The sequence below is a fragment of the Erpetoichthys calabaricus genome, chromosome 12 (genome assembly GCF_900747795.2).
Source record: "Erpetoichthys calabaricus chromosome 12, fErpCal1.3, whole genome shotgun sequence".
NCBI lineage: Eukaryota > Metazoa > Chordata > Cladistia > Polypteriformes > Polypteridae > Erpetoichthys > Erpetoichthys calabaricus.
The window spans coordinates 6,364,956-6,437,044 of NC_041405.2; the positions used below are offsets into that span (position 1 = coordinate 6,364,956).

Here is a 72,089-nt window from a genome sequence, read left to right on the forward strand (position 1 = left end):
AGTCCTCTTACAAAGTTTATCTGAAAAAGTAGAAGAGTGGAATCAAAACAGAATCCCTTACCTTGATGACATGCATTGAATACGTCACTGAATTTACAAAAGTGAATTTCAAGCTTCTTGTGAGGCAAAGCGAATCAGGAATTGTTTGGGAAAATCATCTCCGATGTCACGGAACGATTCAAACATTCCTGGTGAAGCTGGTGAGCTTTTTAAATTCACAAGACACCTCACAGCCAGTGGTCACAGTTCTGCTGCAGCAACTATCAGGTTTTCTTAGTGAAAATGGAATTCAGGAAATGGACAACCTTCAAGCTATTCCTCCCAACATTAAACAACATGAAGAAATATTAAGTATTGAAAGTGTAAAAGCTCAATTTTCCCAGATGAAAACTCTCATGACAGTAAAGGACCCCTTAATAAAAGCAGCACAAGAGATTTTCAGTTAAAAAGTGAGCTGTGCACTCCTGAAGCTTAAGGATATTTTAGCAAAAACTGGAGAGCAATACCATCAGAGCCTGGTGACTCTCCTCTTCTACAATTACATTAGAAAAAGTGAAATTCTGCCAAAAATAACTGACTGGAAGGCAATTTTAGATAAACTTAATGAATTAGAGCGTCATGTTAATGATCTGAAGAGCGTGGACAAAGAAGAAGGGCAAGCCAAAGTGTTTTTAATGGCACTTAAAAGAAGACGACAGTTTGTTAAATGCTAGTGATGAAGAGGCCATGACGCTTATAGACCTGGTTAAGGATGACATGGGATCAGATTTGTGTGCTGCACTTCGAGAAATTCTGAAAGGGTGTGGAGAACCAAAGTTAAACCTATGCCAGATGAGAGAGGAACTCAACTCATTCATAAATAAACATACTAAAGGTAAAGAAATGCAGCAAAAAACAATTAATAAAGATAAACAATTCACACCCAAAAGTCCCAGCTCCACAGTGACAGAGCCATTCGAGATGCACACATCGAACAAAAATGACGTACTTGAATCGCTTGTGCTTGGGAAATACTACAAGGAGAAACTCACTGCAAGACAAATTAAGAAAGTCAACTCTCTAAAATTACTTTCCAGCAATGCTCCAGAACTTGATAAAGTCCCCTGGTACTTCATTGGAAGGCTGATTATGATGCATTCAAACACCATGAAGCTGAAGTGCCTGACAGTGACACAAATGACGAGGAGATCATCGTGAATCCCCTTGATGTTTTCATGGCCGTGTTCATGTGCTCTGACCACTTTCTTCAACAAGAACTTGTGATAAAAATGTCGCTGTGCCAGTTTGCAATCCCGTTATGGATGCCAACCTCTGAAGGAACTTATACCTTCCTCCTCTGGGCAGTGAGTGCCATTCAGAGAAAATGGAAAATAAAATCTGAAAAACAAGAAAGCTGCGCTATTGACAAGAGACTTGCTACGTATCCAATGGCTTACGTCTCATTTATCAGACTGGGAGATCTTCAGCGTTCAAAGTCGGCCTTTCTCAATTCTCTACTTAGCAGCTCTCAATTTCAGCACAATGTGTTCATCCACAAAGACATGGAGGGTGGAGACATTCCTCGTAAGATTTCTACTGGCCTTATAGAGTTTACTTGGAATTTGCCCCATGGAAAGGAAAATCTTGATATTTTTTGTGAACCGTGTTGTATATTAAATCTGAGGGGAGACACAAAGTTACACCCCAAACAAGTTGGGTTTCTTACTGAAGTTTCCTCAGTGATTTGTGCTTTTGTAGACAACATTGGGGATGAAAAGGAGGAATTGATTTGCTCTCTTTATAAATCAAACATAAAAGTGTTACTACTGGTAAATCCAACAAATAACAATCTGAATGAAAATAACAGAAAACTGAAGAACCTGATATCAACTTTGAATTTCACAAAGGATCAGGTTTTGAGTCGTACCAAAAAAAATGAAATTCAATTTATATCAATTGTACGCTCAGCAATCTCTAATGTGCTGAACTCAAAACAAACAACATCTTTGGAGAAAATGGCTGAAAATGCCAGAGGCTGTGGGTTTAATATTGATGAAGATTATGTGCCATGTCAGACTGGAAAAGCAAAGGCAAAGAGTGTTGTTGAATTTCTGGAAAAGAAACACTTTGATAAATTCAAAGGGAAACATGGCAGCTCCAGTCCAACGGGAAATGACCAAGCTGAAGATCTCGCTGATGAGTTTAACCAGAAAAGCAAAGCTGACTTCAAAGAGGAGATGTTTCCATTCCAAGACAAAACCTGGTATGAATATTCTGAGACAGACAAAGAGAGTCTGCGATTAGAGAACACAGGTTCAAAAATGACCTACGAGTACAAATCAGAAAAAGAAGAAAATACGGCAGAAGCAACTAGAAAAGGATGTTTCAGTTCCTGTTGAGAAATTTATCGAGTCACTTTTTACGAGCACCAGTGAAGACAGGCTCTTCTTTTTGCAGTGGATGAAGTTGTGTTTGGATTCTCTTTCTGCAGATGTGTTACTTGTGATACAAGAACAGCTCAAAAAATGTGAAAAAGAAAATGAAAAGAAAGCATTGATGGAGAAGTTCACCAACAGCTCACTGGGACTGGAGCACATTTTGCGTGAAATTGGCCAGATGTATGAGGCTCTTATCATGTGTGAAGCTGAAATCAGACTTGTCCAGTTTACCCAAAGTTGCTGCCGAGATTCTGCTCGATGGTGTTCCAATTGAGCTCATTGATGACAATGTCTCCAATATTCCACTGAGGTGGGTGTCAGACATTTTAGAGGAAGTTCGGAACAAAACCCACCCAGACACTTTCATATATGTGCTGTCAGTACTGGGGGTGCAAAGCTCAGGGAAATCCACCCTCCTCAACACCCTGTTTGGGCTGCAGTTTGCAGTCGACGCCAGAAGGTGCACACGGGGGGCCTTCATGCAGCTCATTCACTTGGATGACAACATTAAAGAAGAACTGGGATGTGATTACATTTTGGTGTTTGACACGGAGGGGCTGAGAGCCCCAGAGTTACTAAACTCAAAAAACAGCTATGACCATGACAATGAGATGGTGACACTCATCACTGGGTTAAGTGACATCATATTAGTGACACTGAGCTCTGAGCACGTTACAGAGATGCAGGACATTCTGCAGATAGTCGTCCATGCGATGATAAGGATGAAAGAAATTGGAAAGAAACCAAACATTTATTTTATTCACAACAATGTCTCAGACGTCTCTGCAAGTGTACTGAACATGTCTGGCAACAGAAAACTTCTGCAGCACCTTGAAATTGTCACAAGGGCTGCAGCAAAACAGGAAAAAAAAAAAAAGAAAAGACCTACTCCAGATTTAGTGACGTGATTCAGTACGATCAGAGTAAAATAAATATATACATACCTGGACTATGACACGGCGTCCCACCGATGGCGGCTGTCAGTGAACAGTACAGTGAGAAAGTCTATGAGTTGAAAACTGAAATCCTTGACTGTATGAAGAAGAAAAGAGAATTAAGTGGTCCAATGAGCATAACAAACTTCATCAGGTTCATGGTAGACCTGTCCAATGCTGTGAAGTCAGAAGATTTTATATTCAGTTTTCAGAACAGTCTGACAGCAGAAGCATTTACAAAACTCTCCAAACAGTGCAACGACTGGAAATATGAAATCCAGCAGAGCTTCATGGATTGGAGGGAAGGAGCAGAGAAACGAATTCAAGACTATGATGAGCTGGACTCTCTAGAGCCACAATTATCACAAGAGGCTGAAGACCTAGCTGTTAAGATTATGGAATTGTACCTTAAAAAACTGACAGATTATTATAAAAGAGATGTGGAAAACAAACAATACATAGAAAGACATAAAACATACTTTGAGGGAAACATCAAGGGTGCTTGTCAGCAGTACAAGGACACTGTAGTTATGAGGTACAAAAAGATAATTGAAGCCAACAACCGTATTAAAGAGACAATGATGAGATATAAAGAAGAGATCCCAGAGAGGGTTAACAATCTTGTGAAGAAATGCAAAGAAGGAAAAAGCAAACTTTCTGATGCACAACTTAATGAAGAATTTGAAACCATGTGGAAAGAAACTTTGGGGTCAGTGGTGACGTCTGCAGATGACGTGGACGTCGCACGTGACATGGAAGAGAATCTCATACAATCAGGCACCTGCAAAAGTAAAGATGTCAAAGAAAAGCTGAGTGGTTTAGGACCTCTACAGTGGGAAAACAAAGAATTAACAGTTGATAATAAAAATCTGAAAGGTGAAAATTACACAGAATGTTTTTGGATTGTAACTGCACCAATAAAAGGAATAAGTACAGCGGCTGGAGTCCACTCAGGATCCATAGAGTCAGAACCTAAAGTAGGGCCTCATGAAAATGAAGCTCAGCGTATAGTAGAACAGGTAATAAAGGAATGTGAAAAATATATTAATGTGTTAGTGAACAAAGACCTTGATTATGATCCAAGTTATTGCGTAAGATTGATTAAAGAAATAGAAAGACAGATAAGGAGACTGGGGTATAAAGACAGACAGAGCATTGATCATCTACACGTGGACATCAAACTTCATATCTGTGGCAGAGCAATACAAAGATTCCAGAAAATGCATCATCGATATATCAGGAAAACCGGTGTACTGGGTAAACTGGAGGAGAGGAAGCGTGCTTACTGGGAGATGTTCAGTGACCTGTACCATGAAAAAGATGAGAGCCAAAGGGCAGCAAAGAGGTTTTGTGACTTGTGTTTAAAAATGTCACTCAAGAGAGAAATCGGCAGACAAACATCAAAGAGAGTCGTCTACGGCATGAGAGAGACGTGGGCCCCTCTGAAGCTTAAAAAGGTCCCCAACTTCCAGTTAGCTCTGCTCATCAGTTTCCACGAGTCGGGGAGCTTTGAAGACTACAAGGAGTACATCACAGATTATGATGGCTATGCACAGAGATGGCTCTTCAAAGAGATGGTGGAATATTGTAAAACTGTGGTGGACGGCAAAATGAGATTACATTCGATGGAGGAGGAAATTACATCCATCATGTTAAAGAAAGTGAGTAACACTTTAAATAATGTAAAAAAAAAAAAGTAAAATGGAAACCGCTCAAGATTTTCTAACTCATTTCATAAAATCACTTGAACAGCAGCAGGTGGGGATTCTAAAAGAAAACCTCAATATGATTAAGATAAGAGATGTGGAGCAGTTTAAAAAAGAGCTGTCAGAGGCAATGGAGGAAACAGAAAAGGAGCTAAAAGATCAAATACCTGTTCCTGATGTTGAAGGTATATTGGAGAATCTCAGCAGTCCACCTCATGAGCAGCTGTTTGAATTGCTAAAAGGCTGTGGAAAGAAATGTCCATGTTATGGGCTTGACGGGCAAAATCACCAGCACTACTCAAGATACCACAGGGCATTCGGTGTCAGTAATGCTTCACCAAATCAGCTGCCTTTTCATACAATGCTTAGTAGTGTGTTTTACTTTATTTTTTGGGGCATTGACAAAAGATCAATGAACTGTGAGTCCCGTAATTTTTACATGAGAGAAGAAACCTCAGCGCAAAACACCTGGGGAGAACTCTACAAAAATCTCACCTCACGTCAATGGCAGTTTGTGCTCATGAAGTACAAGGAGGAATTTGCAAAATTCAATAAGACCCCACCTGTTGAGTTCTGATATGATTTAACGTGGGATGATGTAGAGAGTGACCTTGAAAATAAATACAGAATCAGACTTGATGATCTGAGAGAGCAGCATGACATGGAATGATTGAGTTAACTAAAGGAATCATTCATCTGTCAATTCCAGTCAAGTGACAGTTACATGGTTAGGGGAATGTTTTATCAAGTAGATTTACAATGAGTTGAAGCATTTTGAAAATGTAACAAACCTAAACTGAAAGGTACACAAATTTAGGAATTTAGTGTCAAAGACGTAAAAGGACATGCTGTAATTTACTAATTAGTCAATGTTTTTAAATATAAAAGGTAATTTGATATATGGAGGAGCTAACACTTCAGTTGCCCTCATTTTATTTTTTATTTCACTTTAATTTTACGCAGTCTGTGTTTTTATAATGGATGCTCCTACTTCAGATTTTTTAATGCATTTCTGTGCTCATTGCTTTGCCTCTGGTCAGGACATTTCCCTTTCCTATACACTTCATTTCAGAGTTTACAAACTCATGGGCTTAGATTAGATATTTTACAATTATGAGTATATTATTTGTTTACCATTAATTTACAAACATGTTGGAGATTCTGTAATTTAAGGAATTTCATTGGGTTCTGAAGAATAAATCCCTTCCATTAATCTGTGAAGGTGTGATTAATATTAATAAAGTGTGTCACTGCATTGACTAACTCAGTAGGAAATATGATTGTTTAAAATTGTAAATCTCATCCTTCTGTGGGATAAATGAAATGATTTGTAGAAAAACTGAATTTGCAACAAAACTCCATATTTTGCTTCACATCGGCACCTGTGAAATAAAGTACGCTTTGCTTCCAGCAAAATCTGTGCAATTCCCACAAGAAAAGGGTAGGCAGAGTTTTCATACGTTAATTCCTCATGCATCTGCTCATCATTTAGTATGTAAAGAAAAACAAAACCACCAGAAATGTGAATATCCTTAACTAGCATAACTAATTCTGAGTTGTTGATTTGGAGTAAAAACTGCAAATTGTATGAACTCATCGTGCGTTTTCCTCATCGGTCTCTCCTGATCCACTTTGTCATTTATGTCCCCTGCCAACTTCCTCCATATGTTCTGGCACTGCCCTCCTTTCTTCTCTTTCTGGTTGTTCTCCTTGTTTCTATCTGTAAACCTCATCCCCTACTCCTCAAACTCTGCTTCTGTTAGACCTTTCAAAGCTTCTCTCGCCACGGTAGATTTCTGTCTTGGCACTGTAGCTGCTAAATCGTTGGAAATCTCCCAAGCTTTTTTCTTTGGATAACTGGCGATTTTCCGTTTTTACTCTAATTTTTTGGAGAAAAATTAAAACTTAGTAGTAACAAGGAAGCACCGATAAATTACAAAACTGATAAAAAAATGAAAATAACAGAAAGACACTTATTGATCATCCAAGGCAGGGGCGCTGTAAGTGTGGGGTGGAAGGAGTTTGGATGATTCCAAGAACCTCTGACTGACAGATCACCTCAGAAACACTGGGAAAATACTTTTATCAGTTTTTATTATTCACAAAAAAAAAACCACACAACTTGTTAATTAAACCTGTTATTTAATTACATGGCTTGTTGCTGCTCTCATTCTGCCACAGCAGTGTTCATTTTCTTTTTCTAAGAGCACTGTAAAGATGTTTTGGTGACCCGTGCAGACCGACATGACCGAACCTTCAGCTTTCTTTATTTTCAGATATTGTGTGATGGGCACAGGTTATCTGGTGATGTATTTTGTGTCTCATTATTGATTGGCTGCTAATTAAGGAAAAAGGAAACAATTCAGGGGTCTGAGTTAAGTCAATTAAAATTAAGGCAAAAAGTTAATTAGCAGCAAATTGTCACTATTTAAGAAGATGATTAGAATGAAAACCTGCAGCTGCTGGACACCTCTGACTTATGCAGAAGCCATGCACTGTAAAATGAAATGAAACTATCTGTAATGTTAAAAATTTTGGCCACAGGGAAATGCAGCATTGCAATAGTTAGAATCTATTAGTAGATTCGGGTGTGACACGACCAACCATTCGGAACTTTGCACCAGACTTTGAACACCCTTACAACTCATGAAGCAACACACAGATTTATACATTTGTACTCCATGTTAAGTAATGTTAAACCAACCGGCATTCACGCAAATCCATCTTTTCCGTTCATTAAATAAATCATAACTGTACATTAGCATTTCCATAAAAATGCTACCGTTTTAGTTTCTTTCCTTACGGAAGATGTTTTCACATACGTACGAGATAAGGGTTATCCCATAATTTTTTTCACTGTGCGGTTCAGAGCTTCCATACCAAAAGAGTTTAACATAATCAAGTAAACGTAAGTTCCAAATTTCTGTCTGCATATCTCAGAGAACCTAAACTGGTCACAAAATAACACTGCTAGCATCACAAAAGGCACAGTAGTGCTTTAACTTTATAAATATAATATATATATATATAATTAACTTTAAATGAAGACAGGCCTTGTTAGAATAGGCTGGTGCAGGAAATGTGTTGAGATAGAGCCCTACAGGCAGGAGACACAATTAGAAGTATATATTGTGAAAGACCAGCCCTGACACGGAGACCGCCAGAAGTCCAAAGACATAAGTTTATTTTCACAGCACAACACACCAACAATAAACTCACATGGCTCAGTCCCTTCCCTTCCCTTTTGCCACCTCCACTCCTCTCTCGCAAGCTCTGTCCCCTACCACCCAACTTCCGGCACACTGAATGGAGTGAGGCGGCCCCTTTTATAATGCCCAGGAAGTGCTCCAAGATGATCTTCCGGCAGCACTTCTTGGTGTGGCAAAAGTGCTGCCCTTGTACCTGGAAGCACTCCGGGTGTACCTAGTTCTTGTTCCGGCAGCACTTCCTGGTGTGGCGGAAGTGCTGCAATCCATGGCTCTGGAACCATCCAGGTACCCCCTGGCAGTGGCCACAGACCCCCACAGGGTTGAGCTTCCCAGCTCCGTATCCGTGGTCCTGATGCAATCCAGGGTGGCTGCCCTCTTGCGCCCTGGGGGAAGATATTGCCCCTCTCCTGATCCTTCCTTTCTCCAGGCATCCCAGTGGGGCAAGGTCCCTGGTCATCTGCCACAATATACAGTATCTATAAACATACAGTATATACTTGTGACCAACAGGGGGCATCCAAAAGCCCACGACTCCAGGTACACGTGCACATACCCAGTCAAGAGTTCAAATTAAGTGAATTTTATTGTACAAAATATCTCTTCCAGGTTCTTAATCCATAACAAGTAATCACAAGCATGATTCCAATAATGACTCTACTATTATCCAGGAAAGCCTTGTCCTCCATCTCCCAACTCCAACATCTGGATGAGATCAAGTGGCTTCTTTTATGCCAGAACCAGGAGCACTTCCATGTGTCACATGATTACACCCTGGAAGAACTTCCGAGTCAGGCGGAACCTCCTTGAAGTGCAGGAGTTCTCTCCCCACAGCTCCCTCAGGTGGCTCCCATTTACACCAACAGAGCTGTCCATCAAGACTACAGTTCCCAAGGTGCCATGTGGGTGTACAAATGGGAACTCTGCCAATAGATATGCTGAGGAACTATGTGGCCCCAAGAGACAGTCCTTCCATTACATCTTCTCAGCCAGGAAAGGTACCTGCAATTGACCTGGCTGGGACACCAGTCCATCCAGATTCTTACTTTATGCCCTCCCTTCCAGGTATGGAACCATACTTCTTCCTGGGTTCTTTGTTTGTGCTTTGAAAAACTTCATTCATATGTACTGTATATAAAAAAAGAAATCTTTAATGTATGGTGGGCTACCTAACAGGTCAGATTAAGAGAACCTGAACTTAGTTTATGTTACTGTATGCAATAAAAGTCCTTTTAAAATCAAGACCCACTGGTGTTTGACAAACCTGTTACAATCTCTTCATGATTACTTACTGTTTGCAGCCTGTTACAGACCTAAATAAATAAATGTTCTTTCTGGAACCTTCATTTGAATGGGTCTTTTGGGAAACCAAAAATGGTTCCCCTATGGCACTGCTCTGCAGAAACACTGACACCTCCATTTTTAATGGAAATCAAAATAAATTATTTGGGTGTTGCTTGTGGCTTTTCGCACTTGGTGAAATGACCCCATAGAGTCACAAATATGGAGAGAACGGGAAGTGAGGCCTCCACAAACACACACAAAATAGGCCATGCCCTTCACTGGCCTCCTCAGAAGTGGCTCACCCCATGTCGGCCAGTCCCCACCAACCATCTGCGGGCCTCACCCTGTACATGCCTTAAAATTAGGGAGCTGGCTTTAAAGTTCAAAAATCTGCAATAAAGTCTCACATTTTGTACAACTGTAAAAACTCTGGCTTGTAACCAAAGGGCATTGAGCATCTTTATAAAAAAAAAAAAAAAAAAAAGAGGACAATGTGCAAACAGCAGCTTTCTACAGAACCTCTGTATTTATTTAAAGAGCTTCTGTGAAAAGCCAAATATCCCCCAGGGATAAATAAAGTTTTATCTATCTACTGTATGAATTGAATAGACAAATAATAACAATGATCAAAAGAGCACAAAAGAACTGTTCAAATGGGAGTCCAAGCCCAACAAGTACCAGTATGCTCAACTGAAGGCAAAATTCCAGAGGTGGAAGCAGAATAATCCAGAAAAATATATTTAAAAGCAGAATCCACATAAATGAGGCAAAGAAAAAAATCAGACTATCAAATACCACAAAGTCCAAATAATACAAGAACTCCTCCACAAACGCAATGATTGCCTGCCTGAGCTTCCTCTTCTTTGGCCTTAAATAGACAGAGAGGGGCCTAAGGAGTGGTGACGACACGGTTGCTCTGCATCCTGGGTATCCACTTACAAAGTACATGGGATGGAGGCACACCTAAAGTTTCAGGACATAAATACAAGCATAACAGAAATAACACAAATATATAAAAATAATAATGCAAAAATTATAACAGCACATAAAAACCCAAATAAATCAATTATATCACATCATCAAGGTGTTCACGTGAGTGGCAAAATGCTCATCCTCAAAGAGAGGCGCACATGACACCCAGTTATTCACATCTGTGGCCATGAGTGCATCGACCTCCCAAGTATATTCGACATGCACTTTTTTTGTTTCCATTTCAATCTACTCTCAATATTTATTAGTAACTATGGTATCCGTCAAAGACAGGTGAAAGAATTTACTTATCTTCAGCACCTTTCCTTTGTATTTGCTTGTGTCTGAACGTCTCTTCACTAGTGCTGCCTCTCTCGAGCATGTTCCTGTCCACTTTTAGTTTCCATCTTTGAAGGCTACCTCTCAGTATGCCTCCTGTGTACGCCTTTACGAACTGCTTTTCACTGAAATGAGCACTTGTTATTTTCAAGGCGTCTTTCTCACCTCCTTTCCGGTTTTGAAAGTTGTCTTTGAAGGCAACTCTCAGTGTGCCTTCGATGCTATTACTTCTCCTTGCGTGTCTCACACCCAAAACTGATCAATTAGATTGCTCTGAGGGACTGGCCACACAGGCCTTCATGTTTTATTATATAGTAGACAGAAAAGGTTGAAGGAGTAAATCATAGAACAATATAATATAGAATGAAAGACGCTGTGACCCTAATATGTGGGGTGGCTTTTCCACTTGCCCTCTTTTCTGTACTATGCCCCATGCTGCACTATTCCTTGTGTGTCTCTTGTCCTCACCCTTTATTAAACATACTGGTGAACACAGTGGATTTAGTGTGTATCCACACCCCTTCAGTTTCAGATGTAAATTTAATTTGAAATGGATGCATTTTCCATTTTTGCCCATCAATCTATACTCAATAACTCATAAGTGAAAACATGTTTTCAGAAAAGTTTTGCAAATTTGTTCAAAATCAAAAACTGAAATCTTTAATGTGTTCAAACCCTTAAATTAATTCAGTACTTTTTAGAACTCAAATTGGCAGCCATTCTGCTTCAAGTCTTTCTGGTAAGATATGCGCAGTACATAAAGTTTCTAAATTAAAACCGTTCAAGAGTGGGCAAGAATTCCTCACACAGAAATAATGGAATCCTTTGGCGAAAGTGTTTTGTGAATGTCCCACCTGTCCATATAACATTCTCCCAAAAGAACTGGAGATTATCCAGGCCCTTCCTGGGAAATGAGAAATTAGCATTTAAGCTCTTCATTTTTAGTGTGGTTTCTACCTCGCTTCTCTACAACAGAAGCCATTTTTACCCAGTGCCTTTCTGCTCATGTCCCTTTCCTGGACCATTTGACGTCTGTCACTCCCACATGAACACTAAAGATCTCCCAATCCCAGAATGCACCAAAAGGTGTAGCAACAACAACACTAAAAAGAGGAATAAGAGTGGGTGACTGCAGAGAGCGATTATGTGAATAAGTAGAAATGAGTGACAAGCTTTTTGCCAATAAATGTTTTTGCAAAGACAATGTGCAATCTTATCAATTTGTTATTTCTTTTGGGTTTATATTCTTTTAAAATAAGGAATTCTTCTAAAATAAAGAGTTGGAAAAAAAACATTATGCTCCTTGAAGACCTTACATAAAAACCCAAAACAATGTTTTGGCAAACTCAGTTAAAAGAAAAAACACATGCATCTCCATATGGTTCAAACTATTCAGTCATAAAACAGAACAGAGAGGCCAACAATTTAGTCACGTAATGAACAAAACGCACTTACTGGGCAGAGTCGTGGAAGTAACTGCTGAGCAGAGCAGTGCAGTCGCCATTTCCTCTTCTATCGCTGGTCCCTCTGAATTAGAGAATCACTTTTATATACAACAAAAGCAAAACACAAAATTAAAGCCGGTATTACAGGGAAAGATAAAAGGGGAGTTTACATAAAACTCTTAACACTATTCAAAGAAATGAACAGCAGTGAACTCGTATATTCCAAAAAGTCAACTTAGCACTGGAACATTTTCAAAACATTTTATTAAAGGCATAGAGCAAGATAGCAAAGGATGAAACACAAGACACAAAATGCCGAGGAGAAACAAACAGCACTACAAATTAGAGGACTTCTTGTATTAACAGACATATTTAAAAAAAACTGTACAAATATAAAAAAGTCTTTATACATTTAGTGCACCAAACGTACACTGGCATATAAAAATAGATATTAACAACACTGCCAAGGGAAGATTTCAAAATGAATCCCACCCACACTGCTAATAACCTTGGATCACGGATAGAAGGCGTCTAGTAAAACCCAGCAACTGTCTGATTTCCAGCCTCTGAGACGCTGGCATTGGAATCAAACGTTTATCTTTACCTTATTAATCGAATAAAATAAGTGTTTAATGGCAATTGCAGAAAATTTTGCCAAATTCTGATTAAGTGTATTTTTTTTTTTAACAAACTCTTTGAGATTGTGCATTTAATTTTGGCACCATGGTTTTCATTCCTGAAATACGTTCAAAATGGAAACAATTCAATTTCTGATATTTCCATTTGCTTCAATTTGGGGAAAAATATATATATATCAGAAAATGGAAAAAAATAAAATGAGGATGAGGAATTAAATTCACGTCACTAAATGTGTTACAAAACCAAATGCAAAGAGCTGACTGAGTTGGCAGATTTCAAGTTTACATGAGGAGGGGAAGAAAAGGAAGATTTTATTTTTCATCTCTAAAAAAACAAAAGTATTTATTGAGGCAATGGAGACCATAATAAAACGTGAAGACATTTTAAATTAAATAGTTTCATTTATACTATTTGTAAAACTATAGTGACGGAACTAAAGATGGGTGTATGAGCAATGAGGTGATAATTTTGTGTTGGCAGTTACGACACAAATCAGAGTCGCCAGATGGGTTTGTGATCGCTGAACAAAAGCCAACCCTGTGAGGAGAGTCAAAGCAGAAACTGAGGAGGGAATACGGAAATATGTACAGAAAAAAAGGAAAATGGAGTATAACTTAGCGAGAAGAACACATTAAAACAAAAGTTTGTTTTAAAAACGTGAGGAAAAAAAAATTAAAAAGTAAGGCTACCAAACCTTGCCTTCCTAATGTTCAAAGACAAAAAGCTCCATTAAATGCTTTATGTACAGTACAAAAGTTTGCTGTGGATTTCACGTTAGCTATACAGTACAAATATATGAGGCAATAGTGCCACCTGCTGGTGAAGTCAAATAACGTTGGAGCAAAGCCTGATATTCTTAACCGTGCGTGGGACTGGGGGGCCGAGGTTCAGTCTCAGCAGCCCCACTCCGACCCTCACATTCCAATTACTGTAACTGGACACCACTTCTCCTGGCCTGCCAGGATTCATACCAAGTTTCTCAGTAGTGTTGCAAATGAGTGAAGACACTTTTTACATTTTTTCCCTATCTCTGAAGATTTTTTTTTTTTTTTTTAAATTTCCTCTGTAAACCTGCAGGAAAGGCACCAATTGTGCAGTGCTAGGTCAGACAATATCCAAACGATGGTTAGGAGAACCTCCTGATGGACACGGATGACTCCACTTCGACAGCCTCATCCACCCAGAGAATATTCTTAAACCGCCCTCTCCTCCTTGGCCAAAGGCCTTGTTAACTACGACTCTCCTCAGTGCAGATGCGCTTCATAGGTGGGGCCCGGAATGGACTGTCCTCTGATGAGTCCTGGCTCTCCTCCCTCTGGTCGTATTGGTCACTAGACAGCTGGAAGGCAAAGAAAGCAGATAAAATAGCAAACCTCACAAAAGAGTGGCTAAGGCAGCAAATTGTCGGGCTCAATGGAGGCACCGAGCAGTGGTGTATATGTACCCACTGCTCTGTGGGTCAAAATGGTTATCTTTAGTATTTGACAAAAATAAACCAAATAGCATGCAAACAGGGTGACTTGACTCTGTATGGACAACTGGAACCTAAAACACAACTTTTATCTGAGAATTTCACAGACCTGCCAGCCATATAATACACAGCAGCGTTAGCTTTTGATGAAAGAAATGATTCATTTCTTTATGTGAGCAATTCATTTTTTGGCGTGTAATATGAAAAGTTTAAAAAAAAACTCACAAAGGTAAAGCACAACAATTCAAACCCCCCACCTAGACATGAAATTGAATTATCAAATTGCAAACATCAGTGAAGTATGTAAAAAGCATATTTTTAAAAGCATTTTACAGTATCCTGAAGTTAAAAATGAGGCCTAAATAAGGCATGCAGTGGCTGAAGTGGCTTTCATAGAGAACACATCCCAAATGAAATGATGGTGGTCCTACTGTTACAAGGAGACTGTGGAGGGTCGATGGCTAATTGTAGCTCATTTGTACACTGCAGAAAACTTTAGAAGTACTCAATGGAGATTTAGAATCTAATGAAGCCTGTCCAGGCACACTTAAGGGTGGAACAAGACAGCGAGTGCCCGGCTACAGGCATGGCAATGCTGGCATGTCACTTACTTGTATTAGGGGATTTGTTTTGGTATCAGCAACAGTTATTGGATATGTAAAGAAAGGAAAATTTGCAAAATGTCAATTTACGTTAGTAAATTAATCACTAACTGAGGCTGCACAGAAATTATCTCTGCTTTAGGATAGGCACATATGAAAATTCAAAAAGCTTTTCAAAACTTACAAAGCACAATCGTTTTCTGCATCTAGATGGGGGATGGAATTATCAACTTACACACATTATTACAGTACATGATGCTTTTTTTTTTTAATTATATGGTGTACCCTATTTGAGAATAACAAAAATTAATTTTCAAACAGATTTCCATGAAGAAAAAAGTGTACGAACAAAATCAATGCACAGGAAGCTGAGTTACTTAATGTAGACAAAAAGGCGTGAGTATGCATTTTATGTGACTGAACCTAAAAAGGAGAGGGAAGTTAAATCCATCATTAAGGTTAAAACAAGCTCAAAAATCAAAAAATAAAGTGTGAAAATTAAGTATAAAGGATAATAAGTCTGGTGTGCTGCCATTTGTCCAGCACACTATGCTTTGTTAAATGAAGCCCTACAGTAGAGTCAGTCACACTCCAGTAAAGCTAAAAAATAAAAAAATCTGGAGAATTCTCCACTCGACTTTCTTGTATACGTAGAGATTATATAATAAAAGTATGAATATGTCAACTTGTGAAACAAAACGTACCTATTCAGATTTCAAGTTTATTTGATAGTTCTTTACCCAATTAGATACATTTCCAATTACGATGATATTTTGTGTTCGTATCATGTAATTTCTTTGCACTGTTGATTAGTTAAATAACAGTTAAAAATAATAATAGATGCAACATAAAAATAATAATAGATCCAACATAGTTAATAAAACTGTTACTAAATAAGATGAATAATTAGCTATTCCCAAAATTATATATTATTCTAGCCCTGTCTTTAACTCTTTCATTATTATTATGAAAAAATCAGAGCGTAAACGTGTATACAACTGATTAATTTTCTTCTGCCCTTGCGATGCTGTTTGCTTTTTAACTCTCATTTTCAAATAAATTAAATGTAGGTAATGAAAAATGTTCAGGCAATCCAAAAAATGTGGAAAACATGAAGAAATGTCAATTAATTCACAAACAGCACAAAACTGATGAAAGATCAAAACATACTGTTTATGAAATACAAATTGTGGAATTAAACACAAGGTCAAAGAAGTAAATGCATAGCATAAATCAGAAAGGTACGGTATGTACATTTAAAAATGTAAAATTTTAAAAAACATGTACACTTTCATTAAAAATGATTTCTTGCCAGAAAAATTATAAAACAACTAGCCGACACCCGCCGTAACATACGGCGGTGTAAGAATAGGCACGGAAAACAGTGAGAAAGGAATTCAGAAATCAAGAAGAAATAAATATTTCTTGAAAGACGCAGTTGTGAATAGGTGTTTTGGTGGAGACGACAGATAATGAGTCGAAAGATCTAACCCTAGAAAAAGCCACATACAACTGACCGTGGCTGAAGACTGGTTGTTGTAGATTAACACAAATCTTTGCAAACATTTGTCCTTGGGACTTGTTGATAGTCATGGAGAAGGCGAGTCTGAATGGGAATTGTGTGCGTTTAAATTTAAAAGGGAGATTGGTGTCAGAAGGAAGAAGAGAGATTCTGGGAATGAAGATTGTTTCAGAATTTTGGATAGCGATCAGTTTGCACTCAATAATATTTGTATGTATTCGGGTAACAAGGAGTCTTGTCTCAACTTGCGTTGGAAAGAACAACAGGAAGTATGTCTCCAAATCTGTCCCGATGTGATGTAACGAAATCTACTGCCCTATGTCGTAGTGAGAGTGCATTGCCTTCGTCAACTGTTTATGTCAAGAAATAACCCATTGATAGGAACAGGCAGTTGCCGGATCCCGGAATAGAGATGACGTTGTACAAAAACCCGTCGACAGCGAAGATACTGTCGTTCATTTTATAAAAAAGGCTTAGGAAACAACCGTTGCAGTATAACGAAAATACGAAGGAGCGAAACCAATGCCAATGGTCGACAGAGTACCTTTCTGTAGCAGGGTACGGAAAAGACTTCCAGGCACACACATGGCTGAAGTGAAAGGTCATGCGGTCAGGCTAGATACAGGGCGGTGACGTGACACCAATGGGGTCATGAGAGAGGAGCGGGGAACGCAGTAGTCTGAAGGACGAATAGGAATTGAGAAAAGCGGTGTGGGGGTGTATGGGAGGCCTCAGGTAGCACGGAGAAGGGTTTTGGAAGAGCAGGAATAGGAATCGAGAAATGCCGTGTCGGCTGCGTGTGGGCGGGACCGCTTTTGAACAGGAAGCAGGACGAACCAGAAGAGAAATATATATAAGAGATAATTTAATTGATTGTAATATAATTTAGTTCAAACAACCACCGTAATTACCGATACAACACATAAAATTTATTTCATTGACAAAATAATGTGTAGCAATGAAAAACAAACTTACTGTTAGTGTTCATATGTAGCCAATCATATGTGGGTTAAGTATTGAACACAAATATTTAATAACACTAAATTGTGTAATTTCACCAAGGAATTAATACCTTTTGTTAAAATTCAGAACCAACACAATAAAGAAAATTTCATTCATTTTTTATTTTTGTCTAAACTAGACAATTATATCCATAAAAATGTATTCAAACAAAAAAAAAAAAACAAAAAAAAAAACAACACAATAAGCAACAACCAGTCACAGGGAACGCAAACTAAGTGAAGTTTTACCTTTGCAGTGTGACTCTCTGGGACAGAATCCTCCTTGAAGAGCATTGGGGGTTCATCGGCCTCCTCGGACAGCAATGCTGGTTCTAAAAAGAAAGAACCACAAAATAAATTCCCCTCCTGCCACATGAGGTGCGTCATCCTCAATTATAAACAGTCACTGCTGTGCGTTACCGCTAACGTCAGCTCATCTCGCCGCTGTGCGTTACCCTTAACGTCAGCTCATCTCGCCGCTGTGCGTTACCCTTAACGTCAGCTCATCTCGCCGCTGTGCGTTACCCTTAACGTCAGCTCATCTCGCCGCTGTGCGTTACCCTTAACGTCAGCTCATCTCGCCGCTGTGCGTTACCCTTAACGTCTGCTCATCTCGCCGCTGTGCGTTACCGCTAACGTCAGCTCATCTCGCCGCTGTGCGTTACCGCTAACGTCAGCTCATCTCGCCGCTGTGCGTTACCGCTAACGTCAGCTCATCTCGCCGCTGTGCGTTACCGCTAACGTCAGCTCATCTCGCCGCTGTGCGTTACCGCAAACGTCAGCTCATCTCTCCGCTGTGCGTTACCGCTAACGTCAGCTCATCTCGCCGCTGTGCGTTACCGCTAACGTCAGCTCATCTCGCCGCTGTGCGTTACCGCTAACGTCAGCTCATCTCGCCGCTGTGCGTTACCGCTAACGTCAGCTCATCTCGCCGCTGTGCGTTACCGCTAACGTCAGCTCATCTCGCCGCTGTGCGTTACCGCTAACGTCAGCTCATCTCGCCGCTGTGCGTTACCGCTATCGTCAGCTCATCTCGCCGCTGTGCGTTACCGCTAACGTCAGCTCATCTCGCCGCTGTGCGTTACCGCTAACGTCAGCTCATCTCGCCGCTGTGCGTTACCGCTAACGTCAGCTCATCTCGCCGCTGTGCGTTACCGCAAACGTCAGCTCATCTCGCCGCTGTGCGTTACCGCTAACGTCAGCTCATCTCGCCGCTGTGCGTTACCCTAAACGTCAGCTCATCTCGCCGCTGTGCGTTACCGCAAACATCAGCTCATCTCGCCGCCGTGCGTTACCCCTAACGTCAGCTCATCTTGCCGGCGTGCGTTACCGCAAACGTCAGCTCATCTCGCCGGCGTGCGTTACCCCTAACGTCAGCTCATCTCGCCGCCGTGCGTTACCCCTAACGTCAGCTCATCTCGCCGCCGTGCGTTACCCCTAACGTCAGCTCATCTCGCCGCCGTGCGTTACCGCTAACGTCAGCTCATCTTGCCGCCGTGCGTTACCGCTAACGTCAGCTCATCTCGCCGCCGTGCGTTACCGCTAACGTCAGCTCATCTCGCCGCCGTGCGTTACCGCTAACGTCAGCTCATCTCGCTGCCTTGCGTTACCCCTAACGTCAGCTCATTTTGCCGCCGAGCATTAACCCTAACGTCAGCTCATCTTGCCGCCGTGCGTTACCTCTAACGTCAGCTCATCTCGCCGCCGTGCGTTACCCTTAACGTCAGCTCATCTCGCCGCTGTGCGTTACCGCTAACGTCAGCTCATCTCGCCGCCGTGCGTTACCGCTAACGTCAGCTCATCTCGCCGCCGTGCGTTACCCTTAACGTCAGTTCATCTCACTGCTGTGCGTTACCCTTAACGTCAGTTCATCTCACTGCTGTGCATTACCGCTAACGTCGGCTCAACTCACTGGTAGTAAAACTGAACTGCAATGGAGATGTTTCTGTAACTTACATTATTTATTGGAGTTTTTCTCTCACTAAATGACCTCTATGCCAAGTAAAAAAAATAAATAAAATGAAATAAAAGACTCACCATGTATGTTGGGGGGCTGCTCCTGACCTAATGTTGGGGGCTGTGGATCCTCCCCCATGTTGTTCAGTGCTGTTGGATTGGGTGTGGTTGCGCGACTTCGCTCTGGGGTAGGGCTTGGGCTGGTGCTGCTGTCTCCTTTCACTGGTGAGGCTTCAGAGAACGAGCTTTGGTTGCTGTTATCATCTGACAAGGAAAAAGGGGGCACAAAAGCAAAAGGCGCCGAGGGGGATTACTCTAACTTTGAAACATTAATTTAAGAGAAAAAAAGCAATCACTAATGATATTCCAGTGTAGCATCTGTTGTGAGGTTATGGATGACAGTGAACTACATCATCATCTATATTGAAAATTTGAATATTTTGCCCAGTTTCTCATGCAATGGCCAGTTGTCGCTCACCATTCAGATCCAGCATGAGCAGGGAAGAATTGTTTTTCATGCCTCCCCCACGTGGTCTTTTCTCCCTATCAGAGGACCTTTCTGTTGATGTCAACACTCTGGGTTTTTCCTGAAACCAAGCACAAAAAAACACCAAAAAAAACATCTTGTAATTAAGTTGACAATCACTCTTCCAAATTATCATCAAAAGCTATTCAGCCATATATTTAGAAAAAGCCCTTGTCTGACAGGTTGGCATCCTTTGCAGGGAAGGATACTGCCTTAAGCCTGATTTATACTTCTGAGTTGAGCCTATGGCGGTAGCTGTGCTGTGGCCCACATTGCCAGTGGCATAACCTGACATGCATTTTTTCAAAAATGTGACTGTGTGTTATATGTCTGATGAGTGGTTTGGGCCCCATGGTTATTCGAGTTACACTTAATACATTTATTAAAATCAAACAGCAGATGGTCCCCCTTGGAGTTCCAACTGAGAGAAGGTGCTTGAAAACTACTGTTTTAATTCCAGTACCATAATTAACAAATGCTGGTACTAGTGATGGGAGGTATACCAGTTCATACTGAAAACCGTTTTTTATTTTTGATATGATATGGATTTTTCTTATACCGCAACACCGGTTTAAATTACCTAAACAACGTTCAATCGTGGCGCAGCGGGAAACTGTTTAAGGGGAACCTTTTTCACTGCTACACCGCTAAACACTCATGCAACGGAGTACATGCTGTAGTAGAGGTGTTGCGCGTTGAAAATGGACAGAGAACATTCTGAAACTGAAGCTGTAGCAGACAATAAAGTTGAATATGATGACACAGAAGAACTTTTGCTGGAAAAAGGAGTTACGTCTGTTGTCTGGAGATACTTTGGATTTAAAAGGTCGGATGTAGACCATTATGTTCAAATGTGTGAATACTGTTTCTATACTACTGGATAATACTGCAAGCCAAGTTGTACTTGTTTTATTTTTTTCAATACTGTGTAACGTACCTGGGTACTCTGTAATAGTGTGACGACATGTTGACTTTATTCACAACATTTCCACTTTAATCTCGACGCTTATAGCAAGAATAAAGTTGACATGTTGACTTTATTCTTGTAATTTGTTTTTAAAGTAGAACATCGTAAACTAAACTTCATCTTAAAATGAAAATTTGATTTACTAGATTTTCTCAAACCTCGTCATAAGTTATGTAGCACATTAAATGCTATGTGTTAAGTGTTCCTGGAGCCCTATTAATTGCTACATGCTTCTTAAACTGACTTCCTCTTGCACTAAGAGGAGGCACAGGCAGCACACAGAATATATTAATTTCATGATATTCCTGCTCCCTGAACATTTAGAATGCTAAGATAAATACTTGATATTCACTTTTGTGAATTTCTCCTTGGGATTAATAAAGTATCTATCTATCTATAATCTTCATGATGAAATGCATTAAAGCATGTTTTAATCATGTGGGGGCACAGTGGTGTGGAGGTTGCACTGCTGCCTCGCAGCAATGGTGTCCCGGGTGTTCCCTGCTTTGAGTTTGCATGTTTTTCTGGTGGGTTTACTTTGCATGCTTCAGTTTCCTTTCAAAGTCATGTAGGATGTGGGGTTTTGTTCTGCTTATATTAACCCTGCTAGTGTATGTATTGCTCGTATTCACCCTGCGATGTGCTGGTGCCCCGTTCAGGATTTGCTCCTGTCTCACACACAATGCTTGCTGGGATGGACGCAACCCTGAATGGATGGCATAATTAAACATGTATAACAAAGATTTCTTTTTAAAGTTCTGAACACTCCGTGGTCTAAGTTTATAACTAGTTTTAATTTCACAAAGACATTTATTGTGTGGTGATTGGTTATGTGGAGAAAGAAAAAGGAAGGATAGGAACTGGGGGTTTGGTACGTCAGACAGAGACGGCACGCATGCAATAAAGAAAGCCCGCTCAGATGAACATCCATTGAATTCTGTGTTTGTGTCACTGAACACCAGATCACAAACCCAATATTTACACAATATTTAAGTTAGACCTGTGCGATACCCATTCATACATCCAGTTTTTTGGAGCCTTGTCACATCTGCCATAAAGTTCTCTACATTGAACGTACACCTGGGGACCTCTTACTGTGAGGGAGCAGCACTACCGCCACACTACCATGCATGTTTAATACCTGCTTTAATGCATTTCATCATGAAAATATCAAGTATTTATCTTAGCATTCAAAATTTTCAGAGAGCAGGAATATCATGAAGAGAATGTATTCTGTGCGGCGATCGCTGCCTGCGCCTCCTCTTAGTGCAGAGGAAGTCAGTTTAAGAAGCACGTAGAGATTAACAACTGGGAACACTTAACACAAAGCATTTAATGTGCTACATAACTTATGACGGGGTTTGAGAAAATCTAGTGAATTAAACATTGATTTTAGGATGAAGTTTAGTTTACGACATTCTACTTTAATTACAAAAATAAACTATGAGAATAAAGTGGAAATGTCAACTTTAATCTCGACATAAGCGTCGAGATTAAAGTGGAAATGTCGAGAATAAATTCAACATGTGGACTTTATTCTCGACATAAATGGTGAGAATAAAGTCAACATGCCGACTATATTCTCGACATATATATATTTTTTTTACTTCCCTGTGTCCGTGTTTTTTTTTTTTTCATCGTGGCCCTAATGCCTCTTTGGATGGTTGAAAATATGTTGTCAAAATTTTAGTTTAAGTTGTTTGCAAAATTTGTTCAATAAAAAGGTTCTGTTTAGACTAAGTAAAATATCCAGAAGTGCTTGTCAAAAGTTGTACTGCACTGAACATGTCTTAGAAAAGGAATAAATAGTAAATATTTTTTGTAAACCAACTACACTTTCTGTTAATGTTATCAATCTCTGTCCACTGACACGTTAGCTATATGGATTGTAATGGCGTTGGTTATCTCGATCCACAGCTTGCTTTTTTTTTGTTGTAGGCAGTACCTTTGGCAAACGCATCTGACTCGAGTGTCCTCTCGCTTTTTCAGTTTTACCTGAGGACATGGAGGGTGCCAATCTTAGTTTCATACATTCATGGTACACCGAAGCATGTTTGCGGCTAAGGTGGTGCAGCAAATTGCTCGTGTTGACACCTCCGGCGACAACTTTCGCTCGACAGCATTTGCAGTAAATAGTTGTTTGGTCTACATCTGACCTTTTAAAACCAAAGTATCTGCAGACAACAAACACGGCTCCTTTTTTTGGCAAAAGTTCTTCTATGTCATCACGTTCAACTTTATCATCTGGTACAGCTTCAGTTTCTGAATGTTCTCTGTCTATTTTGATCGCTGAATACCTCCACTAAAGCATGTACTCCGTTGCATGCGTGTTTAGCGATGTAGCAGTTAAAAAGGTCCCCTCTTAAAAACAGTTTTCCGCTGTGCCACGTTCCGAACATTGTTTAAGTTATTTAAACCGGTATTGCGGTATAAGAAAAATCCATATCATAACAAAAATAAAAAACGGTTTTTGGTATGAACCAGTATACCTCCCAGTACTAACTGCAAGCCATAGTGTTTTATTAAATAAGTAAGTACAACATCAGAAACAGATTAAACAGAAATTCAGAAGCGTCCAGGAAAAGGATTTGCTGCTTACCTCATCTCTGGGGTCCACTATTGGCACCCATTTGAAGATTCTCAATGACGTATCACCTACAGTTACCCAACGTTTTTCCCTGGGGGTAAAAAAAAAAAAAAAAAAAAAAAGTACAAAACAGTAAATGAGAACATCGAATTCCTTTAAACTTCTTGGAATTTACAAACAGGGAATTGTCAACCCCCCACATAACCCACAAAGAGCTGGCATGTGGAAAAGGTGACCAAATTAAACCTTCAAGCATTTACAGGAAAACCCCGGCTTGGCTGCTAATCAAATTAACACTCAAACAAAGCAGCATGCAAGAAGGCTGCGTGAAAAAAGGCAAAGTAGAAGTAAGGATGTGAGGAGCAAATTGGGGATCTGTAAAAAACAACAACTCAATGGGGAGATGAGTGTCTGCAAGAATCTGCCATTAGTTTGTATGGAATGCTGACCGTGTAAAGGTTAAAAAGAACGGAATACAGCCCTCCAGGTTTGAACCATTACTTTTAAAATGCCAATGATAATTATTGAAACTTTTTTTTTCTTTTACATAACACAATAGCACTTATTTGTTTTTATTGCTACATCAAAGATTACTTCATTATATATGGTCATATTTACTAACTTTGGCAACACAGAGGAACCCACAGAGCAAAGTTAAATATGCCACCCTCCAGTGGGTCCGGCTCACCATACTTTCCTACACTTTCTACCCACCTTATATTACTGTGGGCAGAATCCGACAGAAAGTGAGACTCGGAAAAACATTGTAAGCGCCAAAAAATCCCAACATAGCCATCCTTATAGAGATGATATTTTGAGAATTGGAATGACGATTCCCCACTTAAGGCCCTATGGTTTCCGTGATGCAGGAAACATGGACAGAATCACAGAATTAATGCTTAAAAATGGATTTTAGATATAAAAATGGAAATACAGCGGAACCTCGGGTCACTACCGTAATTCGTTCCAAATCTGTGGTCGTGACCCGAAGTAATTTCCCCCATAGAATTGTATGTAAATACAATTAATCCGTTCAAGACTGTACAAACTGTATGTAAATATATATTTTTTAAAGATTTTTAAGCACAAAAAGTTAATTACACCACAGAATGCACGGCGTAATAGTAAACTAAATGTAAAAACATTGAATAACACTGAGAAAACTTTGAACAGAGAAAAGTAACATTGCAAGAATTCACGCTATAGCGCTACGAACCACTCGCTGTAAACAGTTTTTTTTAATGAGTTTTAAGCACAGGGAAAAAATGAACATTTGAAAAATCCGTAATTTAATAAACAACCAAGAAAAGTAACATTGCAACAATGCACGCTACGAACCGATCGCTGTAAACACTTATTTTAATGAGTTTTAAGCACAGGTAAAACATGAACATTTGAAAAATCCATAATTTAATAAACAACAAAGAAAAGTAACATTGCAACAAGGCATGCTACGAACCAATCGCTGTAAACAGAAGTGAAGTGGAGGTTAAAATCCAATAGAAAAAAGTCTTCATTAAATACAACGAGGTTAAAACAATGCTCGAATCAGTCTCTTTAAAAACAAGCCCGGTGCATTCTTTAACTGCCTTCTCGGCCTTATGTGGCCAGCCCCCCCCAATCTCTCTCTCGCTTGCTGCACAGGGAGAGACTGAACCCGTAAGGAAATCATTGTCGCGTACGAACCGGAAGGGAAACTGGCTTGTTCGTCACCCGATTGTGTGGTCGTGAACAGATGCAAAAGTTTGGCTAACTTTTTGGTCGTAACCTGATTTGTACGTGGTCTGAGACGTTCGTGACCCGAGGTTCCACTATATGCAGAATTTAGAGACTGATGAGGTGACTGCTACAAAAATTACCAATATATTAAACAATTGAATAATCTGTAGTTCTGTCATTCAAATACTACTGTATTTTCTAGTTTGTTGTTTTTGAAGTGAACAAAGTTCTTCATAGAAATCCAGTCGTGCCTCTATCTGTTTGTGCGCGTGTTGTTCCCTGTATGTTTTCTCATTAAAGGCACGTGACTCCTGCACGAGACAGAAATGTCAAAGCGAACAGGATCAGATACCCTAACTACGTTGAAAAAACTAAGCAACATGAGCTTAACTGCAAAATTGTTGGCACAACAATATCCCGGCGACTTTTACGAATCTGGACAACTTTTCTGCAAGTTTTGCCAGCATACCATAGACTGGACACGAAAAGAAACTTGCAATGACCACATCAAATCTAAAACCCATCTCAAGAACAAGGAGAAGTTAAGATCAAAAAGTGTTCCCCTTTAGGTAATAACAGAAGAAAAAACATAATTGTCAGATGCAAGACGGCAGTTTGTGTCCATGTGAGTCAGTCATACCACTCGAAAAAATGAAGAAGACGTGCCACTTCTTTATTAAGCATTGTAGAGAAGGAGGTGCGCTGCCAGAAAATGAGAGCAGTCTTCGTCAAACTCATTTGCCCCGTGTCTTTGAACAACATATGGATGGCGGTCTTCAAAAGATTCATGGCAAGAATCTACATGTTGTAGTTGATAACACCACAGACAGCCGAGACCACATACAGTAGTTCTCATTATAGTGACAGGCGAGTAAACACTTGACTATATGGTAATTCTTTTATGTAGGCAGTTCAAATTGTTACGTGATGTATTTACTGTGAATCACTTAACCAATTAAGTTATACAGGTATTTAACCAGTATTAACAGTCTTTCCCGAAGAAAAATGTTATTAGTGAAAGGCACTGGTTGTTAACAGGTTCGCTTTTAAAAATTAACAAGGGTGTTTCGGGATTTAATAAATGTTTCCCCTCACGGCGACTTGGCACGCAAGGTCCACATTTGACTTTTCCATTATAAACTCGGCACCTACAAACCTGGGAAGAAGAGCAAACGTCTCCTCAGATGCAACGAGCCCTTAAAAGTGGGTTACTCTTTCTATTTAATAAAAATGAAGTTAACCTTCATCTCAGACAGCTCTTATAATTCTGGTCATTTATGTTAGGTAGAATGCCTAGAGGGGGCTGGGTGGTCTCGTGGCCAAGGAACCCCTGCAGATTTTATTTTTTTCTCCAGCCGTCTGGAGTTTTTTTTTTTTTTTTTTTCTGTCCTCCCCAGCCATCGGACCTTACTTTTATGCTATGTTAATTAGTGTTCCCCAATTCTATTTTCTTATTTATTTTGTCTTTTTTCTCTTTCTTCATTATGTAAAGCACTTTGAGCTCCATCATTTGTATGAAAATGTACTATAGGAATAAATGTTGTTGGAGGACACTCACTGTCCTACTGCAGTCTCAGCATACAGGACCATGGAGGATCTGGGCTCCTACCTGATGAATGGAACTGCAAAACAAGGTTCAGTTGTGCTAGTGTGCCGTTTTATTAAAAGGAATATAAAGTGTCATTTCATTATTGTTTGTTTTGTTGTAGCTGTTACTACTTTCTTACAGTCAAAAAAAAATGTAAAAACCCAAAAATCTGAATCAAGGAAAAAGAAAACTGTGAAAACCGAAAATAAAAAAAAAGAAAATGAAATTTGTGAAACAATAAAATGGATTCCATACAGCTCTACCCATTGAAGGACCAGACCCTTAATTTTTCTATTTATATGCAAAAATTCAATGGGCCAAAATTGTCCACTGGAAAGTGGCAATAGAGCTCTTCAACAAGAACTGCCTCAGCGTATCTTAAAAGTGTTTAAATGTTATTGTAAATGATATAATCAAGGCTGCAAAGTGGATAATAAAGCTGTCGCACAGATATCCTTGAATCCTGTTCCCGGGTCACCATGTGTGTGGAATTTGCATTTTATCCAAGTGTACCTTTGTGTAATTAATTTTTTTTTACACCTGAATTCCAGATGCACATTAAGTGGCCATTCTAAAGTAGGCCATGTGAGTGTGTGTTTGTGCATGGGTGCAATGGCAGTGCCTGCTGTGAGCTGGATAGGTACCCAGGATCATTTCCTACCGTGTGTTCAGTTCTTCAGGTCAAAGGCAACCTTGAATAGGATAAAGCTGGTGTGGGAATGTTATTTAATATATTTATATATAATACGCTACTGTGGCTGTTCGTTTGTCCGTCCAGGATTTTAAATCACCTGTAGCTCGTAAACCGTTTCACCTATTGACTTGAAATGTGGTACACATATACTACGTGACGTTTACTATCCGCTTTCGGGGTGATGATTTTATTACTCTTTTTATTTACTTTATATTAGAATCAACTCTCAGCAGCGCGCAGCAGGGTGGCCATGCGGCGCATGCGTACAGGCGCCATTCTCATTCCTTACCACCTTCGCTAATCATTCTTGAGGCAGACTGAAGACTTAAGTGCCAGATTAAGTGAAAAATTAAAGAAAACATACTAAGTAATTGGAACACAAACACTGACTTAATCAGTTTTAACGTGAAAAAAAGCTGAATTAAGAAGAGAAGAAGCGGGCCGCTAGGGTGGAGAAAAGAAGAGCTGCTCAGGAAGCAACAAGCGCATCAACCTCTGAGCAAACGAATGATAAACATACAGAGAAAGAGGATGAAAACTAGGAATGCTCAAGTCAAGTGGATTCACTGCAAGTTACCATGCAGTGTTCCGTTACTGGTATAACATACACTTTGCCTGAAGAAGGGGCCTGAGTTGCATCGAAAGCTTGCATATTGCAATCTTTTTAGTTAGCCAATAAAAGGTGTCATTATGCTTGACTTTTCACTGGTATAATATAAAAAAAATAAAAATCTTAAAATATAATCCTGTTGTACTTGCTTCCTCGGCAAACAAATTGTGATGGTGCATTCAATGAAGAGTCCTTCATAAAATAAAGAAACATCATGGATCAGTTAACTGCGTGGTAGTGCTGCTGCTTTGCAGTAAGGAGACTATGGAAGATTGTGGGTTCGCTTCCCGGTGCCTCCCTGTGTGGTTAGCGCTTTGAGTACTGAGAAAAGCGCTATCTAAATGTAATGAATTATTAATGAACTAGTCATTTAGCCCGTTACAATAACGGGCGCTAGAACAGTAGTGCATAAACATTAGTAGGAACAGTCTATATTAAATGGCAAGGGACTTTGACCTCATTCTTTTTGTTTGTCGTATTTTTCTTTGTCTTTCAGCCTTTCTTTTGTTGATGTTTACTTGCTGAGCTGACCGTTCTTCGTGGGCTGCCGCCGTATATTGTGTGTCTTTAATTTTCTGTGACAGTAATACTGTCTTGTACGGCTCTATTCAATAAGGGAGCGTAGATAATTTAGTTCAAATGGCTCTGGAATATGTGAAGAGCAACAGGTGCAGATCTTTATTTACGCGCGCCTTTATTCACTGCGCCCAACTGAGGTCGTCCTTTTGAGGCTCGCCTTTTTGTGCGCGCCCTTATTGAAGGATACCGTCTTGTACGTCCGCTGGCTTGTACGTTCGTAATATACGTCCGTAATATACCTTTAATTTTCTCTGGCGGTAATACAGGAATGCGCGTCGGTAATATGCCTTTAATCTCCTCTGACAGTAATACTGGCTTGTATGTGGCTGTAATATGCGTCACTGTATTGTGTACCTTTAATTTCCTCTTGCAGTAATACTGGTTTGTATTTCCGTAAAACACCTCTAACTTTCTCTGACAGTAATATCGCGCATAGCACCGTGCCCCGTGCATGCGCACTTCACCAGAAGACACCCACACACGGACACCTGGACGCACATTGGGATTTTATATATATATAGATTATTATTAACTGGAGAATACTTTGGCTTAACATTCTGATGACTACTTGACCTTACTGTGAATACCAGCCTGAGTGACAGAGCTGCCAGTATGGCTACTAGTGGTCATGGCAGTATTGTCACATGCACAGACTGCTGTGAATTTCTTCCTACCACGTCCGAAAAACACACAACACATCACCACTCTGTGGCACTGTGATAGACAAGAAAAAAAAAAGAACGGAGTTCATTAATTATACAGCATGATGGTAATGTTATGAGACCAAACGGACACCACATGTTACACAGGGGGTCTCAGGGACTACAGGTTTGAATTCAGTTCCTACATCAGAAACCAACCATTGCCATTAATCAAATTGACATCTATTTCTAAGGTTTTTCCACATTCAACATTTCTAATATTGACAAGTGTAATTTGCGGAGATCATCACCAGCATGGTGGACCCAAGAAGACGACTCCTAAGTCCTTCATAGTTTTTGTCTCATTTCTTCACAAATTTTACTAAAAAAAAAAAAAAAAGACATTTTATTTTAATAACCACATGAGTGAATCGAAATAGAGCAAATCTGCTTTAGACTCTTTTGTTACGTACTGCACATTTCACTGATATTTAGTGGAACTAGGAGGCTTCGCTCGTCAATCCCCGGGTTTGTTTTTCCGGAAATACAATTTAAAGAGATCGTTTTTTTCATGGGAATTGCTACATATGCATTATGTTCACTTTTACTGTAAAACGTCAATAAAAACAATATTTGGAATTAACTTTTCTTCAAGATCGCATTGAATTTTGATTCTGTGTTTGATCTTACATCGTGATAACGCAACGCATACCTGCCGGTGAGTGAATATCATTTCTTCCTCTCTAATAAATAAACAATGTACTTTTGTGCATTCTTTTTTGCTTTCTTTTCTCTTTTCGATGCACTGCTCTTTCTTCTTTGCTTAGTCATTGAAGTGCCATCTAGAACATATACATTTTTTAAGAGCTGGGAGCACATGAAGTGTGTCTGCCAAAAGCATTCCAACAACTGAGAGGTTAGATGTCTGTGATCTTGTTTTAAATTGTTTGTAAGTAGGGCGTGACGTGCAAAAGTCACCGTCTCAGGGGTCTTGCTTCCAAAGGTTGTAAAGTCTAGTCTCGTGGGATGTCAAAGTGTCTTTCCGAGAAAATCACTTCTCGACCCTAGATTTTTTAATTAGAATAGAGAGATATATACAAGGGCAGTTCAAAAAGTTTCCACACTTTTTTTTTTTTTTTTAAACGATTTTTTAAGGATTTCAAAAACAAATGACATCACTTTTCTACACAGTCACCTTCGTTTGCGATGCAATTTTCCCAGCGTCATACCAACTTTTCAATGCCCAATTACTACTCCTTCCACCGTCACCGATTCCAACGAAAGTACAAAAGAGAGGAAACATTTTGAACGTCCCTCGTATTTTAATAATTGTCAAAATTCATCTTTGTCCTTCATTGTAATTTCCTCTGCCTTAGTCTGCAGGTCACGCAACAGGTGCACCGTGAGACTGAGTGGTGGAATTGAAGCACAGATAGGTGTGGAGAATCAGGTCGGCTTCTTCATCCTGATCCTACATATGTAACGCAGTGTGTTATACAAACCGTTTTTTTGGACATTTACTGAACTTTTTTTAATGAATTACTAAAACACTAAATAACTAAAATAATTAAAAGACACCAACAACCATGCAAAAAAACATGTTAATCACTTGTTTAAATCCTCAAAGAGAACATTAGGGGAATGGTGGAGGTTAAGAGATCTCACTTTTGGTTCTGCCTGCTAAGAGTTCAGTACTTTACATTTTAAGAGTGAAACAAAATGGGGATACGTCCAAATATGTCAACTCCTGGAAGGTGGCACCTCAAGAAAAAGGTTGAAAACTCTGACCTGAACACATTTAATCACGTATGTGTAAATAATCTGCTGTAGTTAATCATTTGCTTTAATTAATAGGTCCACGAGCATACAAAAATCATGCAGTGTGGCTACAGCTAGCAGTAACTAAGATCTGCTCAGCTTCATCAGGATGGGTTATTTTTTTTTTTTATCAGTAGGGGGGCCTTCACCAGATGGCACAACATTTAGAGGGGCCTTGACGTTTAACTTTGTGAGTCCATGATCCACACTAATCCAATAATGATGGCTGAGAAAGATGAACTTTCCCAAACAGTTTAAAGGACAAAACTGTCAATACTCGTAAAGTTAATGTGAGCAAATTTAAATATCACAGAAGTTCAACGTCCTTGGATTATCACTTAAAAGCAAAACATGCATGATGCTGCTGTTTAAAACTCTTTTAATGGCAGGCAGCAAAATCTCTGGATTATAATCCTTGAATGTACAACTTTACATTTGTTCATGAATGAAACAAAATCTAAAGCATTAACTACCGCTATTTACTGCACAATGGATGACATCAGACTGCAAATCTCTAAATGTACTTGACGATACAGGGCCGAGAGAAGTCGCTCAGCGATGTCTTGACGATTCTTACACACCACCTTCTCACGCGACAAACGTGTCACCTATCAAGGATTTATAGAAAGGAAACAAGTCTTTGCATTTCAAACAGCTAAGAAGAAGTATTCACAGAGGACTGCCGGGCATTGTTGACCAACCTTGGTGATTTATTATGGGACGTTTCAATTGAATATTTTAACTGTTTGACAACCCTAGTGTGTGTGTGTGTGTGTGTATATCTACACAAATATATTTACTTCTATACATACATACATACGCACACATATATACATATATATATTTTATATATATATACACACACACACATATATTTTATATATATATATATACACACACACACATATATTTTATATATATATATATACACACACACACACACACACACATATATATATATATATATTTTTTATATATATATATATATATATATATATATATATATATACACACACACACACATATTTTATATATACATATACACACACATTCATATATATTTTATATATATATATACACACACACATATATACACATTCATACACATATTTTAAATATATATATATATATACACATATATTTTTTATATATATATATATATATATATATATATATATATATACACACACACATTCATATATATTTTATATATACACACACACATATATTTATATATATATATATATATATATATATATATATATATACTAGCAAAATACCCGCGCTTCGCAGCGGAGAAGTAGTGTGTTAAAGAGGCTATGAAAAAGAAAAGGAAACACTTTAAAAATAATGAAACATGATTGTCAATGTAATTGTGTTGTCATTGTTATGAGTGTTGCTGTCATATATATATATATATATATATTTTATATATATATACTGTATATATATATATATATATATATATATATATATATATACACACACACACACACACACAAACATATATATACATATACATATATATACATATCTACATACATATATATATATATATATATATATATATATATATATACATATAGACATCCACATATATATAAATATATATATATATATATACACATAAACATTTATATACACATACATATACACACATACATATACATATATACACACATACATACATACACACACACATATATATACACAGACACATATATACATATATATTTACATATCTACATATATATACATATGTACATATATATACACATATATATATATATACACATATCTACATAATTAACATCCGGCGCCGCCGAGAGTGTCAGCCTTTTCAGCAGCTCCATGTATGACTGTATGTGTACTTTTCTACTTTTATTTTTCTATTTCTATTTTTATTTATTGATCACTCCTATTACTTTATTACTTTATCGTATTAATTTATTTTATGTGGATTCGTTCCCTGGACACACTTACTTTTACAACGTGGGCATGGAGTTTTACACGCCAAGACTCGCCTTTGTGAATTTCCCATTGGGATTAATAAAGTATCTATCTATCTATCTATCTATCTATCTATCTATCTACATATATATACACATATATATACATATCTACATATATATATATATATATATATATATATATATATATAGCTGATTACCCAAAAAAAAATGTAGTATGTATAAAATAAGTTTGTTAATTGCCAAATTAATTTTTCCACAAATAAAGAGCACTTACAATAACATAGAAATCAATATAAACAACATTAACATCATTATCATATGAGAATATGAAGTAATATATAAGAAGCACATTGCATATAAATATAACAGTAAAATTTTCTTCTATAATACGCTACCGTGGCTATTCATTTGTCTGTCCAAGATTTTAAATCACCTGTAGCTCTCAAACCATTTCATCTATTGACTTGAAATTTGGTACACATATACTACGTCACGTGTACTATTCGCTTTGAGGAAGATGATTTTATTACTCTTTTTATCTTTATTTTATTTTATTGTAGAATCAACTCACAGCTGTGCGCACCATACTAAGTTATCGCAACACAAAAACTAACTTAATCAGTTTTAACGGGAAAAGATGCCAATGAAAGAAGAGAAGCAACAGGACGCTAGGGTGAACAGCTGCTCATTAAGCAGCAAGCGCATCAACCTCTGAGCAAACGAATGGTAAACGTACAGAGAAAGAGGATAAATAACATGAATGGTCATGTGAAGTGTATTCACTCCATGTTATCGTGCAGTGCGCTCTTACTGGTATTTTGATAAAAGAATTTGAACAACATATAAGAAGCGTATAAATTATTAAACAGTAAAACATTAAAATTTAAGAAGTAAAGATACATTGAGTACTACTGCAGTGCTTTTGGGTATAGTACATTTTTTGTTTGCCCATTACATGCACAAATGTATACATTTTCTGGTGTACCTACCCGAGAACACGCGACATGACCTGGCAGTTAAAAGTTTCTCGCTCCAGCAATTTGAACTCTGTTACAAAGTCTCGTTTATACCTCGTGTCTTCTCATTAAACTTGTATCTCGTGAATATGGTATTGCAAACGGCAGCTGGAGCATTTCTATAAACTCAATTTAAACTTACGGTTTACACCGTGCTTTGAAGATGCATAGTACGCGACACGTGTTTCGCCGTAATTGTGGGCTCATCAGGCGTACACACTCACTGCACTTCCCTACGGGAATTGAACCTCGGACGTCAGCGGTAGAGGCGAAGCCCCTAACGTTGTGCCACGACGTGTGGTTTGTTCATTTGACAGCATGTAGATCGGGGTAATTACATTGCAGGCATTCGTAGTCTGATTCACAATCTGATTGTATGGGTGGTTACCTACCAGGTAACGCTTGTGGTTGGTCAGCAAGCCGGCTAACTTCTGCCACGGTGCCCTCTTTCAGTTGCGAGAAGCAGATCATAGAATGGTTGAAATAGTTTAATATATATAGCAAAATCCCCGCGCTTCGCAGGGGCTAATATGGTATTGCAAACGGTAGCGGGAGCGTTTCTATAAACTTAATTAAAGTTACGGTTTATACCGTGCTTTTTTTCATTATGTTTTCGTACCTTATCAATTGTGTAATGTGTTTTTTGAACAGGTTTGATTCATCGAAGTGATCACTCCTGCTGCGTTCAGTCACTTCACGTGAGCCGGTCTCTTGTGTGATGTTGTGATGTCCACGGGTTTATTTAATGTTAGCTAAGACCCGGCAGTTAAAAGTTTCTCGCTACAGCAATATTAACTCTGTTACAATGTGATCCAAACTGTCGTTTATACCTCGTGTCTTCTCATTAAACTTGTATCTCGCGAATATGGCATTGCAAATGGCAGCGGGTCAGTTCACGTGGTTACGTGGGAGGCGTGATGACGCAATATATTTTGATATATATCAAAATACCCGCGCTTCGCAGTGGCGAAGTACTGCTTTAAAATTTTTATTAAGAAGAAAAGTAAATCTTTTTAAACTGTGGCTTCGCCTCTTGCGCTGACGTCGCCTGTCCGCTGTTTTATAAACGAACGCCATATAAGGCCATCCTTTCTCCTTCACAGTCAGTTCACGTGATTACATGGGAGGCATGATGACGCGATACGCAACCCCGCCTCCCACGGCCAGTGAGTTGCAGTCCATTACTGTATATGGCCAAAAAAGAGGTTCCAGTTATGACCGTTACGCTTTGAATTTCGAAATGAAACCTGCCTAACTTTTGTAAGTAAGCTGTAAGGAATGAGCCTGCCAAACTTTAGCCTTCCACCTACACGGGAAGTTGGACAATTAGTGATGAGTGAGTCAGTCAGTCAGTGAGTGAGTCAGTCAGTGAGGGCTTTGCCTTTTATTATAATATATATATATATATATATATATATATATATATATATATATACACACACACATATATATATATATATATATATATATATATAGATAGATAGATAGATAGATAGATATATATATATATATATATATATAGATATATTTTTTTTTATATATATATATATATATATATTTTTTTTTTTTTAATATATATATATATATATATATATTTTTTTTTTAATATATATATATATATATATATATATTTTTTTTAATATATATATATATATATATATATATATATATATATATATATATATATATATACACACACACATATTTTATATATACATATACACACACATTCATATATATTTTATATATATATATATATATATATATACACACACATATATACACATTCATACACATATTTTAAATATATATATATATATATATATATATACACACACACATTCATATATATTTTATATATACACACACACATATATACACATACATACATATATTTATATATATATATATATATATATATATATATATATACACACACATTCATATATATTTTATTTATATACACACACACACACACATATAGACACATACATATATAACCATTAAGTGGATATGGACATATATATACACACATGTATAACTGTGGAGTTCTGAAAGACTGTATCCTGATTACAGTCAGCCTCAAGCTTGGATTTTAAGTATCCAAGTGACTACTCCCTTGGAAAGAGGATCAACAAACAATATTTTCTTCTCATCTATTTAAAAGCTTTAACGTCAGTGTTCCTTACATGCAAGTTTTCCCTCCTACAGTAAGGCAGCACACTGTTTTATAGCGCCTTTCGCACTGACTTACAGTAACATCAAACTACTCGCGACTAGTCCGTTTTGCCGGGTATCTTTTCCTCCATTCTAATGATGCACTACACGTGTTTACGCGGTCATTTTTTAAAGTTTCTATATGTTTATAACGTTACTTACATCAGCCATACTTTGGTTGTAAAGATGTGTCTAAACCGGAATTAATAAGTACTTCTTGGGAATTTTTATAATTACATGTGCCGTTTTCCCATTTGAAGGATTTTAAAAAAATATTTTTCCCTTTAATTTTAAGCCGATTTGCTTGCCAAGAGCGCTGGTCAGCGAGATCTCGAGGCTCCTCAAGCCCGTTACAGAACACCCCCACAGGACTCGCCCCGGCATCGGCCTCCTATTCTTACCAGCGCCGCACTTTCTCAATGGCCGCGATCACCTTCTTGATGTCGTCTTTGGCCCGACTTCGGGTCTCGGCTCTTGCCGTCCTCCCAGACATTGCTGTCGCCGTACAAAACGCCCCGTAGCAAGGCGCCGAGTGGACAAAGAAGTGAGTGAACCAGCTGGAGCCGACACGGGCACGGGCCGGAAAATGGTTTTGGTTTCCTCCTCCTGACAACCCTCCCCAATCCACTACCTCCGAAATCGAATGAACGAGCAAGTGAACGAGTGGGGCTGCTGTTTAACTGCAGCGCCACCTAGTGGTCGGGGGTTCTAAATTGGCTAAGGAAAGATTCTGTCGCATTATTTCTAAAGTAACTAATTTCAAGTAGATGATCACTTATAGTGTTGTGCATTTAAAAATTATATTACTCACATTTTTATTACTTACCATTGGAATATAAAGTTCATTAAAGACTGAAAGAGCAGGTTTTAAAATGTACGGAAAGCAGATACAAGGGAAAGGCAATTAGAATCGTATTTGCATACCACGCCCCTTCCGTGTGAACGGGGCGAGGTCTTCATATTTTATGCACATACAGTACTTTGGAACTTTGCTAGTAGAAACAGAAATCGGCACCAAACTGAAAAACGTTTTAATGGCAGAAGGACACAACTCCCATCCTGAAACCAACTCATCCCTGGGTTTGTTACACTTTCTTTCACAAAAACCTCTGAGGGACAAAGTCAAAATTGTAAAATTTCATTTAATGTCGATTCTATATTTTTTCATTAATTTGAATGTTTAATAATATCACTGTCACCTTCTCTTTGATATATTAAGGAATTGTGGGCAACAGAATGGCATCCCTAGTGTGTCACATGCAGTATGTTCAGTGGTTGTGGTTTGTTTAATTTTCTCTCACATTTTATTAATGTCATATAAGTCCCTCTTACCTGTGTTGCTGGTCCCAATTGACAGCTCATCTGCTGAGAAGGCTCAAACAAATGACAACAATTTTTCATGGCATTTGTACTTTAGCCATGAACTCCACTTGTGGTGGACTGCTGTATAGATGCTGTTTGATCAGACTGGACTGAAGATGCCCTAAATAACTGAACTGCTTACATGTACGTCGTATAAGTTTATTTTTCTTATTTCTCAAATCATTTACAGAGGTTGTCCTTTCATTTATATAGTGACTTTTCTTAGTTTACTATTTACATTTAGAGGATGATTTTAATGTATATAGTTATATAGCATTGGCTGTTTCTAGAGAACCACAGTACCACTTTCAAGTTTGAATGGAATACTTGGCACTACAATGTTTCTTGATGGTGCTCCATTGTTGGCAGCAAGCACTGGCCATGTTGTATGGAACAAAAACATGCCACCTGTAGAGCGCCTTTCAGCTGAGCAGACTAGAAGATCTTGGCCATAAATTGGAAGAAGGGCATATAGAGAGTGACACGGCTATCTGTGAACAACTAACAAGGAGCTAAACCAATCTGTCAAAGCTGATGGCGGCTGGTGGCAGCAGCCATAAACGCAGACCCCTGAAGGGTTATTACCGGTCACTTTGTGAGTGTCCAAAAATATTTCATAACCACATTCATGGTCTTATCACTGTTTTAAAATTTTGGTGCAATCAATCAATCAATCAATCAATCAATCAATCAATCTATCTATCTATCTATCTATCTATCTATCTATCTATCTATCTATCTATCTATCTATCTATCTATCTAATCCTACCAACTATGCTAAAATATCTATCTATCTATCTATCTATCTATCTATCTATCTATCTATCTATCTATCTATCTATCTATCTATCTATCTATCTATCTATCTATCTATCTATCTATGTCCCCAGTTGTGTTCATAAACATACAGTGCTTTACAAAAGTGAATAAAGTGAAACATTTTATAATAGTTTTTACTTCCATATTTCAAATGTAGTGGAAATATTACACATTCATAGTAGAGTTGACATTTTTCTTTTCAAACTCAGACTCGATTAACATTTAGCTGCAGGGTCATTTCCTCTTCGACATACGTGGCAACATAATCTCTTCAAGTATTTTGACGTATTCAGGCTGACCCGTGATTTCTGGTGTATGATAAATACTGTAGGTCCAACACCATTGTTACGTTTTATGTGCCACCATGCTTCACTGTCTTCACGGTGTACTGTGGCTTGAATTCAGTACCCGGGGGTCGTCTGGCGTACTGTTGATGACCACCAGACCCAAAAACAACAATTTTACCCTCATCAGTCCACAGAATGTTGCACCATTTCTTTTTGGATTAATCAATGTGTTCCTTGGCAAATTTTAACTGATTCTGCACATACCATTTTTTCAACAATGGGGGGCTTCTTGCCGATGGCTTAGCTTCAATCAAACATCTTCTGACTGTAACTGTAACTTATATAAAGTTTTAGATCATCTTTGATCTTTCTGGAGGTGATGATTCACCAAATCTTTGCCATTATGAAATATCCTTCAATCTGTTTTAACAGTAGTTGTTAATTTTCTTCCCCGTATTTCATGTTTTTGTTGCCATTGTAAAGTATTTGGCATTAACTGAGCATCCTATAATTTGCTGCACTTCTTTATATGTTTTCTCCTCTCCGATCGTTTTGATCAACTTACGTTGTTCCTCCAAAAAATGATTGGAACGACTCATTTTACTTAGCAATTAACAATTATAACAATGTGTGAAACATTTACTTCCCTTCATCCCTAATAAATGACAATTAATGACACCTGTTTTTTCACAGAGTGAATGCACTCTCTAATTAAACCCCACACTTCTCTTATTTTGAAACGTCCCTTTAAATGAATGAGTCAGTTACTCAGAACAAGCAGCATGTGTGTCGTGACAGTTGGCTCTGTTGTTTTTCTATTACACTATGACATTTGCCATTATCACTAATTATCACTAACACTACTAACAGTGGACTGTTATTTGTTTGAACACACGGTGCTCTATCTATCTATCTATCTATCTATCTATCTATCTATCTATCTATCTATCTATCTATCTATCTATCTATAGATATTAATTTTAGTATAGTCGGTAGGATCACAGCACAGCTCAGTGTCACTGTCACTGCACTGAGACAGATAGATAGATAGATAGATAGATAGATAGATAGATAGATAGATAGATAGATAGATAGATAGATAGATAGATATTAATTTTAGTATAGTTGGCAGGATCAGAGCACAACTCAGTGTCACCATCACTGCACTGGGACATTGGAATCCACATTCAGAGAACAGTTTAAATGCCCCCTGCTGGACTCACCAACACCTCTTTCATCAGCATCCCAAACTTTTCCGAGGTGGTCTCCCATCCTAGTCCTGACTGGGCATGAGTATTAAATGGATTATTTACATCTCAGGTTTTAATGCCATGCTGATCCCTGCTCTTCATAAACAGAGCATTGATTTATTGTTTGCTTTGAATAAATATGTCTATTAAGTGGATATTCCGTATAAAAATGTGATGTTTTAATGATGAAACTATTCCACACTCATATAACAAAAGGTGAATTCTTATTAACTTGAAGCTAACGCATCCAATAAATGGATAAATGTAAATAGAAGGTGGTAGCCACAAGCCTGGCCGGCAGCCGCCTTTCCTTACAGCACAGGTCACATCCGTCCTTGACGGTGGCAGCTGCTGTAAACGGCGGTCCGTCACATGGCCTAGAGAGAAATGAACAGCAATTAATCCAGAAAAGCGTCTGACTTGTTAAACTTTGACATTCTGACATTTGTAAGGCCTTTTTAGGAGCTGGGGTGTGTGTGAGGGGGCGTTAAGAGAGTGTATGGTGTAAGTCAGCGCTGAGCTTGTGAAGTATGCGCGCTCCCTGCCAAGCGGCTGTGTTTAAATGGCTCGGCCAAGGTGGGATAAACAGAATTATTTATAGGCCCGGCTTTTGGAAAGACATGGCAGCTCTGTTGCCTTTGATGCCCAGACGCTCTCACTAATTAAACAAGGAGGCCTACAAAGGGGAATGGGCTTACAATGGTTCAAGTTGGAAACATTTTTCTCAACATTCAAACAATGAAATAAGTTCCTGGGCTGGAGGAGTTGATGACTTCATGCATTTTTTTCTGAGGGATGATAAAATAGCAGTGAATTCCATTTAAAAAAAAGGGTCTTGACACTGGGAAGCACTACCGCCGCAGTGCCGCGAGCCTGTTTGTGATGGAATTTTTTTTTGAAATCAGCAGAAACTATGTCTCCAGAAGAGGAAGTCAGCAGAGGAGAAATTCAGAGAATTGTCCTGATCATGAGAGGCTCCTTGTTTCCTGGAGATCCCTCCCAGGCTGCGATGAGCAATGCGAAGGAAAACCACACGCTGGCTTATTTTCCTAGGAATTACTAGGGAAGAACAACGCCCAGCGACTCTCCTGCACCTTACAAGGGGACACTAAGAGTCAAGCAGGTGTCAGTGGGCCAATCTGGTACCAAATAATAGGAGTTTGACCGAAATGCCGTCTATTTCTAATGAGGCTGTAGGAGGCAGACAGCGCACATGAGGAACAAATTCATGTGTCTCCATGAAAACAGGCCGATTTGTTTGTGGGGGCAGCTGTTGCGAAGGACAGCAGACGGGTGAGTACAAACAACTAAGTGCTGGAAGGAAATCTCCAGTGACCCAAGCAAACACAAAGAGAAAACAGCAAAGCCCACAGTGTGCCATGCCACAAATAGGTTACAGATGGAAGCCCGCTTCTGCCACTAAAAACAAAATGAACGTTGAACATGAAGCATCCATTCATCTACTTTCTGAAGCAGCTTTGTCTCTTTTGGGTTTGAGGGAGTCCAGCGTCTGTCTCGGCAGCATTGGAGACAAGGCAGGAATCTCATCTGAGGATGGAATGGCAGTCCATTAAAGGACACGCTGACAACAGGCCAATTAAACGATGGCAGATAATCTTAACATAAATGTCTCTGGCTAGGGGAAGTACCATCAGAATTGGTGCAGGATGAGTGAGACTCATTATATTTGGTTACAGGTTTGGTCTACTCTTGCAACTTAAGGTTAACTCACACACTATGTACTGTATGAGTGATGTCTGCACTGCCAGTCACTCTCTAGTCCTCCACACTGGGACTCGCTGTCTTCAGCAAGAACATCATACGGCTGTCCACCTATATATTGGGCACGCAAGAATCTGTTTTCAATTCAGTGACGTTAAAATAGGTGAGAGGTTCATTAATCAGATTTGTAGATGTCTGGTCTGAGAAGCGCTTTGAAAATGTTTACCTCTGGTAGGGTTTCATTGCTCATATCCCATTTTCAGAGTATGGCCTTAAATGTTTTCATGAGATGTGAAAATGATGTGTTTTTAGTTGTCCGGCCTTGATGAAGGGATAAGTCCCAAAACGACTCGGCCCGATGGAGTATGTTGTGAATATTTGCTAACAGAATTTTGACTGTTGGACGTTTCTTGGTTATTTTGACCTATAGAAAATTGTATTCTTAAAACTGGTTTTCTTCTTCTTCTTTCAGCTGCTCTCGTTAGGGGTTGCCACAGCAGATCATCTTCTTCCATATCTTTCTGTCCTCTGTATCTTGTTCTGTCACATCCATCACCTGCATGTCCTCTCTCATCACATCCATAAAATTTCTCTTAGGCCTTCCTGTTTTTCTCTTCCATGGCAGCTCTCTCTCCTTAGCATCCTTCTCCCAATATACATAGCATCTCTCCTCTGCACATGTCCAAACCAATGCAATCTCGCCTCTCTGACTTTGTCTCACAACCGTTCAACTTGAGCTGACCCTCTAATGTCCTCATTTCTAATCCTGTCCACCCTCGTCACACCCAATGCAAATCTTAGCATCTTTAACTCTGCCACCTCCAGCTCTGTCTCCTGCTTTCTGGTCAGTGCCACCGTCTCCAACCCATATAACATAGCTGGTCTCACTACCGTCCTGTAGACCAGTGTTTCTCAACCTTTAAGTATTTGCGACCTGAGTTTTCATAACAGTTTTAATCGTGCCCCCCCCCCCCTAACATTTTTTTGAAAGGAGCCCACTAATACCACCCTAACGGGGTGTTTGGCTGCTACCCAGGGACAGATGGATTGAGTCACTCCAGCTGAGTTTTGCTGAGAAGCAGGAGTGACCACGATTGAGGACGGCTTGCTGCATAAGGCCATGGAAGGCAGCCGGAGTCGGAGGCTTGGGAGGTGGAAGCCCCAGTGTGAGCGTCCTGGTCGTTGGGGACTCCCAGTTTCTGTCCGGCGAGAGCCCTACGGTGCCAGGGATCGAAAGGCTACCAGACCAGAAGGAGAAGGTCAGCTGCAGGTTGGGCGACTCCCCTGTTGCAAGGCATGGAATGGGAGAAGCAGGGGAGTCACCAGCTAAAGAAGGCACCATGTTTTTGAAGAAGGGACTGCTTCCAGCCAACATTTTAACCTCGTTTTTTACTGGAATTATTTATTGGATTATTTTAACCTCCACATTTCACTCTGATTTTAATGGATTATTTATTTATTGATGTTTTGAAGCACTGCCCTTTGGTTGGTCACTGTTTAGTTTTGAATTTGTTTTACATAAAAGCACTGTTTGCACTTTGCACCTTCCCCTTGCTTGGTTTGGTGTCCTCATTGTCCGTCTCATCCGGTTACATTACTGACGGTGTCGGGTTCAAGAGGGTCCCAAAAGTGAGAAGGGAGCATGGAGCAAGACCCGCATTGTCACACCCCTGCACCAGGCGCCCAAATATTTATTTTCTTACTTCAATGACTTGAGATTAAATGACACAGACGTGGACAAATATGTTGGTCCCGTTACAGCTCCTGACTCCTGAACAGCGATGACATAAAAAGCCATCATCCCTGTGTAGCTGCATGCCTTTGATATGTCATTAACAAAAAGAAAAGCAAGTGGGACAAGAGATCAAGTGTCGCTTATTCGACAAAGACCTTCTAAAATGGCCTGGACATGTTTCTTGGGACCCTCAGAAAAGATCTTAAATAATTGGATTTGAGTGGTTGTTCAAACTGGCTGTTTTCTTGAATTCATGTCACTCACGTCTCCAATCGTCCTGTCAGTCATTTGGTCCTTTAAAATGAAGAGATGTCATCACTCTGCTGCTTGGTGTCCCACATTGAAGACGGACCCAGAGAGATCAAAGGAGAGACTTGTCTGAGGAGATCAGAAAGACAAGCCTGTTAAAGGCAAAGGCGAGGAGACCTTCTCCCAGTAGCTTGACGTTCCTGTGACAACAGCTGTAAATATACTATGAAGAAGTTTAAGGTCCATGAGACTACAGCCAACGTCTCGAGTGGAAACTCGACCTCAGAATGGGCAGAAGGACAGTGAGGATGATGGACAAAATGCGAAGAATAACTTAGAAAGAGATACAAGCTGAACTCCAAGGTCGAGGTCCATCAGTGTCTGACTGCACCGTTTATTGCATTCTGAGTGACAGTGAGCTCAATGGAAGAAGACCCAGGAAGACTCCACAGAAAAGAAAAACAGACTGGAAATTTGCTCAAATGCATATTGACAAGTCACAATGACTTCTGGGAGAATGTCCTTTGAGACACAACTGGAGCTTTTTGGCAACGTGCATCAGCTCTATGTCTACAGATGAGAAAAATGAAGCGTTCAAAGAAAAGAACACCACAGCTACTGTAAAACATGGAGGAGGCTCGGTTCTGTGTCAGGCCTGCTTTGCTGCATCTTGTATGGGGTACCTTGAGTCTCTGCAGGGAACCATGAAATCTCAGGACTGTCAAGACATTCTGGAGTGAAGCATGCTGCCCAGTGTCATAAAGCTCTGTCTCAGTCACAAGTCATGGACCATCCAACAGGATAAGGAGCCAAAACAAACAGCTTAAGCATCAAGAATGGTTAAGATTGGACAATTCTGCAGTGGCCATCTATGAGCCCTGATTCGAATTCTAGTGAACATCTATTTAAAGAACTGAAACATGCCATCTGGAGAAGACCCCTTCAAACCTGACCCAGCTGAAGCAGCTTGCTCAGGATGAGTGGTCCGAACGACCCACGGACAGGTGACAGGAGTCTCATGGAGAGCTCCAGGAATCGCTTGTGTGCAGGGATTGCAAACTCCTAAAGGTTGTGCAACAAAATAGTAGGCTCAGGGTCCTGTCATTGTTGTCCCTGCCATTTTCATTTGTGTTGCTAGTTGAAATAATTGAATCCAAACAATAAAGCAAAGTCTGATTTTTGCTAAATACAGAATAAACAATGATGGCTTCCAGTGACTTTGGTCAGTTTCAAATTATTTCAGAGACAATGGTGGGGTCTTCTTTTTTTGTGGAGGGGTACCAAGAGATTTGTCGACATCTGTGCAGAATGCATTAATGAATAATTCAAAAATAGGAAATGAACAAATGAAAGAATAAACAAATGAAAAAAAAAAATTGAAAAGGGACATAATTAATAAACGTACAAATGCATATGAATGAATGAATGAATGAAATAAGTAAGTAACTAGAAAATAATAGAAAAAACAAATGAATGAATTCATTGATCTCAAGGAGACAGTCTTACTACACAGTGTTTTGTTAATTTATTGCGAAGGCAAAAGTAGAAGATGCCAAGAGTGAAATCTTCTGATGAATGTCTGGTTACTTTGTGTTTCGTCATTTTGGGCTCGAAAGAAGGCTGCAGGCTCTGGTGACAAACCTTCTGCTCATAAGAGACGGGGCCCTGCCTGCAAGTGCGTCCCTGTTGACTTTGGCCCCTCTCAGCTCTTCATCTAAGAATTTCTCACTAAACTGTAGTGCGGAACTTATCTGCTTTGTCTATAAATAACATGACATTTTCTCCACAAGACTGCATTTGCTCTCCGAGCTCACTTGTTAATATTTCCTAAGTATTTTTTTCATAGTAGGCCTTTTGCTTTAACCCACCTTCGGAGTGCATGACAATGTGCGAGCTGCTCCTCGGCAGGCGTCCTTATCTGAACATTTGTCTATGCTGTCAGAATTTTACATCCTTAATGAAAAAGAAATGGCAGAATTTGTTCGCCCATCCATCCATCCATCCATCCATCCATCCATCCATCCATCCATCCATCCATCCACTTTCAATGAGTGGTTCTAAAATTCATTTCCAGACTAAACCACTTTGCTTTTTGCTCGAAACAATAAAGCATATAGCCACTCCATTTGACTTGGGCACAAGATTTAGCAATCAGATAAAACCATTGTTTCTTTGACAATGTCCTCAGCCTCTAACCCCAACCATCAGCTACCACTAGTTACCTATCTATATGAGAAGCCATCATTTATTTAATGCTGTTCATCATTTTATGAATGTTTAAAAATACAGATACAAATCTGAAATGGAAGTGTTCAGTTAATGAGTGGTCTTGAATAATTACACACTGATTGACCAATCTGCGGTGGGTTGGCACCCTGCCCAGGATTGTTTACTGCCTTCTGCCCTGTGTTGGCTGGGATTGGCTCCAGCAGACCCCCGTGACCCTGTGTTCGGATTCAGCGGGTTGGAAAATGGATGGATGGATGATTGACCAATGTTGTGTTGGAATTCAATTCAGAAAAAAAAAACAAAAAATCTTAACACTCATCAACATGATTCCGGACTGATCTGATTGATTGTTTAGTTTACTTTAAATGATTTTCATTAGTAAGGTGCAACGGTGCCACCCGTCAAAGAATGACTGAAGTCTAAACAATTAAAGTAGGACCTCAGTGTTGACATTTGCAGTGAAATGTATCAAGGGTAATCCATATATGCATTTGTCATTCCAACAGATGGTGCATCACAGACATTTGAAGTGATTAAATGCATTAATAAGGCCAATTTCCCTTCTGGGAACAAATAAAGTTCTATCTATCTATCTATCTATCTATCTATCTATCTATCTATCTATCTATCTATCTATCTATCTATCTATCTATCTATCTATCTATCTATCTATCTATCTATCTATCTATCTATCTATCTATCTATCTATCTATCTATCTATCTATCTATCTATCTAATCCTACCAACTACGCTAAAATGTCTATCTATCTATCTATCTATCTATCTATCTATCTATCTATCTATCTATCTATCTATCTATCTATCTATCTATCTATCTATCTATCTATCTATCTATCTATCTATCAGTGTTTTAAAGTTTATTTTTATGTGCCAATTTGCATTATTTGCTATGCATTCATTTATTATCTTTTGTATTTATTTTTTCTTGTCCCAGAGAAATGCGACACAGATGCCCGACATGGTCTATTGTTGTCATTATTGTCATTTTTGTGTGTCTCCTATTGGCAGGAGGTATGGTCATCACTGCCATGGCACTAAAGAGTAAGTCACAGATTTGTTTCATCCTGTTACTTACTTACTCATTATTTGTCTTCCTATGCATTTTATTTTTGCCTTCCAAATTCAGCAAAACTTTATTTCAATACAGATTTAGTCAGAAGCAGAGATGGATGGGGTGTTGATGGATGGTTTGTTTTGTTTTGTTTCATGATTAATATAAAACAGTTTGCCCTGACAGGCTGGAGATCAAAGTACCAGTGGCAGCTGGTGAAAAAAATTTGGGTGGGGATACAGTTTTTTGGGGACAGTACTGATCTATCTATCTATCTATCTATCTATCTATCTATCTATCTATCTATCTATCTATCTATCTATCTATCTATCTATCTATCTATCTATCTATCTATCTATCTATCTATCTATCCATCCATCCATCCATCCATCCATCCATCCATCCATCCATCCATCCTGCCAATTACACAAAGATGTCTACAGTGGCATGCAAATGTTTGGGCCCCCTTGCTTTAAATGTCTATTACTGGGAATAGTTAAGTGAGCAGAAGATGAACAGATCACCAAAATGGAATAAAGTTAAGGATGATGTATTTCTTTAATATTTTAAGCAAGATTACATTTTTATTTCCATTTTTCACAGGTACCAAATACCCCAAAAATGAAAAGAACCAAAAGTTTGGGCACCCAGCACGGTCAGTACTTTGTAAGACCTCCTCTGGTAAGTTTCTCCCCTTTTAAATGCTTTTTGTATTTAGCTAAGATTTGTGGTATTTTCCCAGAATTCAGCACCATTTTTTTTTCCAAACATACCTTTGCACTTTGTGGCCATAGGGTTCTATTTTGACTCTTCCCGATGTCTGTGCTTCTCCCTCTGTCCCTAAGGGAAAGCCCAGCCACATTGTAGAGAAAACTCATGCCAGCCACTTGTACCTGCGATTTTGTTCTTTCGATCATTCTCCAAAGCTCATGACCATAGTTGAGGGTAAGGATGTAGATGGACTGCTAAATCGAGAGCTTTGTCTTCTGGCTCAGATGCTTAGTCATCCTGATCCATATATGGATGTATTTGTGGAAGATCAAAATATATTTTCAAATCTTAAAATTCCAATTTTCATCAGAAGATGATGCATTTTTTGTATTGTGTAGAGCTCTGAGATGGCTACATCCTAGTAAAGTTAGAACATTTTAGAACAAGTGGTGTGTGGGATATCTGCCCTGAATGCTGAGGTCCATGTACAACCATAACTTTCAAACAAATGTTCTTCAGGCAAGTTGTACCGTGTTTGTCTTGTTTCAGGCTCCATGCCTTTTGTTTTTGGTCCACTACTTATCTCCATACACTTCAAAAAATGGATCGACTTGTGTCCAACTTTAATTGAACCGGGATTTTTGCAAAACCCAATATCACAATTTATATAAAAGCAAATAATTATTATTATTACAATTCATTAGGAATGATCAAAGACTTAAATTAAAGCACAAAATTCTCACTCGTGGGAGGAACAAATGGAGCCTGTTTCTCCTTGACCTAAAATTACACCGTTGGTCCTCCATATATCCCACAACTGGCTGAACTCCCTGTCTTTTCCCCATTGGCCACCAGTCGAGAATTGTCTTATACTGTATCGCCTCACAGTCTAAATAATCTTCCATTTTAGAAGACCAAACAGAGAGGCCCTTAAAATACGCAAAGCTGCCAACAGCAGGTCAACAAGGTGATTGGTGGAGAAGAGACTTGGCGATGGCTTCATTTTCGACAATGCATTGCTGACTGTCAGAATCCCTTGTAATTGTTCTTCTTGGATTTATCAGCGTATAGAGACATGTGGTGAAATCTTTGATGGGTTGGAACTGCATTGGTTGGGACTTCATCTTTACCTACTTAGACTTCACCCCTCTCATCACACCTTCCATATTCTCTTTCACTGTCTACATCACCATAACCCTAACCCTAACCCTTTCCTCCACCTTTCTCTACACCTTACAAGTCTCTTTATTATCCTCTTGTTTGTCTTTATACTACTTTATACTATTCTATACTATTTTGGATCATAGCACAGCATGTTCTAGAAATCCAAATACCCCATTTGAGATTGTCCACGGACCATCTGATGCCCCTCATTTTGTTTCACTTTACCATTCGGATTTTCCCCTGACCCGTGGTGTCACCCGCATTGAACTTTTCTTCATGTGCTCCTGCGTTCTCTTCCTGGTCCTCCATTATACATTCACTTTCCCTTTTCCTTTCAAGTCTACTGCCTGCCAGGCATACCCACCAGTCTACAGGCCCAATTTTTCTTATTGAAGCTAAATCTGCATTGGCCTTATGCCGCAAACTGTCAGATTCTCATTCCTGGCTACAGGCACTTGCACAATGTAATCCACTGTAAATTCCCAAACTTTTAGATTATTCAGGCATCACAAAAATCTCTGGATTTCTGGGAAAAAGATGGCCAATGACCTCACTGTCCTTATTGCTCAATGCCGTTGAGGTGAAGTGAAGGAGATGCTCAGCCAGAAAACCCGTGTTATTCTTAAATAGGCCTGGTAGATGGTTGAATTTGTCACATTTTGTATTAATTGATTTCTGGCACAACAGCAACAATTTTGTATGTAGCACATTTTCATACAAACAATGGAGCTCAGAGTGCTTTACAAGGCATCAAAGAGAGAGTTACAAGAAAAGAAAAACAATTAAGATTAGGCAGTAATAGTAATTAAAGAATAAGTAACAAAAAAGATGAGGTCAGATGGCCTGGAGGAAATAAAAAACAAAACAAACAAACAAAAAAACTCCACTTAGGCAGAAGAAAAAACAAAATCTGCAGGGGTTCAAGGGGGGCCACAAGACCACCAAGTCTCCTACTGGGCATACTACCTAACATTAAAGTTCTTAATTCAGTCCTCTTGGTTTTTAAGCTTCACATGAAAGGATTTGATGACGTTTGTCTTGTGGACAGCTGAGACACCCGCCATCATTCCATCATCTCAGAGGGCTGCATGGCACTTTGATCAGGTGGTACTGGCGCAGATCGTCACCACAGAAAAACCGGTAAAAACAGGAGAGAATAGTAGAGATGTTAGTAAAGATTGCAGATCCCTGAAGAATATGGTGATTCATGCCCATATAGTCTCATAGGGATAAAGTGATCCCCCGCCTATCGCGGAAGTTACGTTCCAGACCCATCAGCGATAAATGAAAATCCGCGATATGGAAAGACCGTATAAATAAACATTTTATATAGTTTAAGTCTTAAAATACCCCTCCCACATGCTTTAAACACATGTAAACTTATTAAAACACACTTTGTAAACACATATGATATGTGGATGTCGGCTAAGGATATGAGTAACATAATAATATAATAATAATAATGTAGCGTACCGTCGATTCATTCAAGCCGTAATGGCAAGCGACGTCCACATAACGCTTTCCTTTCTGAAGCATATCCAGGAGTTTTACCTACTCCTGAATGGTCAAGGTCTTCCTCTGGCGCTTAGGCTCACTACTACCAGAAGGCTTAGAAGATGCAGGATGCTTGGAAGCCATTGTAGAGCTTAAAACAAAACGAAACGTTCACAAAAATTTTGCTCACAACAATTGAACCACAAGCAAGGTAAGCGATATGCAGAGAACTGAGATGCGTCAGGGACCTACTCTTGCTGTTCTTGCAAGATTACACCACGTTAGCAGCAGCCAATCAGAGCCCAAGAGAATGAAAATCCCGCTCTGCTTGGTTGAGTCTCCTCTTTCAGCCAATAACGGGCCTTGTAAGAAATCATCTGGGTACTGTAACGTGAAACTATTTGTCTAACATAGTGTACAATGTATGTATATTTAATGATTTACTGTATTGCTTAAATGTTAGATATGTTCCACAGAAAAATCTGCGATATAGTGGGGGCGCGATAGCTGAACCGCGATATAACGGGGGATCACTGTATAACTAAAATGTAGCTATGAAAAAGCCATATTAAAATAATGAAGTTATTAGCCTGGCAAATTTCTATTGGTAAACTATTCCAAATTTTAGGTGCATAACAGCAAAAGGCCGCCTCACCACTGCTTTTCAGGTTGATAAGCAGACCTTCATCTGAAGATCTGAGGTTACTTACGACTTGGAGTGTAGGGAGACAGGAATTCCAAAACATAGGAAGGGGCAGATTTTTGAAAGCTTTATACGCCATTAATAGTATTTTTGAAGTCAATTCTGAATGCCACGGGTTAACCGATGTAACGACGCTAAAACTGCAAAGATGGGTGTTCAAATTTTATTTTCCTCGTTAAGATTCTGGCTGCTGCATTCTGCATTAATTGTGAGTGCTTGATGTCTTTCTTAGGTTGTTCTCTTAGGATAGCATTACAGTCATCTAGTCGACTAAACACAAAATTAATTTTTCAGCGTCTTGTAAAGTTATAAGAGGTCTAACTTTTGCTATTTTCCTTAAGTGAAAAAATGCAGTCATAGTCAAAGTCAAGTCAAGTTGGGGAGCATGCACTGGTACACTGCTTTGCCGCACTCACCACATGACGTAAGAGCTTGGGATCCCAGTTGGTAGCCCCCCAGGCAGACACGAGGTCCAGTCCCACCCTCCGAAAATGACCCTCTATCTGCTGCTGCCAGGTGTTAAGTGGGTGACCCCTTGGCCTGGTCCAGCCACTTAAGTCCGCAACAATGAGGATCCTACGAGCTGGATCACCCTCGGGGAATCACGACCACATGGCCGTAGTGCAGTAACTGACGCTCCCTCACAATGCAGGTCATGTGCCTCATTCTGGACTCCATGAGCAACACAAAGTCAAACCAACAGTACCCAAGGATTCTCAGGAGAGACACACATGAATGAGTCCAGTCTTCATCTCAGGTCACTGGATAGCGTCCGTGTCTCCCAACCTTATAGCAAGACAGAAGCTTCAGTTTGTATTAACAACATTTGCTCAGACTACTTTAAACTAGAATGTGGTACCAGACAACAATGTCCCTTGTCACTACTGCTATTTGCAATCGCCATTGAACCACTGGCAGTTCACTGTGGAGATGCTTATCAAATAAAGGGGATTATCAAAAAAGAAATGAAGCACCATGACTCTAAAATCCTAGTAATCTCATTAATATGAGATTTAAAGTTTAGGTCAGAGTCAATGATTACCTCTCAATTCTTTACCTCGGCCTGAACTTTTAAACCTAAGGGGTCAAGTTCATTTCTAATACCTCACTATTTTCATATTTGCCAATCATTAAGATTTCTATTTTTTCCTTATTTAGTTTGAGAAAGTTACTTCACATCCATTCAGAAATAGTGCTAAGACCTGATCAGATCAGAGTGCCCAGAGCATCAGCTATCGATAAATAAAGCTGCGTGTCAGCTGCTTAGCTTTGGGAGCTTCACTTGTGCTTTGAGATCATCTGATCTAATGGAAGCATGGAGACTAAAAAGAGCAGCAGGCCTAGAATAGATACTTGTGGTACACCATATAAAATAGCATGGATCTCCGAAGTACAATCTCCTCAACTATCAAAGAATCTTCTGCCTGTTAAGTAAGACTGAAACCAATTTAAGACGTTGCTGGAGGGACCCACCCATTGACTAAGGCGATTTATAAGAATGCTGTGATCAGTGGTGTCAAATGCTGCACTCAAGTCTAAGAGAACAAGAACAGATATACGGCCTCTGTCTTCATTAATCTGCAAATCATTTACTACTTTAACCAGCACGGTTTCTGTACTGTGGTTTGTTCTAAAACCTGACTGAATCAAGTTATCATTTAGCTGCTTAATAACTGTCTTTCCTAGAATTTTATTTAAGAAAGGCAGATTAGAAATTGGTCTACAAAGTGATTTACAAAGGAACTTATCAAGGGACTTGGCGATCGTATGAGTTTATAACTCATTGTTTTTGTGTGTATACCTTGTTTTGTCTTTCTAGTGTTTAGGATTTGGTTGAACAACATGCTTTTATTTGACATGTCTGAAGGCTGACTCTCATTGGAAAGGTACGTCAGTGGGCTTGGGATACATCCCCCCAGTAGTAGAGCATCATTTGGGTTTGCTTTCAAACAGAAGTCAAGAGAAGTCATGCTCATGGTATATGATACACTACACATCTGGAGTATATGTAGGGGTTATGCTGACACAAAATTTTTATCATCTGAGCAATGATGATGCACAGAAGTGACTATATAAGACACTAGTGAGACCACATCCCGAGTTTGTGGTCACCATACTGTAAGAAAGGCATGGCAGGACTTGACGTTGTGCAGAGGACAGCAGCCTGGTGCATCTTCAGCCTTAACGACATGGCGTACTGTGACAGACTCAGATAATTAAACCTGTTTAGTCTCAAGGAGAGGAGACTGCGCCGGGACCTAATCCAGGTCTTCAAATTCCTCAAAGAAATCGAACAAGTAGATCCATCAGAATTCTTTCATCTTAATTGTGAATCATGTAGTCGAGGCCATCAGTGGAAATGAAGGGGAAGTTAATTTAGGACTGAAGCTGGGAAGCACGTCTTTACACAAAGAGTTGTGGGAATCTGGAACAAACTACCGAGACATGGAGTTGAAGCAGAAACCTTGAGGACTTTTAAGAAGGATCTGGATGTGATATTGGGAGAGCTGAGCTATTAGAGAAAGAAACAAGCTTGATGGACTGAATGGTCTCCTCTGGTTTGTCAAATTTCTTATGAAGTTCTTAACATTCAGGCCTGGTAACATGTGGACCTCAGGTCCTCATATATAGAGGGATCATATAGAGCAAGCTGAACGTTTATATTTTGACCACTGTAAGTATGGGAAAACACCACCCCACATTGAGAACATGGCCCATCTAACCTTCAGAAGCAGTGTTCCTCAACCAAACATTGATGTAAGGATGTAAAAAGCAATGTTTTTGCATATTGATGGAAGTTGTGAGTTAAGGAAGTTGCCGCTGCCCTAATGTTTTGCTTCCCCAGTGGTTATCATGTCATAAGCTTTCAAGAACAACAACCACGTGTATTTCTATTGCACATTTTCATGCAAAGGTTGTAATTTATTGTGCGGTTCTATGCCCAGTGGTTAACAAGTAATCGCACGACAGATGGACATAACTATTAGCATTCTATATTTAAAAAGATTGTCGGAAATTAGTATTATTGTTTGTCATTTCAAATACTGATCACAAAAGATAGCATCATAGCAATAAACAAATAAATACACACATTCAAGCTCACTGTACATGTAAAATACATACAAACTGTGCCTGTTCTTCTCTGTGGAATTAACCCACGGTAGGTGGATAACAAAATTTATTAGTAAGAACAGGCCCGGCTATGTTCTTTTTTGCCGTCCTCTCTCTTTCCTTATGCGGTTAATAGTGGGTGATTAGGAAAGGTTCAGGGAGCCTGCAGGATAGAAAACAGACGGCACTCGTGTCAAACGCTGCTTTCAATCTGCAGGGAGGCCTCCCTGCTTTCCCATTCATCACCCATAAACACACCTCTCTGACTCTCTCCTCTGCTCTCTTCTTCTCCCGCTTTGGTGCCTGAAAGTCTTCTAGTTTGTTACCTTTTGGCTGTAGGCCCACCTGAGGCTTGAGGGGAGGTCTGAAAAGTCTCATTTTCTTTTTACCCAACTGGCCACTTTGTGGATTTCAGGGACAGAGAAATAACTCTCTTGGACTCTACTTCATAATGAGAGAGCGGGTCACACTTGCTCACCTTCCCCGGTTCGTGCGCCCCCTGGTGGCTTGTCTAAGTGAAGCTGGGCCATCTCAAAGAGTCAAAGAGAAAAGCTACTAATGTCCAACTGCAGAGCTGCAGAGCCATGTGTCACCACAGCTTCTTGGCGGAAGTGAGTCTGGGGTAACTTAAGGTTAGGGGGATAGTGCTGTTAAGGTTTGGGGTTTGTGTGGTTAGCGTGTAGTATAGATGTAGGGTTAATATCACCTTGGCTGTGAAACTGCTGCTCATTATGCTCAGTGACTTCCGCCAAGAAACTGCAGTCAGAAACTGAAGTGACATATTCCAAACTGCAGTGGTGTTTGGCTCTGTGGCTCTGCAGCTGATGCTCCTCACAAGAACATTTCTTTTTATCACATATTTTCATAAGTTAGAATAGCACAATTACAATAACAATGACTAAACAGAGTTAAAACATAACGTAAGAACTAAAGAAAAGACCAGACTCCTGCTATTGTTGGACTCTGTGTACTTCATACTTGTAAACGTCCCCTTGTTGGGCTCTCTGAGGTCAGTTGCAGTGTAACGACAGCTTGGAATGATCTGTGCTCATCTGGTCTTAGTCCATATTTATGTTACCAGGACTAATGCTGTTGCAGTGTGCTCTAAATCTGCACAGAAACACTAAGTGCCATTGTAATAGGCTTCTGGGAGTCGGAGAAGGGGAACAAAATCACATATTAACTTAGACCTTCTTGTGAGCAGGTTCAGCAGACTTGGTTGGGTGGGTAAGGTTACAAAATGAATTCTACATGCATCAAACTGTCTGTTACGGACATGAAAAAGCACAAATATGCCATTACAAAAATATGGAAGCCATATTTCATATTTAGGTGTATAATTCATTGTGTAGCATGATGCTAAATCAAGTATATTTATGTACCTCAATGCCAGAAAAAGACAAGCTATGCATGGAAATATTTATGTTGTGTAATAAAAGAAATAGAACAATACAGATCAACATACATTAAACTACTAATCTCTAGTACAAAGATACCGTAATTGCTACACTGTTGTCTGGTATCCTCTAGTTGCTTTTCTGGCTCCTGCTTTCATATTTTTTTTTAGTTGGTTCAGAAAGTGTGCACTGAAAGATGGTAAAACAAATAATTAAACCCATCTTATGTAAGCAGTTGTACGGCTTTGAAACAGTTCACATCATCCAGTAGAACACATGAGATCTTAATATTCAGAAGGAAGCATTTTATTTTATGGCTGTTCTCTGAATACAAGGGTTTTAGTTACCCCGTGTGTATGAGCCGGATTTTATATTTTCCAGATTTTCTCTCGCTATAGGCCTACGTATTATGTAGAACTTGTGAAATTTGCAACGTGATTTGACACCTTTTATGAATATTTTCCTTCCTCTGACTAGATAAATTTTTGAATTAATTTGGTTATTGGAAAAAGTTGGGTACCTAATGAATGACAAGTATCAACTCTGTACTAACTTCTGTATTATCTATGTAATTGGGAAATGAGTTACTTCAGATATAATTCTACTAATGTGTACCTCTGGTCATCATTACTTTCTGTATCTGGATTTCAGGGCCTTTTCATACTCTCGAAGTGAATAACGTTTACAATAACAACAGCTGTACTCATTTCGATCTAATGTAGCTTAACAACTGCCATAAGTTTTTAAATAGTTTACATGAGGATTTACTTTTTTCCCTCTGCTCTGTCCCTTTTAATCAAGACGAATGTGTAGAGGCCCGCAGTTAACTTAGAGCACGTGAGACATTAATTGCTGGCATGTCACCGTTCACAGGAAAGCAGATGGCCAGCTGAGCAAACTGAAAGGAGAAACACAAAGCAAAAGCGAAAAGCTTTGAGGATTAGTTAAACTTGAGACTGATGTTGTTCCGCTGTTCCTTGAGACAGCACTTAGACGTGAGATTCAGTACTACGTACTCTGACTAGATATGCTTTGGTGACTATTTGGATTAATTCGGTTATTACAAAAAGTTGGGTGCATAATAAATGACAAGGATCATCTCTCCTGATTGATGTACTGTAAAAGGCAAATTAAAGAGTTGGAGCAACACTGCAACAATGTATATTGTAAAGACAAAAATAAATAATACTTTTCAGCAAAAAAAGAGCATCTCTGAAGACGTGAGTCTGAAATTAGAATAGCAAAGATAGGCCAGGCAGGAGGAGGCGTGTCCAGGTGGACATACACCATAAGTGACATCAGAGGTGGTGAGCATGTCAATCATGTGATCTGTAGAGGGCGGAAGAGAAAAGGTGTTAGAATACAGCGCCACCCAGTGGACAGGTGGAAAATTACCACCACCAATGTCTTTAAGCTGTTCTCATGTGTGGCACTATGTAATTGGGAAATAAGGTACAGAGAGACAATTCTGCTTCAGATACAATTCTACAAATGTGTAAGTCTCATTGTTATTACTTTCTGTATTGGGATTTCAGGGTCTTTTCATAACACTCAAAGTGAATAACGTTTACAATAAAAATAACTCAATTTATTTTGATCTAATGTAGCTTACCGACTGCAGTTACTCTTTTATAAGCTTACATGAGGATATCCTTTTTTGCCTCTGCTCTGTCTCTGTGATTTGATAGTAATGTGTAAAGGCCCGTAGTTAATTGAGAGCGGGTGAGACATTTATTGCTTGCAAGCCACCATTCACGGGGCAATCAAATGGCCAGCTGACCAAACCGAAAGGAGAAACACAAAACAAAAACGAGATGCTCTGCAGATTAGTTAAACCTGAGACTGATCTTGTTTCGCTGTTCATTGAGACACCACTTAGACCTAAGATTCATCTCCTCTTGGTGCTGTAGATACACTTTGGTGACTATTTGGATTAATTCAGTTATTAGAAAAAATTGGGTGCATAATGAATGACAAGGATCAACTTTCCTGATTTATCTACTATAAAAGAGGACAAAGAAAAAGAGCTTGGGCAACACCGCCACCCTGTATATTGTAAAGACAAAAATAAATAATACTTTACAGCAAAAAAAAAGCGTCTCTGAAGGCACGAGTATGAACTTAGATTAGCCGAGACAGGTGAGGTAGGAAGAGGCGTGTCCATATAGACATACACCAGAAGTGACATCATTGGTGGTGAGGATGTCAATCATGTGATCTGTAGAGGGAAGAAGAGAAGAGGTGTTAGAATACAGTGCCACCCTGTGAACTGGCAGGGAATTACCACCACCAGAGCTTTTAAGCTGTCCTCATGTGTGGCACTACATAATTGAGAAATAAGGTACAGAGAGACGATTCTGCTTAAGACACAATTCAATAAACATGTACGTCTCATCGTCATTACCTTCTGTATTGGGATTTCAGGGCCTTTTCATAACGCTCGAAGTTAATAACGTTTACAATAAAAACAACTCAATTCATTTTGATGTAATGTAGCTTACCAACTGCAGTTACTCTTTCATAAGCTTACATGAAGATGTCCTTTTTTCCATCTGCTCAGTTCTCTATAAATTGAAAAGAATGTGTAAAGGCACATAGTTAATTGAGAGCGGGTGTGACATTAATTGCTGTCACAGTGCCATTTACGGTGCGATTAGATGGCCAACTGAGCAAACTGAAAGGAGAAACATGAACCAAAAATGAAACATGCTCTGGATTAGTTAAACCTTGAAACAGCACTTAGACCTGAGGATCATCTCCACTTAGTACCGTACTACATAGTCAGGTCTTGATCCTCTGCCAGGACAGTACTAGGTCAGGTACACCACACCTAACCCCAGATCTCCATGTTGGGAAATTCTAGCTGACAAGATTGCCCAGGTCTTGTCGTCCCTCTCGTGTGGCCCACGCGCTTTAAACTAAAACAAAATTTCTTTAAAGTTCCGCCACTGCAGCTTCCATGCACCTTGTTGACAGGCTTTGGCCCTGGAGACTTGACAAGAGGAAGACGGCTACCACGCATAGCCATATTTAAAAACAATTACAGCCACTGCTGTTCCCACTCAGGATTCCGACGGCTTGTCCCTTTTTGGGACGTGGTGCCTTTTCAAGGTGTTTTGTTTATTCAAGTGTGTGAGTGTCTGGCCTCCAGATGGCACAAATCAGGCAAATAAAATACAAAGTTTGAGTGGCACATTTACTTTCCCTTCATAATCACTCGCAGTTAGTCCTTCAAAGGCTTCACTCCCTTGAACTGAAGATGGCTGAAGTCATCTGAACGGCACGTGTGCCAGTGTGCCAGGCTGTCTGACATGCCAGGAGTCTGTGGTTTATCCACCTGTGCCCCCTCGTGCAGAGCGCACCCCTGTTTTATTGCTGGAAGGCATCTCTTTCAAGCTCCAGATGGAAACCATTTTGAAGGACTTGAAAGGGAACTGCAAGCAAACACAAATGAGGGGCGGCAGCAGAGACGTGTTAAACAATCATGTCTGCTTCCTCTGGGGAGGCTGAGGTCACTGCTCAGCGTTTGCATGAGAATGTGAGGCAGTCGCTGAAAAATGGGGTTAGGAAGTGGAAGAACAGCAAATGTGAAGATATGAGGGCATGGCAGTGGGACTCATTAGTGACGCGTTAGACTGCAAACCACAAGGTGGTCTGCTTATACTGGCTCAATGGACACCTTTGAGAAGGAACTTACATATGTAATGATGATAGAACACACCTTTGGATGGTCCTTACTATGGAATGGTGCCAAGTATTGTCAAAATTGTGGAGGGACACAGTAAGCAACAATGAGTGGGTGTGCTGTGGGTATCAAATGATACTCAGTTGGGATTAATAGACCTAATGTCCATCCATCCATCCATTTTCTGATGCTTATCTGGGTGGGTCCGGGTCGTAGGGGCAGCAGTCTAAGCAACGATGCCCTGACATTCCTTTTCTCCACTACCTCCCGCAGCTCCTCAAGGTGATGTGTGCTATTTCCCATTAAAATTTGAGTCGTTAGAGGAACAGGCCTGGAAAATGCAGAAGTCTTTGGCAGGACTTGGAGAAAAGAGGAAGTGAATGTCCGTGAACTGGACCAAGAGTATCACCGCCGGAGCTGATCAGAGATCTGACACATTGTGTGTTTAGTGAGGTACTTCTGCACCCTCGCTGTTGTTGGACTCTTTGTTGCCCTTCCGTTAGCTCGAATGTGTTTGAATGTTCTCTTCTAAAGTGCTGCTCACTGGATGTTATTTCTTCATCACACCATTCAAGGATGGGAAAATCCCTGGGCAGCAATTGGAATCACCATGTGTGGCATCAACAATCATGCAATGGTGGTCAACGTTTCACAAATCACACATCAATGGCTATTCTAATGGTTGCTCACACATCTTCACCAGAGATCCATGCTGTGCGTGTTGAGTCATAACCACAAAAATGGCTTTTGGAGGAGCAGGCGATTTACATAAAGAGGCAGATGGACCTCATAAAGTGATTAGTAATACATTCATATGTACATATAATATATGTATTAATGTATATACAAATGTTTTTATATATATGTACACTGGACTGTATAGGTGCTCACAAGCTCTCACTGATCCCCAAACACCAACTTAGGAATCCAAAGTGACTTAAAACAGCATTTCTCAACCTTTAAGTATTTGAGACCCGAGTTTTCATAACAGTTTTAATTGCACCCCGCCTTTTTTTGAAACCCTAATAAAATGTATTCCTACATTTTTTGCTGCCGATACACCGTTACAAGTTTAAAATTTCCCTACGAATAGCGAAATTACGCCACATATGGCATCATTTGCGCCCCTTTTTTGTTTGAGAACCGCTAACTTAAAAAATGTTTTTTATTAGCAAAAGATTGAATAACAGTACAAGGTAACAATAAAGTGCAGCAAACAGAAAAATAATAACCATTTTTAACCCTCTGGGCCTAGCTAAACAGTAGTAACCCCCCAGTTTTTCCATCATTTGTGTTCTCCCTTCTCATTGTCCATTTTAATTTGTGCCCCAGACTACTTCCCCAGCGTCTCTACTGGCATCATTAATCCTTGGTGTAGTATAGTCAGAACTCCCCCTAATGGCACCAGGTGTTCCTGCAACATGCAGAGATGTCCTGGAGAGGTTCAGGCTGGTTGTCCTCCACATCACCTTGCTCCCTACTAGCCTAGGAGCCTCAGACACAATGATATGGCTTCTACTTTAACAGTAGTGTCCCCTGGCGATGAATGAGGGCATTGTTACCTAGACTGAGTTCATGATCCACCTTAATAAAAGGATAAATGCCTGAGTGCCTGTATGTGGGTCCAGCAAATTTATTATTTCTCTGTCATTCCAACAGATGGTTCATCACAAACATTTGTAGTAATAAAATGCATTGCATTTGTCATTCTGACAGATGGAGTATTAATGCTGCTTTTACGGATCCCATACTAAATATGCATTGCATTTGTCAGTCCAACAGATGGTGCATCACATTCATTAACACTGCTTTTACAAATCTCATACAAAATTACATATGCATTGCAGTTGTCATTCCGACAGATGGTGCATCACAAACAATTGTAGTAATATAATACAATGGATTTGTCATTCCAACAGATGGCACACAACAATATTTAACACTGCTTTTATGAATCCCAAATGGCATATAATAGACACTTATGCATTTCATTTGTCATTCCAACATATGGTGCATCACAAACATATGTAGCAATGCATTTTATTACCATTCATAAGTTATTATTATTATTATTACTAGCAAAATACCCGCGCTTCGCAGCGGAGAAGTAGTGTGTTAAAGAGGTTATGAAAAAGTAAAGGAAACATTTTAAAAATAACGTAACATGATTGTCAATGTAATTGTGTTGTCATTGTTATGAGTGTTGCTGTCATATATATATACATATACACATATACACACACATATACAGATATATTATATATACATATACACATATATTTTTTATATATATATTTTATATATATATATATATATATATATACACATACATACATACATACATACATATACACACATAGATGCACTTACAATAACATAGAAATCAATATAAACAACATTAACATCATTATCATATGAGAATATGAAGTAATATATAAGAAGCACATTTCATATAAATATAAATTATTAAACAGTAAAATCTTCTTCTATAATTTGCTACCGTGGCTTTTCGTTGGTCTGTCCAGGATTTTAAATCACCTGAAGCTTGCAAACCGTTTCACCTATTGACTTGAAATCTGGTACACATATAATACGTCACGTCTGCTATCCGCTTTATGGGTGATGATTGTATTACTCTTTTTATGTTTATTTAATTGTAGAATCAACTCCTATCTGCGCACACCAGGGCGGCCGTGGGCAGATGCGTATGGTGTATTCACTCCATGTTATCGTGCATTGCGCTGTCACTGGTATTTTGATAAAAGAATTTGAACAATATATAAGAAGCGTATAAATTATTAAACAGTAAAACATTAACATTTAAGAAGTAAAGTTACATTGAGTACTACTGCAGTGCCTTCGGGTATACCTCATTTTTTGTTTGCCCATTACATGCTTAAATGTATACATTTTTTGGTGTACCTACCCGAGAACACGCGACATATAACTGAGCGTGTGAGAAGCATGGATTTTAAACACGCGTTGAGTTCATCTGCTGGTCTCCCTCGTGGAATAACTGGTAATGTTTGACTAAAATGTACAGCGAGTAAAACGACATTACCTCCTTTTTTTTTTCTATGATCTCTGAGATCTTGCTTTTTTCGGTTCAAGGCTTCATAAGCTCTTTTATGTTCCATGGTGTACTTAATAAGTACTAATTATCCCAAACCATCATCTTTGAATGTTGCAAGACTTTCGCCTTGTATGTAGATCGGGGTAATTACATTCATTGCATTCCTAGTCTGAATCACAATCTGATTGTATGGGTGGTTACCTGGCACTGTAGGGTTGCCACCCGTCCTTTAAAATACGGAATCGTGCCGCGTTTGAGAATGAAATTGCGCGTCCCGTTTTGAATCAATACTGGACGGGATTTATCCCGTATTTTTTTTATCATTTTTTTTTTAAAGCAGCGTGTCATGCAAATCATCCCACACGCATTTTATGAAGATGCCTCCTTTCCTACTTTTGATTGGGTAATACTTGATGTCATCGTTAGTTTGATTGGTCTTTTTAACTGTCCAGTGAGGAGGGCGTGTCTTTTAAGTACAGTCTGCAAAGTGTTGGCACTGAGATGTGGCGTCAGCGCCATAGTTGAAGCCCCTAACGTTGCGGTCAGCAAGTCGGCTAACATCCGCCATGTGCCGTCTTTCAGTTGCGAGAAGCAGATCATAGAATGGTTGAAACTGTTGCCCCTAACGTTGCGCCACGGCGTGTGGTTCGTTTATACCTCGTGTCTTCTCATTAAACTTTTATCTCGCGAATATGTTATTGCAATCCGCAGCGGGAGCGTTTCTATAAACTTAATTTAAACTTACGTTTTACACCGTGCTTTGTTTCCCTTATGAACATGCTTGTATGCTTCACTCGCTCCGTTCTCAATTGTTTAATTAATTTTTGGCTCTTCGCTGTTTCCGGCTCTTCCTCCATTTCCCCCTACTTCGTTCTTTTATCTCGCGAATATGTTATTGCAATCCTTAACGGGAGCGTTTCAATAAACTGATTGAAAATAGTTTTGCATTTACCTTTTTAGTAAAAGGCGAGCTTTTAAGCCTCAGAAATCACCCCGTAAATGCACACGTTTAATTGCACATGTGTTAATATGTATGCTTACACAGTATTAAAAGACAGTCAAAAATTAACATCATTTACCTTCGTTCCCGCGTGTGACTCGTGCTGTAAATCTCTTCCTTGTTTTTAGTTCACGTGATTACGTAGGAGGCATGATGACGCGATACGTGACTCCGCCTCCTCCATTACAGTGTATGGACAAAAAATATGTTCCAGTTATGACCATTACGCTTTGAATTTCGAAATGAAACCTGCCTAACTTTTGTAAGTAAGCTGTAAGGAATGAGCCTGCCAAATTTCAGCCTTCCACCTACACGGGAAGTTGGAGAATTAGTGATGAGTCAGTCAGTCAGTCAGTCAGTCAGTGAGTGAGTCAGTCAGTGAGGGCTTTGCCTTTTATTATTATAGATTAACCATTCATAAATTATTACTATTATTATTATTACTACAAATGTTTCTGATGCACCATATGTTGGAATGACAAATGTAATGTTTTTTATTACTACACACATTACAAAACGCATTCCAGTAGATGGTGCACTGCAAACATTAATGCTGAGGTCTATGTTGATTATTTTGAGTTCAACCCATTTTAGATGGATAGCCATCTAATATATTTTGTAACAAAGGCGCTGTATAGGCATCCGACCCGACACAGATGGACACCGAGACACATATAAACACTCCAATACTTTTATTTTTCTTCACCCGTGGGCGCACGTCTTCCCCGTGACCCACAGGCAATACACAGTCCATAAAGCACCAATCCCACACTATACAACACTCTTTTTCTTTACCACCACTCCTCCTCAGGCTTAGTCCTCCTCCTCCCGACTCTGTCTCCTCGAGTGGTGGTGGCTGGCCCTTTTTATATCCCAGGTGCTTGACCACCTGGTCCTAATTGCCCTTCTGGGTGGGGCTGAAAATACGTCCAGCTGGGCTGCAGACTCCCTGCAGCTCCCCCTAGCGGCCATCCGAGCCCCCAACCAGACTGTGGAGGACTCCATCTCCCATGGAGCCATGCGCTAGGTTGGGGAATCATCGTCCGCCAGGGAGGCTGCCACCAAGCGTCCCGGGGGAGGTATTGAACTGTCCATAGCTGCTCCCCCGGAACAGATGTAGCAGAGGCGTCCCTGCCGGGCATGGGACGTGGCTGTCCATTACAATTTATATATCGTCACACATGTATGCTTAGATGATTTCTTCAAGGCTTTGAGAAGGTAGGGAATATAACTCGAGGTATACGGGGGGCAATGTCTTTAACTTCATTTTCCTTTTTCCTTTCATGTATAGTCAGTCACATGCACAAAGTACCGTAAAGTTCTTTCTTGCGTGTGTTGGCCAACATGCAGCATGTCACCACTCATGCATGGGAAACTCTTAGATAGATGTGTGGAGGAATGAGAGGAGTGCACTCCTGATCCTTAACTTGTGGCCTTGGAATGTCACTCTATGACGTTGGAATAAGGGGCTTGTTATCAAAACCAGCCTGAATTTACTCCATTTATCCTCTGCTCTCCTATTGGCTGAATAATCTTATGAACAAGTTTGGAGGGTCTATTACACAAACTGCGACTTTAACATCTCACACTGAAGACTTGTCTAAAATATCCAGGGCCACGGCTAATGTTCAATAAGAAGTGACGTCATTTGTTTCTTTCCTTGTCCCCTCAGGGCAAATGAGTTCAGAAGAACTGAGGTCAAAGTTGGTTGATGGACTCAGCCTGATGTCACATAGCTGTCACCTCAGTACGGACTGTAATAGCCCCAAGCCTCCACTTCCACGGCCATTCTCACCTCAGGGAGTTCTCAGCATCCTGACTAGCAGTTAAAGCAACAACTCCTGCTTTAAAATATAAAAAAGAAAATGACTGTGAGCAGGCAGCTTGAGGTTGTCCCATCTGAATTCATGCAGCTGTCCTCATTGTGGCCAATCTGCTGCGTCAGCCCCTATTGATTCGCTGCCTCTTATTGAATGGTGAGATAAGCACAATGAAATCAACATTTCCAAGCAAGGATGAGGTGAAAGTTCTGGATGTGGAAGTGTGTGTGTGGCCCTGATAAAAAGCTGGAACCTTATCTAAGTTTAAGTTCACACACACAGTCAGACACTCTCCGTGCTGATTTTGCATGTTCTCCCCATTTTTGAGTGGGTTTTTCTTCAGTTTTCTTACGTCCAAAACATGCGTTTTAAAATAGCTGGTGTTTCTAAAACTGCCCCTCTGTTGGTATGTGACCTTATTACTGTCTGGTGCCACTTTCCATTTTGTTCCTTCCTGCTCCTGGGATGGGCATCAAGCACTGGAGGTCTAGGTAATGGATGGGATGTGCACGATATTTGTTCATTCTAGAAGGTGACCATATACAATAGGCCTTTCCTTGACTTTTTTCCTTATATAGCTCCTTTCTTCATCTCAAGGGACAGGTGGATGCTACAATAGCACATTCAAGTTAAATCACTTTCTCAGGGTCACACTGTGAGTCTTTGCTGACGGCCTAATGGAGTCAATTCATGCATAATAACAGATAATCTCTTTTGGTTTAAATTTGTTCACAGATTAAGGGGATTAATCAAAAAACAATTTAGGTTTCTGTTAATAAACTGTGAGTTTTTGCTCTCAGGACAGGATTTGTGTTTCGATTATTGAGTAGCCGTTAACAAAGTCAGTCCATTGTTTCCTCCATTTCTCTGCTTATTCTCATATTGGGTCACTGAAGCTTATCTCAGTGGGATTGTGTGCCAGTCAAATGACCAACTGTAGAGAAGGTGCCAGCCCTTCTCAGGACACCAGAGCAACTAATCAACGTAATCCACACATTGTTCAAATCAAATCAAAATTGTCACATACAAGTTATGCATACACTATGGGGGGGGGGGGGGGCTTCATAATTTTTGCGACAAAAACCCAGTTTTCCTTCCTTTCCCCCTCAAAATGACAAATCAAACAATTCAAACCTTGTAATTAAAGTCCACATTGCAGACTTTCATTTAAGGGGGTTTGCCGACATCTTGGTCACACAACACTTTTAATAAATGGCTCCCCCATTTCAGGGCACCATAATATTTCAGACAATTTGTGTTGCAGATGTTTGTGATTCCTCAGGTGGGTTTCTTTGCTTTACAAGAGACCATCGATCAATGTGAGTACAAGGTCTGTGCCAGTGAAAGTCAAAGAAGCCATCATGTGACTGAAACACCAGAAAAAACCATTGGGGACATCAGCTAAACCTTAGGAGGACAAAAATGAACTGTTTGGACTATCGTGAAGAAGAAAGAACACAATGGTGGGCTCAGTAATCACAAAGGGACTGGTAGGCCAAGGAAGACCTCAACTGTTGTTGACAGAAGAATCCTCACTATGGTCAAGATAAAGCCCCAAATGCCTCTCCAACAGATCATACACAGTCTTCAGTGAGTCGATGTGGACAACTGTTCGCAGGAGATATTGTGAACAGAAACACAGAGGCCATCCTGTAAGATGCAAACCACAAAAACAAGATGGCCAGATTACAGTTTGTGAAAAAGGACTTCATTGAGACTGCAGAATTCTGGGAAAAGGTCTTGTGGACAGACAAGGCGAAGATGAACCTCATCAGAGTGATGGCGACAGCAAAGTGTGGAGATGACAAAGAACTGCCCAAGATCCAAAGCAGACCACCTCGTCTGTTAAATGTGGCAGTGGGGTTGTGATGGCGTGTTCATGTATGGCTGGCTCAGGTCCTGGTACACTTCTCTTCATGGATGATGGAACTGCTGACTGCAGCCGCACAATGAATTCTGAGGTCAGCCGCACAATGAATTCTGAGGTGTGTAGAAACTTCTGATCTGCTCAGGTTCCAGTAAATGCCTGGGTGGCACTTCATCCTGCAACAAGATGAACCAAACACACTTCTAAGGCAATGCAGGAGCTTTTCATAGCTGTCAAATGGAAAAATCTTGAATGACCAAGCCAGTCACCCGATTTAAATCCAACTGAGCAGGCCTTCCATATGCATATATAAGGGGATAAGCCCCCCAAAATAAGCAGGACCCGAAGATGGCCTCATTAGAAGCTTGGCAGAGAATCACCAGAGAAGATCCTCAGCACAATGTTGATGAATCACAAACTTCAAGCAGTCATTGCATGCAACAATGGCAACATCTTTGTTAGCTGGGTAGAAGAGTGTTTAATGTATCCCTACTCTGATTGTTTACTAGATCTGTACAAAACATATTCATTCATTTTCTACCCATTATCTGATGCCTAGTTGTGTGCGCAACCGTCTAAACAGCGAGGCCTATGCGTCTCTTTCCCCACTTGTCAACTCATACTGTCACATCCCAAGTCATTCCCTGGCCGTCTTGGAGACATAATCCTCCCAGCCAGGATTTATTGAGTGCTGTGATGGCCCGGGTTGGCCACAGCTGTCCGAACGTCCTTAGAATTCCGGGGTCATCGGTAATCATGTCTGAGGATGAGCAGGATAATGAGGACACATACAAGCAAGGCTAGGTGTAAACAACAAAGTGCCGGGTACTTTTATTTTCAATCCGTGTTCAGAAATTAATAAAGTGCAGTGCAGTTTCTCTAAATAATCCAAATAAAAAATGTCCATGAAATCCAGCACTCTTCTAGTGGGAGATAAGATCCAAAATATATTCTATAAATAGGTTGAAAAAGAAAAACTGAAAAATCGTCATGTCTCTCTTTCTCTCTCTCTATTTAAAACCCTGGCATCTCTCTTCCCTTTTAAGCTCCAGCCTACCCAACCCAACCCAATGATCTGCTGGGAGTTGAGACACCAGCAGGCATGGTCAACATGGCTTACCCCACAGTCGTCTCTGTGACATCTTAAGAATGGCACCATCATCCTACCACCTCTTTCATCAGATGATCTGCAGAGCCCAATGGGTTGCTCCTTATCCCCGAATGCCTAGCAGCAGCCACCCTGCTCCATAAACGCCATCTGCTCGCTCCTCGCCAGGGCCGACCACTGTCCTTCCAGTCCCTCCGCACCGCATGCTCACCCGAGTCTTCTCCCTCACTTTCTTTCTTTCTCTTGCTGGCAAGTCCTGCTCTCTGTTGTTTGCCCTTATAGTCCTTTTCCTGATCACACTACTCAGGGTCTCTTTTGTACTTGTGTGGGTGCACAACCCTCAAGTGCCCACCTCCACAACCGCACATGTACCCACAGAGCCAAAGGTGCACTGTGTTTAATTAAAATCCAGCACACTGCCACGGTCCCCTATCTCATCTTACCACAGGTCCCCGTGGAAATTCAAATATTCACCAAGAGGCCTCAAGTCATCCCAAATATCTCATTTTCTCCATTCCTTGTCTGTATGTATGAAGCAGGGAGACAGCTGTGAGATTGTTGCAGAGAGCATGTTCACACGTTAGGGTCAAAAACTTTACAAAGTCCATTGCGGGACATTTCACATCTCTCTCCCTTTGTTCTTTCATTGAGTTTCAAAGATGAATGGATGAAGCTAAGCTCATTCTTTAACCTGGGATCACATCCCTTTCCAGGAATGAATGGCCGACTAACTTTGTACTCTCTCCATTCATCTCCTTAAATGGCAGGTTGTTTTCACACCTGTTCTTTGTCTTTCACTTCCTTCATCTCCCATGGCTTTGTTCCTCCTTTCCCTTCACCTAACGAAGGCTACACAGCCAGATCATAGTATCTCTTATCTTCTTTTCTTCTCACCATGGGATCAACCTTGACTTTTCTCTCCTATACAAACCGTACTTTGCTTTGCATGGATTTTCCAAGAGGTGGCCATGGTTGGAAGGTGTGGATTCTTCCGGTTTGTTTCAGAGTATGTGTGGTTACTTCTGTGGTCAGATTGTAAAAGTGGTTGGGAGTCTGAGGCCAGGACCAACAGCAGGCTATAAGCCAGCTTGCAGAGACAGCTAAGCTAAGCAGCCTACTGGTTATGGATGAAGAGGACTGATGGCAGCTAGGCCCCAAAATGATCTGTGGGTATCTATGGGTGGTCAATTGTGGAGGGCATTACACCTGGGATGCCAGGGTGAAGACTGAGTGGACTTAATCAACAAAACATCTACGATGACCACTGAGAAGTGTCTGCCACCTGTCATAGCCCACCTCAAGATCCCCATGCTGTGACCCAAGTTAAGATCTGCATATTTATGGGACTGAAACGTCTAGTCCTATGTGCATAAACAATTCACAAATGATCACTAACTTCTGTGGTTTGATTTCATTGATTACAACTGTAATGATTCTGTGTGTTTTTCATTTCTTGGCTCTTGTTTTTGTATTTTATCTCATTACTTCTTAAGGTTTTCTTGTTATGTTTCAATTGTTTTATTATTTTCTTTATATTCCTGGCTGCCTTTTTGTTTACCACATCATTTTGCGGTTCTCTTGAATGTGGCGGCCATTTTGTCCACGGCAACACCTAATATATTGCCAGGAAGTTTTGGGCTGTGATGCCATCTTCACGAGACTATTTATGATGGCGAAACAGGCCTCCTAATGTTTTAAGATTTCACATGAATTACAAAAACCTCCATGGAGTTGAGTTGGTGGCACATTACGCAACTTCTAGTAGGAGGGAATGTTGAACTGGACAACTGCTGTTCATCATCTGACAGTGATGACTTTCCAGCTCAGTTTCACATTCCCACAGTATTGTGAGCTCGCCACATTTTCAGACGGCCAATAACGTGATGCATGACTGCTATGGTGTGGAACGATTATGAGAGGTCAACCTCAAACTCTGCCCTTTTTTTTGTTTTTCTGTTATGTTGTGGTATTCAAAACATGACATGTCGGACAGATGAGCCCCTCTTCTGTTTTCAAGGCCCAAAACATCCATGTTCTTGGTTCTTTGTACCAGCGTTACGTGTTTTGGACTTGAGCTTTCTTTGGTTCTCGACTCTTGCACACACAGAGACAACCCCTCTGTTGGGACAAGTTGCATGTTGGTTGGACTGAGCTGCTGGTGATGTCCGACTACACGATTGCAGGACTACGCCACCTCAAAAAGTCTGTGCAGATGAAGTCTGATAATTGCTAGAAAAATCATGTAATGGTGACTGGACATTTTTTTAAAGGATCAGCTTCCAAAAGAAATCAACATAATGCAGTAAACATCAGTCTGGGGGGAACAAGTGCGACAGGACAAGGCTACAAAATCGGTCACCACAAGTGAAAAGCTCAGAACGAAATACCAGCGAGTTACAATTCCCAGGTTGCAAAAGCTAAGAGTGAATATCAATCAGACAGAAATTCACCGAGCAAAAGAGCCTCCAAACGCTTCTTTAAACATCAATACATAAAGTGCAGTGATGTTTCTTTCAATAATCCAAATAAAAAATGTCCACGAAATCCAGTGCTCTTCTAGCGGGAAACGTAAATAAATTCCGTATATAGGTTGGAAAACAAAAAGGAAAAATCAGAACCTCTCCATCTCTCTTTAAAATCCTGGCGCCTCTCTTTCCCTTCTCAGCTCCAGCCCACCCAACTAGTATACTCTGCTGGGCGGCGAGACACTGACATGCGCGGTCAACACGCTTGGCAAAACACATTGAGGAGCTCAGAATCTCAAATGGAGTTGGGTAGACCATTCCACCAGCTAGCAGCTACAGATGAGTAGATTTTGATGCCATGCACTGGTGGCATCATCCAACACCATTCCTCAGAAGAGTCATCAAGCATAGGATCTCATAAGTGTCTCCATTTATACTGTAGACTGTAGGCAGTCATCAAAGACTTGAACTTAATTTGTGCCGCTACAGGGAGCCAAAGTAGTGACCTGAAATGAGGAGTGACTTGTGCCCACCTCGGATGGTTGAACAGCAGATGTGCCACTGCATCTGCTGCAGCTTGGTGACACATGCCATGTACTCCTGCCAGCTGAGTGATGTTGCAGTCCATGACGTGACAAGACCAAAGCCTGGACCAGAAGTTGGGCTGCTTACTGTCTCTGATCTTCAAGACTGAAAGGCCATTGTGACCTGGTGATAGTTCACCATGCCAAGGCTGCAAACAAACTTGGTGGGAGTTAATGAGGGTGAACAGAGTTGGTGTTCTGAATAGATGGACGAGCTTAGATAACAAGGAGGTTTCTCTTTGCCAGGCTGAGCAGAAGATGGTGTTCAGGTGGGATTGTGATCTTCCTTTTGGAAACACAATCGACCTTGGTAGATTTGGGCCTTGAGCTTTGTTGTGTTGGTTTATTTGACTTTCTCTCTTTTGACCAATGCCCACATTATCTGCGTTAGGGGGGTACTCACACTGGCAATTCATTCTGTGCCCAAGCACATTTGTAACTCCTAGTTCATTTGACTAGTGTGATCGCTAGGCCAACTGTACCGTGCCCTGGCCTGCTTGAAAGAGATAGTCCTGGGAACGGTTCGGGCACAGTACGATCGCTAAATGTGCCCGAGCACAGAAAACAGACATGATGTCAATGACGCGACAAGTCAGAGAGTGCGATTCTCATTTCATTCAATGCCATTTGAGTTATAAAAACAGGTTTTAATTCTCTCCTTGCAGATGGATGTGAATTGTAGCTGGCAAGAAAAGCTGCAAATTCCTCCCTTAACATCATTTGTCTCCGTAAAAATCTTCTCAGACGTGCAACAC

General features: G+C 39.9%; 1 protein-coding gene across 1 annotated transcript; it reads right to left on the reverse strand.

Annotated features, from left to right (window-relative positions):
- Positions 1-12,550: 12,550 nt before the first annotated feature.
- On the reverse strand, positions 12,551-37,053 carry LOC114661785 (B-cell CLL/lymphoma 7 protein family member B-like). Its single transcript, XM_028814984.2, has 6 exons — positions 36,829-37,053; positions 23,585-23,663; positions 19,971-20,079; positions 19,574-19,756; positions 17,786-17,868; positions 12,551-14,279 (listed from the first exon to the last, which is right to left on the reverse strand). The coding sequence occupies exons 1-6, from the start codon at positions 36,918-36,920 to the stop codon at positions 14,169-14,171; spliced, it is 657 nt and encodes a 218-aa protein (XP_028670817.1). The 5' UTR covers positions 36,921-37,053; the 3' UTR covers positions 12,551-14,168.
- Positions 37,054-72,089: the final 35,036 nt, after the last annotated feature.

Coding starts and splice junctions, on each gene's coding strand:
- LOC114661785 (XM_028814984.2), bottom strand. CDS start 36,920: ATGTCTGGGAGGACGGCAAGAGCCGAGACCCGAAGTCGGGCCAAAGAC. Junction 23,664..36,828: donor ATTGAGAAAGTGCGGCGCTG/GTAAGAATAGGA, acceptor TTTTACCCCCAG/GGAAAAACGTTGGGTAACTG. Junction 20,080..23,584: donor TAGTGGACCCCAGAGATGAG/GTAAGCAGCAAA, acceptor GCTTGGTTTCAG/GAAAAACCCAGAGTGTTGAC.